Source organism: Symphalangus syndactylus, chromosome 18 (genome assembly GCF_028878055.3).
Source record: "Symphalangus syndactylus isolate Jambi chromosome 18, NHGRI_mSymSyn1-v2.1_pri, whole genome shotgun sequence".
In the NCBI taxonomy this organism is placed as follows: domain Eukaryota; kingdom Metazoa; phylum Chordata; class Mammalia; order Primates; family Hylobatidae; genus Symphalangus; species Symphalangus syndactylus.
In genome coordinates, this window is record NC_072440.2 from 105,564,019 (window position 1) to 105,636,107 (window position 72,089).

Sequence of the window (72,089 nt, forward strand, 5' to 3'; positions counted from 1 at the left end):
TAAAGCACAGAGGTTTGTATTTTTAGTGATGAGCAAAAATTAAAAATTGATTTAAAACCTTATCCTTATTCATTTTCCCTTAACTTATCCTTTAAGGCATTTTTTTCTTTTTGTGTTTTTTTTGTTGTTGTTGTTGTTCGTTTGTTTTTCCCTTTTGTTTTGTAAAGCAGTAATCCTTTTTGGCACCAGGGACTGGTTTTGTGGAAGACAGTTTTTCCAAGGACAGGGTTGGGGTGGTAGTGGTTTTGGGATGAAACTGTTCCTCCTCAGATCATCAGGCATTAGATTCTCATAAGGAGTGCGCAACCTAGATCCCTTGCATATGCAGTTCACAATAGGGTTTGTGCTACTGTGAGGATCCAATGGTGCCGCTGATCTGACAGGAGGCGGAGTTCAGGTGGCAATGCTCGCCTGCCGCTCACCTGCTGCCATGTGGCCTGGTTTCTAACAGGTCAGAGTTTAGGAACCCGTGTTGTAATGTATTCATCTTTTTCAGTAGTACGTGTATATAATCACATAATTATTAATACATAATTAATACATAATAGGAGTAGACTCTTTATGTTCTCAGATTATCCTACTAAATAAATAATCAGAAAACAAGGGAAACCACTGTTTTAGACAATAAATGAGACCTACTGCAACACAACCGAATCATATCAGAGAGCCATTGTGAGGACGAAAAGCAAGTGAAAACGGAAAAACCCCTAGGGACATCAGATGTTCTCATCACCATGAACTTGTTTTAACAAATATATAAACACTTGTAAAATGATCGGGGCGTGTTGGAAGTCTGCCAGATAGGAGTTCAAGAAATCATTTCTTGGTGTATTTGGAGGAGAAAATAATATTGATGCCACCGCAAATTCTGAACCCCAGCATCTGTAAAGACTTTCCTAACATTTTTTGCCTTCTTATTCTCCACACATTTTAAAATTGAAATGATTTCATTGCATTTAAAGATGAACCATTCATTCGCAGAGACATTTTTTTAAAACCACTAATAATCCTCTCACCTTTACCCCTTTAAGATGCCTCCCTTCTGAGGTCATCAAATGGAAGTTCGCCGGGAGCTCACCGCTGCTGTGTTGGTCACTGTTTGTTCGTCTCCTGTGAAGAAGTGTGTCCTGTCAGAGTGTGGGGGGCATTCTGCATTGGCACTGATTGAGCCTGCACTCATCCTGCAGGGCGGTGATCATTGTTCACATTTTACAGGTGGTCAGGTTGAGGCTTGGAGAAGCTGAGTTACCAAGTTACCAACCTTGTTCTGCCCCATAGGGGAGTGGTGCCAGCCAAGCTTAATCCAGGAGGGAGGGTAGGCACTCTTTTTTTTTTTTTTTTTTGAGACGGAGTCTCATTCTCTCACCAGGTTGGAGTGCAGTGGCATGATCTCGGCTCACTGCAACCTCCGCCTCCTGGGTTCAAGCAAGTCTCCTGCCTCAGCCTCCCGAGCAGCTGGGATTACAGGCATGCACCGCCACACCCAGCTAACTTTTGTATTTTTAGTAGAGATGGGTTTTCACCGTGTTGGCCAGGATGGTCTTGATCTCCTGACCTCGTGATCCACCTGCCTCAGCCTCCCAAAGTGCTGGGATTGCAGGCGTGAGCCACCGTGACCAGTCGGCACTCATCTCATTTTATCTTATCTGTGCTCTGTCTTAATGATCTCTCCTAATCATGGTGTAATTCTCTGACTCTGAGTTCATGTGTATTGGACTGTCCTGGTGTTTCCAGTACACTCATGTGCAATTGCACACTGTCTTCCTGGTGACATTAGTGTATGTATGCATATGTTTGAGTGAATGGCTGGAGCTGCACACGGGCCATGATGTAGGTGGTGATGTGTGTGTATGAAAGATGACAGCAGAATGAATCGGCTAAAGCCATGTGCTAGAACTCTGAAGAACGGGTTCAAATCCCAGGTCTGCCACTTAACAGCTAGATGGCCTTTGGAAAATTTCTGAAATCTCTTTAAGTTTCATTGTTTTTCATCCTTAAATGGGGAAGAAAGTTCCAAAGATACCACCTCACAAGATAATATGGGGATCTAGTGAGATAACGTGTATGCATGCTTAGCATGTACCTGGCAACAGGTAAGGACGCAATAAGAGGCAGCCTACTGGATAATTGATTCATAGCCAATCATTGACTCACAACTCTTCCCATGCATGGTTTCCTTCAGGCTCCAGCAAGTTTTTTACAGCAAGGTGGTACAATGATAAAAACACCACTCTGCTGTTAGACCATGGATTTCAATCCTTTGTACATCCTAAGAGTTCTGATAGTCCAGGAGGCTGGGGGCCATGTTTTTCACTCAAATTGCCCTGGTACTGAAATCTGAAATGCATCACTTATAGTGGACACTCAGTTAGTGTTTGTGGACACCACTGAGTGACTATAACTGGGTGATTTAATTCTCTGGAAGAGCTATTTTAGGTTATATCTTATGACATTTTTTCATAGTTGTTAATTTTTGGCCAATAAAAACAGCAATTTTACACGATTTAACCCAGTAATTTACAGGACTCACTAAATAACTTTCCGAAATAACACACTATGTGAGATTTTTAAAAGGCGTCAGTAAGTAATTAGTTGAAAACCTGCAGGAACAACAACAAAAATACTGCAAACTTTTCCCCAGCCCAGACTTTTATTTCATGGATGAAAACAAAATAACAGCCCTCTACCTAAATCAAGGGATTGGTCCTGTTGATTCGGAGAGGTAAGGCCAGATACGGAGGGATGAAGTCAGATCCTGGATCCAAGTATTTTGCCTTAAGAGTCAGGGCCTTTCTGCCTTAACATTCAGGTTTTTCTAATTTGAAAACAAGCCAATTCACTAATAAGGGTTTTTAAAGCATCCATAATGTGAGGAAAGAGCTATGGGGAGAAGAATACAGGAACATGCAGAGATCCAACTTGACAACGTGATCAACCAGAAAACCCAGAAGTAAGAATCACCAGCATTCACGGAGCGTTTGGAGAAGAGGCTTGTTGGCGCACGAGGGCGGGGTCTGCATTGCGCTTGCAGGTCTATAAAGAGAGAAAGGAGACATTTAGGGTGAAAGGTACCGTGGAAATGGCATTAGGAATAGAGGCAGGGGTTCAAAAGGAAGCTGGGTGGTTACAATACTCCCATTTCTTTCGAGTTCATCAGTTAGAATCACTTTCTCTGCAAATTTGACTTCACAGGTGATCCGCTTCACAGATGAGAAGGCAGGAAAGCCCACAGGGGACGCACCCATCTTCATCAGCCACACGCGGTAGACGCAGGGCCAGATTTCTCCCTCCACCTGTGTGATCCCCAATCCTGTGACATTCCTGCTTCCTTTTCCCGTCTTCAGGTGGAATTTCAGTTGCTTAGATCTTTGAATTGGATGGTACTACCTATGCTCACATTAATTAAACAATTAAGTAGATGCATTTAATTTTACTTTCCCCTGGAAGATGCAATCACCAGTATCGTTATTGAGGAGGGAGGAGGGGAGAACAAAACCCCAAACAGCAGAAAACACTTCTGAGTTCTGTGCGCACTGCCTTTGATGGGTGTGCTCAGATTTTTTCCATCAAGGTGGTTTTGAATCAGTTGCAGGCCTTCTTTCATGTGGGTAACTATTTAAAGATGTGATATTCGGGGCAAGCGTTTCTACCAGCTCATTTTCTCTCAGTCTTCTCCCAGGCGGCTGAGGACCGCACAGGGGAGCGGGCGGCGGCATTGCGAGGGGTGACCACTGGGTGGCACTGTTGCTCCATGGAGAGCTGCCAAAGGCGTCCTCGGGGACCCGGCCAAAAAGGTGGGATTTCTAAGGTGTGCACGGTGACGAGTTTGTTAATGAATTTACCTCTTCTATGGAATCTCCCTCTGCAGCGTCTCCCGCCGCCCGGGGCCGGTTTCTGAGTGTGGACTCTGGGTTGAGCGCATGGGGTCAGTGCGCATGGAGCTTGCACTGCCCAGACCCTCAGCCCCAGGAGCAGCCACCTACCGTGTCACCCGGGCGGCGTCCTGACGACATCACTTAGAAGATTAAAAATAAATTGAAGCACATGTCACCTTAAAGGGGGCACAAAAAGGACATCTGCATGATTTGATGCATCCATGAGAAAGGGCTGCTGGCTTTTGATTTAAACTGTTTGGAAAGAGGATTTTAAATCTTGTAAGCTGCTAGTATTTCCAAAGGAATGACTATTTTTTATTTTTTATTATTTAAATTAAAAAAGCACTTCCCTGCTCCCCTGTCCCTACACTTTAATTCTTTGATTTGGGCGATATTGTAGTTCAGGCAGCTTTCTGCTCCACGGTGAAGGCCTGCCCCATGAAGGACGGGGAGAATCTTGGGGAAGATGGGGGAGGCGGGGACCGATTTTCCAGCCCAGAACTGGGGGTCCGCAGAACCAGGAGCCTGGGCCAGGCTGGCCTATCAGCCATGACCATCTGTGCACCGTGGCCACCTATGCACAGCACAGCCTCAATCTGCAGATCCACCTAGGACTCATCCATTCCAGACTGGTCTTTTGTTTCAAAACCCAGCAGCCCGGGCCCCTCCCAAGCCTGAAGTCACACACACTCCCATCCTCCCATCAGTCACTTCCTGGCTAATGGGGACTGAGGCCCAATCATTCTCGTTTTTCATGCCTTGTCAGAGGCCTGAACACAGAGACAGAGGAAGGGAGAGAGAGAGGGCAGCCCTGGAGGAGGCGCAGAGCATGGGCAGATGTCCTCATGAAAAATTTACAAGGAATAATCAGAGGCCCCTTCTCTCCCCTCCGGCCAAAGTCCCCTAGGCTTGTTCCCCGGGCCGCTGTGAGAATATTGGAAAAGGCCTCCTCGTTTTGAAGGCAAACTGGTTCTGGGGGGTTAATGCCCAGCGTTGATGCACTTGGCTGTCCTCTTGAGACCGGGTTGCAAATGCAGTTCAGGCAAAATTGATGAAGTATCAGTTAATCTGAGGCTGACAGTTTAGAGAGGTCACAGCTGCGAGGGGCTGCCAGGGTCTCCCAGAGACAGGAGAAAGAAGAGTTAAAGCCAGGGAGGGCCCGGTGAAAGGAAGCATTCATCTTCTTCGCCTGGGCATTTCTCAAACATTGCTGCCTGCCGGGATCCCTGAGTCTCTCTCCAGGTGAGCCGTGTGAGTCGGGGGGCTTTCACTCTGGTGCGCACAGTCATGCCTCCTTCCAGACAAATCCAAACCCACATGCCTGGTGTTCCTGGCTCCTTGGGAAGGAAGGAGGAGGGAGTTGCTGCTCCTAATTGAAACAGGCAGTTAGGTCTCCTATGCAAATCCGCTTGCTGTAATTGGCACTGGGAGCGCCGCCTGCTCATTCCTCCGTTTCCCGCTAGGGGAAGGTCATCTAGGTAAGAGATGTGTCCACACAGGGTGGGCTCCGAGCTGCTCAGAAGGAACTCTGCAGAAGTGGCGAACCATTGACTCACACCCTTCCCATACACAGTTTCCTTCAGGCTAGAGCAATTTTTTACAAGGTGGTTCAATGAGGAAAATACCGCTCTGCTGTTAGACCACAGATTTCAATGCTTGTACTTCCTAAGAGTTCTGATACTCCAAAGGCTGGGGGCTATGGCCATGTTTCTCGATCGAATTGCCCCGGTACTGAAATGCATCACGTGTAGGGGAGACTCAGTGTTTGTGGGCACACACGGAGTGACTACAACTGAGTGATTTCAGAGAGAGAAGAAGGGGTGCAAAGGCACTTGTCTGGAATTGTTTTCTAGGGGACGTGCTCAGGGCTCTGGGACCCACCTAGTCGTCTCACTGCCTGGAGAGGCGGCTGCTTGGCCAAGTTATCTCCATGCCTTCTAAATCAGGATGCGGCTTTAGGTTTAGATTCATAAATAATTGGGTTTTATGGGATAGGAAGCAGCAAGGGCTTTGCGTTGATCAGCCCTGGGTTGGGTCCTGGCCTCCCTAAGCTTTGAGAATGATTTTATCATCACCATTGCCTGCTTATGGGAAAATAGGGCGGGAGTTAGTCATGGAGTCCCTGTGACAAAGTGGCAGGTGGATGGCTGCGCCGCGGGTCTAACCTGCCCTGTCACACTCCGTTCCCTCTTCCTTTCAGTGACAAGAATGCAAGTAATAGTGGTGAGAATCGTGTGCTCAGCTGTGCTGGGCTGAGCATTTTATGTGCATGAACTCATCTCTCCCTGTGAACTTGTGAGAAAGGTATTATTATTATCAGTATTATTATTACCATATTATCTCTGCTTACAGAGAGACGGAGGCGTGGCAAGTAGGTAGTAAAATCCACCTTCTGCTTCTGTGAGGTTTCTCCTGTTCCCAGGGGTGTGGGGACTGTGAGTGGTGGATGGGTGGGGTCTTACAATGCAAAACTGCTGATTTCTATATCCGAAAAAAAATCATAAATATGAAGGATTTTAGCCAGATTGAAACTATCATTATTTTCAGTAAGAAAAAGTGCATCTATTAACAGAAAGTCAGGTACTTTTCCCCAAAATCACATGGGAAAAGTGTGCAAATACAGAACAGCCCTTCTAGGAAGGAACTATTTTCTCCGAAACAGGAAATTGTTGTACATTCAGACACACCATAAATACTCGTCTAGTTTGTACATGGCAATTCCAGGGTCTGAGGCTCTTCCTTCCTGGCCCTAGAATGGCGTCTCCTGCGCTGTGGGCTTCCTGTTGAGGCAGGCACTGAGGAGGTGGGAAGCAGAGGCCACGATTTTGCTTTACCACGATCACAGAAGATGCGCTGTTCCAGGGGCCTGGATGGGAGCACCCCAGGAGCCTGCGTCTCCCCTCCTCGGTCCTGGGAGGCGGCTGGACTGTGCCGCACGGGACGGGTGCTGAGGGACCGCTGGGTGCCCACCTCCCTGCACCTCTCCTGCGGGGGTCCCTGCCAAGCAGCCTGGGCACTGCCGTCTGGAAGATGCGCTGTGCCGGTTCTACCCGGTGTTCCCTTGCTCCAGGCAGAAAGGTCAGCCCAGGCTTCTCAACTCCATCGTGGCCGGAAGCCAAGCCTCATGGCCTGAGATTCAACCAAAGAGAATCTCCTGGAGCTTCTTTTCCTCATCAGACTTACATCCCACAACACACACACACGCATCCATAAATGTGTGTATGTATATGCCACACACGCAAACACACATATGCCACACACATGCACGCCACACACAGAATGAATACACATACACCACACACATAAACACACATGTGTATGTATATATCACACACGTAAATGCACACATGCCACACACGTGCACACCACACACAAAATGAATACACATACGCCACACACACAGATATCACACACATACACACACCATGCAACACACAAACATGCATACACATATTCCACACACAGAAACACACAGACACCACACATATACACACAGACATGCATATACACACCACACATATAAACACACAAATACCACACACCAACACATGCCACACACAAATATGCATACACACACACCACACACATAAACACACAATACCACACACATACAGACACTAACACACACACTACACAAACATGCACACACATACACTACACACAAAAATACACAGATACCACACACATACACAGACACTAACACATACTACACAAACGTGCATACACACACACCACAGATGTAAACACACAGATACACACATACATACACACACACCAACACTCACACTACACACATAAACACATGCATCATATGCAACACACATTACACAGACTTATATCCCACACAACACACTCCCACATTCAACACACACACTTGCTCACACCCCTTCCCACACAACCCAACACCCACATACACACACACGCCTCCACATACATCTTTTTATGGTAGTTATTTTTTGTAAGTAAAATACTTGTATAATATCAGCTTATTGTTTGCCATAGCATAACTTAAACTTGTCCAACCTGCAGCCCACGTGGCCTAGGGTGGCTTTGAATGCAGCCCAACCCAAATTTGTAAACCTTTTAAAAACATTATGAGATTTCTTAGCTATTATTTTCTTCAGCTCATCAGCTATTGCTAGTGTGGTGTATTTTATGTGTGGCCCAAGACAATAATTCTTCTTTCAATGTGGCCCAGGGAAGCCAAAAGGCTGGACAGCCTTGACTTATGTGGTTCTCATCCTAGGTGATTTTGCCCCTCGAGGTAGCTGGAAAGTCTGGGACATTTTTGGCAATCACAGCTGGAGGCGGCTCCTGGCATCTAAGGGTGGAGCCAGGGTTTAGGGTGTTTGCAGCACCCTAAAGGCTCGATGCCTCCCCACACCAAAGAACCCTCTGAGCCCATAGTGTGGAGACCCAGAAACCCAAACGCAATTTCCTAGTAAAAGAAAAAGGAAATGAGGCCGGGCGCGGTGGCTCACGCTTGTAATCCCAGCACTTTGGGAGGCCGAGGCGGGCGGATCATGAGGTCAGGAGATCGAGACCATGGTGAAACCCTGTCTCTACTAAAAATACAAAAAATTAGCCGGGCGTGGTGCCGGGCGCCTGTAGTCCCAGCTACTCGGAGAGGCTGAGGCAGGAGAATGGCGTGAACCTGGGAGGCGGAGCTTGCAGTGAGCCGAGATGGCGCCACTGCACTCCAGCCTGGGTGACAGAGCGAGACTCCGTCTCAAAAAAAAAAAAAAAAAAAAAAAAAAAGGAAATGAAAATGACAAAACAGTCCCGTGTCTTCTTCTCGGTGCAGCTGTTTGGATGGGGCAGCTCGGAATTGCGAGTCTAGGCCTTGCACTGATATTCCCCCCTGACATCTGGGAAGCCATTTCACTGTTTAAAAGCAGAGATGCTAAGTGGCAGCTGCCACCAATTGGAAGGGGACAGGAGAAAGGGATTTTTGTGAAGAGCCTGTGTGCCGTGGATGCTGCAGGTGGAGACCTCTGTAGTTTGTCCATCAACTGTCTGCCAGAGATGGGCCAGAGAAGGGCCAAGCAGCTCCCTCCTATCTGAGGGCCTGTCAGGTCCACGGACAGACCCCCACCCTAGTCTCCATCCCCAGTCTGCACCCCAGTCCCTGCTGGTGGGGAAGCTGGGGAGCAGGCTATGCCTGTAATTCCAGGAGCTACTGCATGGCGAAGCCTACGTGCCCTCAAAGCCCGGGCACCTCCCTGGCCCCACAACTGCTTCACACAATCTTTGTGTTTCTGTATGTTCTATGTGAAGTTTCAGGAAAGAATCTGTAAGTGATGTCTAAAGCAAGTTTCTGAAGGTTTATGCTGTAATACACGGCCATGAGCATGCTGGCTACTCATTTCTGATCCTATGACAAACGCACAAGGGCAGGTACTGGGAGAGTGAACCGTTCCCCTGGGCGGGGACCCAGCACCACTTGGGGCATCAGAAGGAAGCCCTCTGGTCTTGGCCAAGGAGAAGCTTGCACTGTTTTACTAGGAACGTCCTATGTGAATCCATCCTCTGTGATTCCACGACTTTGTATGACTTGCATGGTGCTTCCAAGGACGTTGGGGCTGAAGGGTGGGGCATGTTCTGTGCACTTTTGTCATGGGAAAGCTTGCTTTTGGGAACCCCCCTGGCCCCACAGTTGCTCCCAGAAGCCATACTGGGGGAAGGGCCTGGGGAATGTTCCCAGAGGGTCATGTTGCCTTGATTCATCCTGATGGGGATTTGGGGAAGGGCGAGTGACACCATCATGACTGGGTGCGCCCAGACTGCCTGTCTGCCGTGCTATTTAGGAGCAATATTAGCTAGGGCTATAGTTTTTTTTTGTTTTGTTTTGTTTTGTTTTTTAATCAGTAAAAATGAGTTCCTAACTTTAGTTCAGAGCCTTAGTGAGGTTTCAGTTTCAGAGAACTCTTTCAAAAAAGGCAATATGTTAGAAGGCCCACAGTGGCCCTTAATAATTTTGAATTAGTGTTAGAATGAGACACCTGATGCCAGTGATTCTGAGCGGAGACCCTGGGCCAGCGTCCCCAGCACCGCCTGGGAACCTGTGAGAAGCACAACTTCTGGGCCACACCCTAGAGCTGCCTTTACATTTTATAACTCTTCAAACACCACATATTCTCACTCATAAGTGGGAGTTGAACAATGAGAACACATGGACACAGGGAGGGAACATCACACACTGGGGCCTGTAGGGGGTGGGGGGCTAGGGGAGGAATAGCATTACGAGAAATAACTAATGTAGATGAGGGGTTGATGGGTGCAGCAAACCACCATGGCACGTGTATACCTATGTAACAAACCTGCATGTTCTGCACACGTATCCCACAACTTAAAGTATAATAAAAAAAGAAAAAAAATTTATAACTCTTCTAGCAGTTTCTATTCATAGCACATAGAGCTTGTGTTTTGGTTTGGTTTTGCTTAATTTTCACAAGCCTACAGTTGAAAGTGAAATGAGATGAGGTTAGCGAAAAGAGGCGGGAACTCTGGAACCTTAAGGTCCTACAACTTCGAATGTGTCACTGGCAATAACCTGGCTGCCATTTTGGTTTTGTCTAAATGAAAGCAATGATCAGTTAGCGTTGTATAAGATATAAACTTTTAAAATGTTCAAAATTCCCTAATCTTTCAGAAATGTAAATTGAGACAAAGAAAGGTCAGAGGTTCTCCTGGGACCACCCATTGTCCCCAGATCAGACAAAAATCGTCTTCTGAATTCCCGTTGCAAAGTTGTGTTTGCATCACTGCCTCTTGATCCTCTTCCTACTGCAATATTTTAACTATCTAAAGAATAAGGGCATTAGACATGAGGGATAACATCATGAAGGATTTCCAAACAATTCGGTAGCCAGCGAAGATCACTGTTTGCTTAATTTCAATTGAGAGAGACAGGTCCGTCTTCTACAATGAATGCATTTTACACATTTTAAAATATTTCCCTCATTTATGACATGTTTACCTTAAAAAAAAATTAAAAAATGATTTCAGGCCAGGCACGGTAGTTCACGCCTGTAATCCCAGCACTTTGGGAGGCCGAGGTGGGTGAATTACGAGGTCAGCAGATAGAGACCATCCTGGCTAACATGGTGAAACCCCATCTCTACTAAACATACAAAAAATTAGCCAGGCATGGTGGCACATGCCTGTAATCCCAGCTTCTCAGGAGGCTGAGGCAGGAGAATTGCTAAAACCTGGGAGGTGGAGGTTGCAGTGAGCCGAGATCGCGCCATTGCACTCCAGCCTGGGCGACAGAGAGAGACTCCAACTCAAAAAAAAAAAAAAAAATGATTTCATAAAGATGGGTTTTCTCTTATCCTGCCCAATCTTAACAGATGTTTGAACCGACTCCTATAAAAGGTAGGCTTTGTAATCGAGTCCCAGAAAGTCTGAGGCTGCCTAGGTCTGCCAGATGCTCCCATTCAGTGACCTTGATACTAAACAGGAAAGGAAGGGGCAAGTCCATTTGCCTGAAGGCTTCTAACGGAGCTGGTGGGGGCTGCTCCACTGCCCCAGACCCTGGAAAAGAGTTGGGGTCCAAGCCTGAGCGGAGCCTTTCTGAAGTGAGAGGCTTTGTGGTAGGCACAGCCAGACACCATTGGCGGAACTGAATTTCTCATTTTACCTGGTCTAGAAATGAACCCTAAACAAAAATCTTCAAGTAGCAGTAACCTGAGGAGGAAGCCACTGGGGCCGTTGAAGTGCTTGGTGTTGAGATGTCTACATTGGAGGGTGACGCCGCCAGGTGTGCCTGTTGGCTTGGTTGATTCTTCTCGCCGATATGCAGCCTGGACTTTACAGTGCTGAAAGCAGAGGCCCCTGACTCCAGAGATATCTTTCAGGCAGTGATTTCCTTTAAAAGAAAATAAATAGTTTCAAAATATAGTGAATAAACTTGCATGTGAATAAACTTGGAAAGCACATTAGCCTATATTACCAAGTTGTATTTGAGCACACTCATTTCAGGGAGTAAATTTTTAACATGTGTTCAAGGGTGATAAGAATTGTGCCTATTATCTGACTCCTCTATGTACATAAATTACAGGATAGTCAGGTATTGACATGGAGATCAGGGACAGAGCAAACTCAGTTTCATCATGGGCTCATTTACATGTCAATGCCAGACCAGGGCCCTTTGATTACTTTGCTCTTGTCTGAGATCCCAGGGCAAATAAGAACAAACAGACGTATTTGTGGATCTAGAATTTCTTTCTCTTACTCGTATGTATATGCGTATGTGTACGTGTGTATAATTTAACAGATGATATATCAGAATATGAGCATTCTAGAACTCTTATAGTGCATTTTGTGCAGTAGTGACTGTAGCGATGGTTTAACATTTGGATAGCAATGTGAAATAATGAACAAAATGGTTTATGAGGCCTCGGGTGGAATGTCTCCAATTGTATTTATCAGTTTCAAAGGAAAATATCTAAACCATTTCAACTGTGTTGATCCTTTTTAGGCCAAATCTTCTTCTGTCCCTATTGGTTCTACCAAACCAGATCAACTCAAGGTGCAGCCTCAGATGGACGCTGTCTCCTTGTGGCCATGATCCTGGGGAAAGCCATCTTCTTCAGCTGGGACAGTTGTCACTATTCACATTTGGTAGCAAGTGAGAAAACGGATTTGTCCTTTAATTGGACAAGCACTGGTGACACGGTGATAGATTTGCTGGCTGTCTAAAGTGCACATCTGGTATTTTACACTGCCTGGCATCCCTTCCCATCCTCTTCTGGATGCCGCACTTTTTTCCTAAGAAGCGATGCCTCTTCCACTGCATAGTGTGGTCCAAGATTGGCCGTTCCTTGTTTTCCGTCTTCCTGGCTGGAGTGGTTAACACAGGGGCAAGCATAGGCCCCAGGGGGACTATGCTCTGGGAGGACTGTGGACTCTGGGAGGAAGACCATCTCTTTTTCTAGATTCACCAGGCCGAGATGATGAAAACTGGATCTTTTTGTGGTCATGTGTCACCACCCTTCCTTGCTGCACGAAAGAAGACTGTCCATATTATCAGAAAATAGTATCAGCCCATTGAAAGAACGGATGCTAAGAGATACAGAGAAAATTTTGACTGGGTCATTTGAGTCCCTCGACTCTAGAAGTCAGCACCAACTTTAAACTTCCCACTTGGTGTGAGTGAATAAATTCTCTTTTTGGCTTAAGCTAGTTTGGGTTGTGCTGGGCACTTGCCACTGAAATAATTCAGGATAATACACCATGTTACAGTATCACTAATAGTTGTGCATATCATGTTTATGACACTATTTAAAATCATCAACTCTAAGTACCTTGTGGACATTTCTAGAAACCTCTAGAAGAAATCAATAGCAAATTTTCCCATACTCTTCCTTCCCTTCTCTTCCTTTTTTCTCATGGTGGATATCAGAATATTGTCTGCAAATATTACCAGCACTCGCCACCCAATTCAGATCCATCTACTTAGAAATATATGTTCTTTTTTAATGTAGGATTTTATTCTATTCTATTCTATTCTATTCTATTCTATTCTATTCTATTCTATATTTTAGAGTCTTGCTCTGTCGCCCAAGCTGGAGTGCAGTGGCACGAGCTCAGCTCACTGCAAGCTCTGCCTCCCGGGTTCACGCCATTCTCCTGCCTCAGCCTCCGGAGTAGCTGGGACTACAGGCGCCCGCCACCACACCCGGCTGATTTTTTGTATTTTTTAGTAGAGACGGGGTTTCACCATGTTAGCCAGGATGGTCTCAATCTCCTGACCTCATGATCCACCCGCCTCGGCCACCTAGAGTGCTGGGATTACAGGCGTGAGCCACTACACCCGGCCTAATGTAGGATTTTTAAAGACAGCAAAGAGAGTGTATTACCAAAAAAAACACAATATGTTAAGTCATTCCCTTAACAATTTTATAAATGCACACAGTAAAAAGCTGTTGTAAGATCCGAGCTTTTTCAATTGGTAGTATGTCAGGGTGCCCCTAGAATACTAGGTCCTGCCGTGGCTCAGCTACTGCCCCACCTGTAAGTGAACTGTAAACTGGAGGAGGGTGAGAGGTGCACCTCACCACTCCATTATTATAGCCGCCACCACAGTGGAGTCAAACCTCAGTGCAGGAGCAGAGTAAACGGAAGAATTTACTTCCCTTTTGTTAGTTTCGTTTTTTTTTGTTTTTTTGCTTTTTCCAAAAGCACTGAGTGCCTGCTGCTGAATGTTGCCACGCCAAATTTAAAATTGAGCATTTTCACCTTGGATGATGTAAATTATATGCTTTTGAAAAGTGCCAGCTGAATTGCATTTCTGTTTAAATCTATTTTTTCCCTCATATTTGTTACACTTACCATCATTCATGAAAGTGTTCAGGGTTCTTGCAAGGTTGTGTGTTTGTGAAAATGGTGAAACTCTGCCTAGTATCTGTCCGTGTGTTGTATACAAGTTCTACCTCAATTAGAAACAACGCAACAAGAGCAACTACAAATGCACACTTAGGGGCAGTGTGTCCTCTCACCCAAGAGCATCTATAAGAGAATTTGCAGCTGGCTTCTTTAATGACGTCACCCACAGCTTTTGGGTCTGGGAATCGAGGGAGGCATGTCATCGGGCCCTTCGCAGGTCTCCTCTGACTTCGGTTTGTGGAGTCTCCCTCTTCTCTCGTGAATACACTGTAACTTAAACCATTGCTTCTCAAGAGCCTTGCAGTCAATGACACACCTATCTGGACCTCAGCAAGATTCCAAATTAGTCCATCGCATATACTAGGAAGCTATAAAAGGGAAAATATTTAGTGAGCGTTGGAGAATTAAAAATCTTTTTTCTTTGTCCTCTGTATTAGTCAGGGTTCTCTAGGGGACAGAGCTAGTGGGATACATGTGTATATAAAGGGGAGTTTATTAAGGACTGTTGACTCACATGATCCCAAAGTGAAGTCCCGCAATAGGACATCTGCAACTTGAGGAGCCAGGAAGCCAGTCCAAGTCCCAAAATCTCAAAAGTAAGGAGACTGGCAGTGCGGCCTTGGACACTGTCTCTTTGTGGCCATGCTCCTGGAGAAAGGCACCTTCTTCAGCTGGGACAGTTGTCACTTCAGCTGGGACAGTCTGTTGCCGACAGCCCAAGAGCCCCTGGCAAACCACTGGTGGAAGTCCAAGAGTCCAAAAACTGAAGAACTTGGAGTTGGATGTTTGAGGGCAGGAAGCATCCAGCACGGGAGAAAGATCAGGCCAGAAAACTTAGCTAGTCTAGTCCTTCCACGTTCCTCTGCCTGCTTTTATCTTAGTTGTGCTGGCCGCTAATTAGAGTGTGCCCACCCGGACTGAAGGTGGGTCTGCCTCTTCCAGTCCATGGACTCAAATGTTAATCTCCTTTGGCAGCACCCTCACGGACACACCCAGGAACAATACTTTGCATCCTTCAGTCCAATTAAGTTGATACTCAGTATTAACCATCACAGTCTTGTCTTCCTTCTTCTTGTTGCTTAAGCATTGTTCATGAGACTTTAAAGTCCTCTGTCTTTCGATATCTATGAGGTTAGGCAACCTGGTGATTATGTGCAACCATTGTAGTCTTGAGACATGTTTTTCCTTCCTTCACTTGTTTATGTAGGTGCTGTACCTGCGATGCTACTGAGAGCCAAACAAGGGATTTTTGCCACACCTGCTATGTGTGGCACAGTAGACTCTTAGCTTTACTAGACATCTAAGTGTAGGTGCTAGATATCTAAGTGTCTAGCACCTACATTTAGATATCTAGACAAGCTAAGAGCCTACCGTGCTTATGGATGGATGCTAAGCTCCAAGAACTCAAATGCTGACAAACAGAATATAGAGAGGACTTCAGGTAACTAATCTTTCTACATGGGGAACAAGTTGCTGAGTCTCTTCTGTTGCAGTCATGATTGCGGTAAGGAGGGTCCTGAAACTGGGGGAATATTAGGAAGTATTGTGCAAGGGAAGGAGATGATTGGAAACTATTGATGTGGTGGACAAATATGTCCACCTTTAAGAAAAGTGTGAAGCTTCACGTTACCTGTCCCTCAAACAGCTCTTGGGTATCACTAGGATAAGAATATCTTGCAAATCTACAACCAGATTGGCCGTAGCCTTTATGGGTTGCCCCACAGTTTAGATACAGTGCCCCAGCAGGGGTCCAGGGTGAGTCAACCATGAACATTATGTCTGTGAACACCTAGCTTCTACTATAAGAGCAAGATTAGAATAATTAGATTTTTTTAATAGATAAGCAAGACCACTTCACAGACATTGAAACAGTCTAACAGGGCTATTCAGTCTGCAGAATTAAATCCTTTTAAAATGAGATCCTGAAAGGAGCTTCAGGTAAGAAAGACCCCAAATCTTTAATATCGTCAATGGTATAGTGAACAAACCTCTAAGTCTGAATGCAAGGGCCCTGGATCTTTCAAAATCTAGCTACGTAACTTTGATTATGTTTTTGCTCCCCAGGACCTACTGTCTTATAATGTCCGGGCTTTCCCTTTTGTCCTTTTCTTTCTTTCTCTGGCAGCTTCTCTCCCCTCACCAGCTTACTCTTCTCTCCTCCATTGCCCCATTGCTGAAGGATGGGGTTACTCAGCCTAGTCTTGGACCCTGCTCTCTATCTGTCCTTTTTGTGCACTGTCTTGTTCACTCTTGTGTCTGGGAAGCATGCCTGGCACAAGCTGGCTTTCAAATACCTGGGGGAATGAATGAGTGAGTAAATAAAGGCAAGAGAGTTCCAGAGCTGGGTGATCATTAGGAGACAACGCAGCCATAGAGTATGTACATGCACATGCACACACACCATGCGTGCACACACACGTACGTGCACACCACACAGATGTGCATACACATCACACATGCATGCGTACCACCTCCTCACATATCACACACCACACACATGTCACATCCACACACACCCATACATGTACACTCACACTATACACCTCCTCACACTTCACACACCACACACATGCAAACCACACACATGCACATACTCATCACACATGTGTGCATACCACACAATCACACACAAGCACACACATGCATACATAAGCACACTCACACTACACACACCATGCACCTCCTCACATATCACACACCACACACATCACACACGTGCACTCACACTATACACCACCACACACTGCACACACCACACATACATACACACATACAACATACACCTCCACACTTCATAAACATGTGCACACACACCATGCAACTCCACACACACCACACACAACACACACACATGCACACCTACACTATGTACCTCCACACACACATAACACACACATATACACACATACACACCATGCACCTCCACGCATATCACATACCACACACAGAGCACACGCCCACATGCACACACACACCACACACACCCACAAACACACATGCACCACACCTCCATATATACCATATACACCACACACATGCACACAAACATACCCCTTCACAACCCACATACACACATCCCACACACCCACACCCACACATACCATAAACACACACCACAAACACACCACACACACAAATCCCTCCCCCCATTCTCACCTCACACACACAGAGCTGTCACTTCATCACTAAGAAGAGAAGTTGTGTTTTCTGTACAGCCTTTCCTTTGCACTGTGTGAGTGCCACATCTAGAACTTTCAGACGGGACCCTCAATACCACATAAATCTGTTGACAGATCAGCGGAGCTTACAAAAGAAATCATGATGAAGGGACCAAAGAGATGGATGTATCAGCCAAATTAAACATGCTCGGTGCATCCAGCTTTCCCAGAACGCTGTGCAGTGTGAGCGGGAGAGGCTGTACAGAACCTGGAACGTAGAGTTGGGACAGAGGTGAGTTCCTGAATGGTGTGCATGGATTAGTGAGTAGAGAGCAGAGCCTGAATGGAAGCTTGAGGACCATTAGCCTGAGGAACTGCCCTCTCGGGGCTCTCATGGTGGTGCTTTTCTTGTTGGATGGGAAAATCTACCAAAGGCAGATATGAGAATTAGAGTTTGCTGCTTCCAGCATTTCTTAATTTTCAAGTGAGGTCCATATTCTGAAAGTCTTTGAAAGAGGGGAGGAACTTGCTGGAAAAGTATTATTATTTTTTAATGTTTATTCTAATTTCTTACTAATCATGTGGCTCAAATTCAAGTTTATATGAGCCTCAAATTCAGCATAGATGGTCAGAGGTTCAGATGAAATAAAGTTTTTCAGAGAATGAAGTGTGAATGGGTAGTTTCCTCCATATCTGTACTGTATTAGTTTACTATTGCTGCTGTAATGAATTACTAGAAGCCTAGCAGTTTAAGCAACACAAATGCATTATCTTAGTAGTTCTATAGCATAGAAATAGGGCACTGGTCACACCGGGCTAAAATCAAAGGGTTGCTACAGCTGTGTCCCATTCTGGAGGCTCTGGGGAGAAATCCACTTTCCCACCTTTTCTAGCTGCTAGAAGCCGCCCATATTCCTGGGCTCCTTTGTTTGTCTCCAAAGCCATCAAGCTGCAGCTCTCTGTGCCTTTCTTGGGTAGTCACATTTCCCTCTGCTCTCACCCTCTGTCTCCCTCTTCCACATTTAAGGGCCCTTGGGATTGCAATGGCCTCAACTGGATAGTCCAGAACGACCTCCCTTTTCTAACGTCAGCTGATCTGCATCCTTGATTCCATCTGCAACCGGGATTCTGCTTTGCCGTGTACCAACCTCTTCACAATTTCTGGGGATTAGGACGTGGGCACCTGTGGGAGAGGCATGACTCTATTGACCACATCCATTCTGGAAGTCTACGGGGAGGTGAGCAGATCGAGGCAGAACAGGGCTTTTCAGCAGCTTCCCAGGTCTGGACTGGAGGGCCAGGCTCTCCAGTGACCTGTGCCATTTTGAAACCCATATTGAGTTCATGTTAGTCTTGAATGCTGAGACTTGGCATACATTATCTTGGTTTATTTCACTCACACACTCACATCCACACAAAACAAAAGCGAACAAACCATAAAAGCAGTGTGGGGTGGTTCTTCACAGTCAGAGTCCCAATAGGAAAGGAAGGCCGGTTCCAATCAGGAGTAGTCTTTACCAACGGGCTAAGCTCTGATCTGCTCAGGGGGTGAAGGTTCCAGGTTCTAGAAGCAGCTGGGCTGCCACCACCCAGAAAGGCTGAGGTGAGGACAGATTGTCTCCGTTGTTCAGGAGAGAATGTCCTTTGATGCAGGGTGCCTTGAGAGAACAGTTTCTTTGAAGGAACACATTGAGCCCAAGAACCTTCACAGGGAGGAAGCCAGAAAGCCGAATCCTCAGATGCCACTCTCCTGTTACTCTCATCCATTTAATCCAGCTGGAAGCCAGGGCATGGCTTGGCCTGGAAGCAGAGTGGCCGCGGGCAGGGACCTGGGGGCACACGAGAGGCCTCGGGTACATCTCAGAGATGAGGAAACCCAGGGACAGAGAAGTGAGGTCCATCGCTAAGGTTCAATAGTCAGGGTGTCTGGAGGCTGGGCTTAGGGGCCCAGTGGTTTAATTCCAGAGCGTTGGTCTCTCTGGGATATCACATCAGCCATAGGAGGAGTCCTTTTTTGTGCATCTGTTATAACAATGGGATGGTGACAGAGTGCGGCAGGAAGCAGTCTTCCCCTGGGCAACTGAGAAGGTGCCCAGTGAAAGCCAGAAGCAGAGCGAGAGCTACGGAGCCACGAATGCGGGGAAAGGGCACTTTGGGGAGAATCCCTGCATGGGAAATGCATGTGGCAATCAGCAGAGGCAAAGGAGCCTGTGGGACTCACACTCCCCTGCAGTGATCGGAGCACATTGCAAACAAGGTGACGAAGGACGCCAGTTCTTCGGTTCTGCCTGGCAGCTGCAAGGGCAGGGATCGATGAATGCCCTCAGTTGCTCTGAGCCACAGCGTTCAGGGTGGGGTTGCCTGGGTGGCCAGGCTGAGTGGGCCCAGAAGGGATTTCCTTTCTAGCAATGGCCCTGACTTAAATCTCGGGTGAGCAACTCTAGGAAGGTACCGAATCCACATGACTTTAATTGGCAGCAACCTAGGAAGTGCTTATGATGACTTGGGGCCCTCATATATTTACGATTCTTTAAACAGATTTGAAGCTCCCCAGCAAAACTTCTGCAACTGTACACAGTGTTAATAAAATTGTATTCCGATCACAAATTAAACATGGGTTTGGATGGAAGAGCTCTAAATAATTCTCCATAATGACCTGATTAATTACGAAATGACCTGTTGTGATGTATCTGGATAAATAGCACCTCCAGCTCCTGGAAACTTAACTTTCATCTTGATAAAATTAAAACAATTTAAAAAACTCCTGTACTTCTATGATCATGGATGTCAAATAAAAAATTTCAACATTTCGAATCTGAAAGGCAACATTTAAAATTTTGTGGAAGGACCTTCCTCTTCCAGCTCATTTTATGAGTACATATTCCATAATGAAAAGAAAATGTCATGCTCCCATAACAACAATAATCTTTCTGCATATTTTCTTTTTTCTTGAGCCTGTTTGTTTAGATTGAAGGTGTTTCAAATAAGCTATGTTTGATATGAATATCTGGAAAGATCAATGCAGCTTATCTCCTTGCATTAAAATTCTATATATGTGTTCCCCCTTCTACTGAATAAAGCGATTTAGGCTTTTTCCTAGTGTAATCAATAAAATGAAATCTAAAAAAGAGGAAAAAATTACTAAGATGTCCTTGTTTAGCTGCTGAATGCAGACGACTTTTCTTAAAGCAAGAGAACATTCTTAAAAAGGGATTTCATTGATTTCTAAAAGCAAATGTATGTATTTTTTAAGATGGAAAAAAAATATCATTACCCAGCCAAGCCAATGACACTATAGTGCTATATTATTTATAAGATCATGTATCCATTTATTCTCATGAACAAGGCAAAATATAATCTAAGGTGCTACTGCTCCTTAAGTTAAAAAGGGTGTATACACCAGCATGCATGGGGATTGTCTGAGACTATACAATGCCTGACATCTGTTCTTTCTTAAAAAATAAATTCAATATATTTTAAGATTTCAGCAGCATCAAATGCAAGAATGGCTCATATTTCAAGGTGAAAGCCCTCTGTTGACTAAAGATGCTTCCATTTTTATTGCAATTGTGGTTCTTGCCTTTTTTTTGGTAAACTTTTTCCATCAGAAGCTGGTGCATGGAAGTATTTATAGTTCAGTTTCATTTAACTATGTTCGTTTGTACTGATCTGAGACAGATTTATATGATCATAGATTTCTGGTGTCACTGTTGTATTATTTATATTTCTATAAATTAAGGCCATTATTATCTAAGATGGTCCCTGACAATAGGAGGTGGCCGTCTTAGTCCTGATGAATTCTCTGTGGATTGTACCCTGATGCAGACTAAGAAATCGTTGTCTTTGCTGGAAAAAAGGAGGTCTTGAGTAATAATAATAAGTCACTAATGAAAGACAAAAATTTCAGGGCTATTTGTAGACACTGGTTTTTAATCTTCCTAATGATAGCCCCTGACGATAAATAGATGAGCGGGATAATGTATGACTGAGAATGCCGAGCTTCTCTCCCTCCCCCTGCCTGAGATTAGCCTCTAGGACACATTCACATCATGCATTTTCCATCTTCCTTTTATCTTTGTATTGGAGTGCGACGTCTCCACCAAGCAGTTTTAAGCAAGGGCTTTATGACAGATGGGGTACAGGAAAGGCTTCAGCTCTCTGGCACTAGTAAAACAATCAAACTTAATTGGTGACTTCAGTATAAAACAGTTTATTTGTGACTTAAGGATACTGCAAATTAATAATTAGGTTTAGAGGATGTGTACAGAAGACACTAAGGAAAAATGGTTCTCTCAGACTGCTTTTAAACATCTCTTGATAGAACCAGTCTGGCTGGAAAAGCTTGAATCTTGGTGCTCTCATGCCCTAGTTGTGTGATATTGGTAAGTTGCATAAACTCAGTGAGCCTCAGCTTTTCTATCTGTGAAGTCGGCATGTTGATGTCACAGGGTGAAGAGCTTAGATTCGAAAATAAATTAATATGATTAAATTAAGATTGCTAAAATACATTCATTTACCAGTTGTCTATCTAGCACATAGTAACACAATTAGCTTTTATGAAAACATGAGAATATTTGTCAGTGAAACAATTAGACTTGCCAGCGTAAAAATTGTACTATGTGTTTGTTAACTGTCACTAACAGTTATATCCTGAAAAAAAAATTTCTATATTATCCAAATTGGCTTTCTTTCCTATTTAGGTTAAGCTATGTGAGTGATCATTCATAAACATGCAGCAACACTCTCTGGTATAAATCTTGAAAACATCTCAACCCCGTAAATAAGAAAACCTAATATATTTAGTGTTTATGATTTAGTGTTCTTTAAAGCACACTTACCATTACATGAATTGCAAGCAGAATAGGAGGTGTGTACCCAGTGGGTCAAACGGCTCTGGGTTGAGAAAGCAAAGACTAATGACGGTACAGGTGCTGTTGCCCAGGGAGACACAGAGGCTAAGGGAAAGGTCTGGGCTTTGGTGTGAGGTGTGACTGCATCGTAATCCCAGCTCTGCCTCTAGCAGCCTTGTGCCCCTGGAGCACATGCCAGGCCTGTGATGGATGCCTGCTCTCCCCGGCCTCTCCTCCCCCCCTCCCCACCATCACAGCGCAGCGCCAGAAGGCTCTTGCAGTCCTGTTAGACCCAGAGGAAATTTGAATGTCCTGCAAAGGACGTGCCCAAGAAGCAAGAGGTGAGGGAGATCCCAGGGCCGCCAGAGTGCTGCCTTGTGGACACACCCTCTCCCAGTCCCAGATGTGGCCCCAGACTTTGTCATCTCAGGTGTACCCTAAGCTCAGAGTAAAAAAAATGATAGAAAGGAAAGGGGACCCTGAGTGACAGTCTGTCTCAAAAGAGACAGGTTTAGATTTTTTTGTGGGAATTTGAGAGAAACTAAAATTCGTGTTGAAACATTCTTATTATGGAAAGCTGGACCCCTGCTTGATGCTGGAAACTCATGGTTTTGAGACAGTAGCAGAAGAGACCCCCAGGTGGCCCTGGACTCCTCCTGTCCTTCACAGCTGTGCCCCAGAGCGGCCAAAGAGATGGCCATCTCTCTCATTCAGTCACACCTATGTGTGAAGCATACGAGTGCCTTGGGAAATATGCTGTATGATGATATCTTTTTAAGTATAATTTATTTTCATCTTAACATTCTTCACAGTCTAAGACTTTCCTTCCCTATTAGGTTGTGGGTCAAGATCTGCTAGAATTAACACTCTGGAGGATAAGTTAATATTTAGTCAGAAAAAAATTAGTAGAAAAATGGGTAAAGATATTGTAGGGCTTGCATTTAAGGGTAAGTTTTAGGAGGGTAGATCTATCAGAAGCTAAAAGATAAATCAGGTAAATATTAGTTTCGTAGTCTTATCCTGCTGTATGTGCCTAATCACTGTATAATTTTTTTGTATAAGAATTCATCTGTAGTAGCAGATGTGGAATTTGCCTTGTAAGAACACTCAGGGCCTCATGGATCTTTGTGGGTTAAGGGGAAATGCAGGGATGTCTAGTTAGTAGGGGCTTGGAGGCAAACCATCTGGTTTTCACCTATCTTGTTCAAAAACATAATCTCGCAAAAAATCTGCAAGATATTCCATATCAGGTTGCTGAGAAAGATGCCCTGAGATCCAGCACATGATGCTAGGATAATCTTACAAAGCAATCTGATCATGACACCCCCACCTCACATTGTATACCTCTAGGGCTCAATATTTTTGAGAGAGCCCACTCTTGGTCTCACAAGGCACCCCACTCTCTCCAGAACAGGCTTCAGGTCTCCTCCTGGGGCCATCTGCAGAGAGCACAGTGGGCCTCCTGTTCTTGTCTCTGCCTTGCTATGCCTCCTGCGTCATCCCTGTCTGATCCAGGACTCTGATCTCTGTAGCTCCTGCCCTTGGACTGGCCCTTGGATCTGTCTCTGTCAGCATTTGACCTTTCCAGTGTTTGAAGCTCCACTTGAGTGCCTTAATCCATTTATGGTGCTATAACAAAATATCTGAGACTGGATAATTTATAGGGAATGGAAACTTACTTTCACACAGCCCTGGAAGCTGGGAAGTCCAAGATCATGGTGCTGGATGGTTTGTTTGTCAGGTGAGAGCCCAGTCTCTCTGTTTCCAAGATGGTGCCTTGAATGCTGTGTCTTCACGTGGTGGAAGGCAGAGGGCCAAAGAGGGCTGAATGCTATGTAAAGCCTCTGTTATTAATATAAAGGCCCTCATCCCATTGACAAGAGAGGAGCCCTCGTGACCTAATCATCTCCTAAAGGCCCCACCTCTTAATACTAGTGCATTGGGGTTTAAGTTTCAATAGGAACTTTGGAGGGGACACAAGCATTCCAACCATAGCGTTGGTCAACTAGGCTCTGGCTTGGTTTTATTCCTGAATTTATTAACATCTCATGTTCCTAACCCCTGACATAAACCTCCCCCTGCTCCCAAGGAGAGGAACATTAACTGGGAAGTGTATGGAACAGCTGAAGTAGAAATGAATTCTCCTTTCTAAGTCCTCCTTTCATGAAGATGGTTGTCATTGCTGTTCATGTTGCCTTCGGAGAATAAGGTCCACCGCTGAGATCACGCAAGCTTTCCAGCTACGCTCACGTTGAAGGTTTTCTTTTCTGGTCTGGGGTCCATTTTCATCAAGGAAACTATTTAGGAAGATTGAAAGGAAAATAAAGCCATCTTCAATTTCTCATCTGTGTTTTCTGATTTTATGAATTCTTTCACAGCGTCTTATTCTACTATTTTCTATGATTAGGTTGGAAATTACAGATTGAGAAAAAACCCTGAAGAATTGTGTGACTTTTGTTCAATTATGCATATAGTAATATCAATTGTACAGGCTTTTTTGTTGTTGTTGTTGACAGTAACTTGTTCTGTAGCCAAGGCTGGAGTACAGTGGCACTATCATGGCTCACTGTAGCCTTGAACTCCTGGGCTCAAGTGATCATCCTGCCTAACCCTCCTGAGTAGCTGGGACTACAAGTGCCCACCACCATGCCCAGCTAATTACTTTTCTCTTTCTCTCTCTCTCTTTTTTTTTGGCAGAGACAGGGTTTCACTATGTTGCTCAGGCTGATCTCAAACTCCTGGCCTTCAGCTATTCTTGCGCCTCAGCCTCCCAAAGTGCTGGCATTACAGGAGCAAACCATCATGTTCAGCCCAATGATACATTTTTGTACGTGTTTTAAGTGCATTATTTTTGCATTTTTTATTTTTATTTAATAGTCTGTTTTCCTCAGGGTAAAATGTCAAATGAAATATAATAAGAGCTTTCTCTTTAGGAGAAATATTCTGCACAGGATCCTGAGATGTGAAGTATGAGAACAGCCTTCGACTTAGTCAAGGGGGCCTCTGGTGGGTAGCACCATACAGAGCTCATGGTGAGCACTGAAAAAGCAGTGAATGCCTGAAAACCATACAGAATGTTTTGTGAATGAGCTTCCTTCACCCAGGGGCATATTTCATGGCTTTCATTGGAATTTCAGAGCAATCTGAGACACTCAAAGTTTAAAAACTACTAATCAAATACTTTGTATTTGCAGATGAGGGCTCCAGACTCACAAAAGGTTGAGTGGTGAGTTAATGTCACGGTGGACGTGGGATTCCATATTGTCACTGGACTTGTCAACATGCCGTAGACCTAAAGACGTACCTCTACCAGCAAACGTAGAGGCATTGGGAGTTAGAACAATCTGTGCTATGTCTCCCCATTTTAGCTGGAAAGCGTTGAGCAAGTTCACCTAAAAGCCTTAGTTTTCTTGTTCTGTAAGTGAATATAATAATGATCGCACTCACATCCAAGAGTTGCTGTGACAATCAAAAAATACATGGTGTGTGAAAACAGACATAAGCTTCCAAGTCTCGAGTAAAGATTTCGAATCATTTTGGTAGTTTTCAGACCCATTGAAATATGAGAAAACTGAGGCTCCAAAGGATATGTAACCAAGCCCGTGCATCTTCCAACCCTGAGCCACAATCCTTTGCAGCCAGCGCTAAGCTGTCGCTGTTTATTTAATTCACTTCTATTTCCCCAGGAACTGGTATTGCTCACTTCATTAAAGAGAGCGGAGAAAGGATTCTGGCACACACACACACTTTAACATGTGTTTTTTGTCCTTATCTTATTGACTCAACCTGCAGATATCCCTGCCAGAAATGTCCAATTGTACCTTTGTCTAAAGAAGATTTTATATTGATCTTCATCTAATTAGCTAGTTTGAACTATGGTTTGTGTCATGATTCCTGTCTTGATCTAATTAGCTACTGCAGTTGAAGCAGCATGGATCTGAAATCATAATTGCTGGTGTGCAGAAGGCTTTCTTGTGCAGGTCTATGTGCTACATGGAGGCATTTCTAAGCATTGCAAACCATCAACAGCTTACACTGTGCCTGCTAAATTGGCTCCAAATTCTAGAAATGCCTTTGAATTTGACACCAGAAATAGCCTGGCATTCAAACCTTGGTGCAGTCACATCTAGCTGTGTGACCTTAGGCGACGGCCTTAATCTCTCTAAACCTCATTTTCCTTATCTGCAGAATAGGCAACACTCTGAGGATGAAAGGATGAGATAGCTGTCTGGGGAGCTACATACAGACACAGCACTAGCTTGGTACCCGGGCACATGCGAGGTCAAACCTTCTGTTTTCCTTCCCTTCGTGTGCATTCGAAGGGAACACACACGGCAATTTTGGCTGAGAAAACAGATTTCCTCTTCTCTGTGGCATTTCCCACTAAGACACAGATGTTCTCTTCTCTACTTCCCATTCTGACTTTTTTCCCTCCCTCTCTCCCTTCCTTCCTCCTTGCTTTCCTCCCTCCTTTCCTTCCCTCCCTCCCTTCCTTCTTCCGTTTTCTTATTTCCTTCCTTTGGTTTTGAATTTCATGTGGAATTCCTTGATGTGTATTCACCAAACCTGATCAAGGAAAGCCAGACAGGGGATGGCATGTGGTCCCACTTTGGAGGAGGGTAGAAGTGAGTTATGTCCAAGGCTTAAGAAGAATGAAAGCAAAACCAGAGAACTATTAAAGCCTGCAATTTGAAGAAATGGTAGAAAACCTAAGGCCAAATAGGAGTGTGCCTGTGAACCTCAGTGTGTGCGGTAAGAATGAGCAGGACTCCAGGGGCTGAGGAGGGACAGATGGAGGATGGCTGGGTCTCCCCAGCTCCTTCCTCAAGGCCGTAATTCTCCCCGTGGGGAATTTTAGTGACTTGTAACTTTCTTGGTTGGACAATAATTCCCATGAGTTATTCTGTAGTGTGACCACTTAGCCTGAATTCATTTTCTTTTTTCCTATGCTACTGTTCTGGGGGCCCTGGAGCCTTATAATTCATTAATGGTTAGTGCTGCCTTTGAAATTCAGATTAGCTTTCCTGCAGGTTTACGCTTTAGAGTCTAGAAAGCTTTCTCTTTCTCTTTCTTTTCTTCTTCTTTTTTTTTTTTTTTTTTTTTTTTTTGCCTATACTGCTTTATCATCAGGTCTTGAAGATAGCAGGTTGGCATTTATTGTCTAGCTTTTAAGATGAGTTTTGAACCGTGGTTTACTTTTCCATGGGAGCCTGCAGGCTTTGCATATGTGTGAAGCAATCCCATGTGGTTGTGGAAGCACAGTTTCGAAGCCTGCCGAGCTCTATTCCCGGAGCTCATAGCTATGAATTTGTCAGGAAAGCGCTTATAGTGAGGAAGCTGTCCCATCTCCTTCTGTGGATGTAGGATGAAATTAACTAATTCTGAAGGAATATGAATGTCACAGCTTACCATTATAATCAGGACAAACATTAATATCAGCTTCCTTAATCACCCCAACCTAACTCTAAAGAAAATCTTTGCAGAGTTGAATTTGTGGGATATGACAAATTTGTAAGAACACAAAAACACATAAGTTGACATTTAAAAATTTTTTTAACCATTTTGATACAACTTCATCTGACTTCCAAAATCTTCAGAACTAGGAATGTCGTGGAACCAAATTAAAAGCACAGATATTGCAGCTTGCAGATAAGTCTTCTTTTCAGTAATGTGCTATTTTTGTCTCCTTAAAAAATCACACAGTCTATAAATTTAGAGAGTAGAGTTTATTTCTTGTAAAGGGTTATAGCCTGCAAGGTTGCATCCCGCACGCTGGGAAGTGTAGCTTCTAGGAAAGACCAGAGACAGGCACTTCGGAGGAGAAGAGGTTGGGACAGGAGCTTTAAGCCAAACTGGTTGGCTAACATACATATTCAACAGGTTAAAGGAAGGGCCATGAGTATTCATGAAGGTAGTCCTAATGCATTCACACCAAATAAACATGCATGTTACATACAAGCCACGTTTACCTTGGGGTGTAGACTTAATATTTAAATGTATTTTAATTAGACCTCATATGTTGAAAGGTCATTTCAGGACACAAAGGCATTTAAGTGGGCAGCCTCTGTAAACCAGCCAGAACTAGCCCATAGTCGGTGGTCTTCTTATCAGAAGAAAGTGATTTAAATCAGTCTCCGGTCCAACAAAAGCCGGAGTTACAGCAGGTGGAACAGGGGTCTCAGTGTCTTATGGCTGGGGAGCTGCAGCTGCTTCAACATGGCTTATCTCGAGTCCAGTGATTGTTTAGCTGTTGGAGAAAAAGAAAAAAAAACCTGTGGCAGTTGGAACAGACTTTATGCTTTACGTCTGTGTGCCTGACTTAACCCTTGCCTGGCATGGCTTGTTTATATTGATATCTTATAGTCTCAAAGAGTTTGTTCTTTCAGTCTTTTGGTCTCTATTTTGAAATTAACACTGATCGGTTTGGGGTTCAAACTGCAAAATGGAGGGGGTATAATGAGGTGTGTCCAGCTTCCTGTCTAGTCATGGATGTGAATTCACCTTCAAGGTTTCTCTGGGGTCCCATTGGCAAATAGGGGATCTGTTCAGTCAGTTGTGGGGGGTTAGGATTATATTTTTATATATACTTTATATATAATATAATACATATTTTATATTAGATTTCTATTATCTCTACAAGCTGCCATATGGCTCAATGGCATCTTCTGAAAAGCCTTCTTATTGCAAAGTTAGTAAGGAGTGGAATTTGGGGAGTGAGGCACAGCTCACTTGCCTCAAATACCTTTACACACTGGAAATCACCACCATGAATTTCCTTCATTTTGCTGATTTTGTGTCTCCAGGAGGAACAGGCATGTCAGCACATTAGAACCCATGGGCCATCAAATTCATAAGGATGAGGGCTCAAGATGGCAGAAAGAGTTTAATGGCCAAACTGTCTCCCACCCCGAACTTTGTGAAATGACAAAAGTGTGGTATTTAAAAAGAACATATTAACTCCGGGAAATAAGAAAAAAATGGTCTTTAGTTGTAGATTGTCTGAAAGTTTGAAAAACTCTAGAAACTAGAGAAAAGAAGGGACTGTATAAATAAGAGGCAGAAAACCACAGTCAAAAACACACAGCCCCTGGCTCCTGGTATGCCTTTGATTGCAAACATTCCTGCACTTCACTGCAGGCTCTTGGGGTGGGGTGTGTACTCTCCTCACGCTTGTGTCTTCATTTCTTAGCCCTTCACCTCCACAGCCCTCCACAGTGCTTGGAAGTTAAAGTGAATAAACACTTTCTCAAAATTTGTCCAAAGCTCTCCTGAATATTTACCTTAATCCTTTCTCCCTGGAAACTGTGTAGTGGGTTTTGCCCTAAATTTAGCTTAGGTTTAAAAAAGTCTAGTCATGCATCTGTACTTTCTTAAGAATTTTCTTTTCTCTTTTCTTTCTTTCTTTTTTATTTTTTGAGACAGGGTCTCCCTCTGTAGCCCAGGCTGGAATGCAGTGGCGTGATCTTGGGTCACTGCAACCTCCCCCTTCCAGGTTCAAGCGATTCTCCTGCTTCAGCCTCCTGAGTAGCTGGGATTATAGGCACGCACTATCACAGCCTGGCTAATTTTTGTATTTTTAGTAGAGATGGGGTTTCACCATATTGGTCAGGCTGGTCTCAAACTCCTAACCTCAGGTGATCCATCCACGTTGGCCTCCCAAAGTTTTGGGATTAAAGGTGTGAGCCACCATGCCAGCCTACTTTCCTAAGAATTTCCTAAAATTCTTTTTTCTTGTACTGGCTGTTGGAACTTTGGGTGTGATAAGTTATTTAGAACCTGAAAGCTAATACAGATATGCAATACAGAGGGCTAGTTATAATGGATGTGAAGCTCTCTTTGAAACAGATATCAATAATTTCTATTTTGCAAAATAATCTGACATGTTTCCTTGATTCCAGGATCTATGTAAGTTTTGCAAAATGCATCCCTGGTGTTCAAAAGGCAACCAAATTACCTGCACTAGTTGCATACTTACTGCATGATTGATAAAGTGCTAGTTGGGCAAACAAAACTTAACTACTGGTAAATGAAGATGAGTCTGCTCATCTGCTCTAACTGCAGACTAGAAGTTCCACAGCACATTTCAATATCAAAGTATCTTCAAATCGTCTTGGCCATCTCCCAAGTTCAAGCGCTGCCCTGGACCACAGGGTGCACCTGCGCTGCCACCCGCCTATTCCTTCTCTCTGGTTCCATGGCATAGCTCAGTATTCAGGGTGGCATCACCCAGCTGAGCATCTGTGAATTCTCCTAGATGATGTCCTCTGCCCATTCTTCTCTCCCAGCCATCACCGGCTAATGCTCCTTCCTTTAAAAAACCTTCTCATTTTCCTGTCTACCACTGTTGTACATCAGACCACATCACTTGCTCAGACCATTTTGAGAACCAGTTAACCTGTTTCCCTATCTTTCTTCTGGCCCCTTAAATTAATCCCCTAAACTGTATCCTGTATAATCCTTCTAAAATGCAAATGTGATTTAAAATTATGCAGTGGCCGGTCATTGCTGTGAGGGTTAAGTCTCTGACTTGGTCCCATCTCCTGCTGTAAACCATCTTGATTTTCCCACTTCAGTTAACACTAAATTGTATTCCCCCTCCCCTACCACACACACACACATACACACACACAATTTAATGCCCCTGTGCCTAGCTCTTGTTCCCTTTATTTAGAATTCATAGCCTTCCCCTTTGTTTTGTTTTGTTTTTGAGTAGAGGTTTCGTTCTGTCTTCCAAGCTGGAGTGCAGTGACACAATCATGGCTCACTCCAGCCTTAAACTCTTGGCCTCAAGCGATCCTCCCACTTCAGCCTCCTGAGTTCCTGGGACCACAGATGTAAGCCACTGCACCCGGCCCCTTTTGTTAATATTTACAAATTCTATTTCCTCCTTAGAGACTCAGATTTCTGGTTCTCTCTTCCAGGAAGCCTTCCCTGAACCAAGATAGGACAACAGCCCCTTCTCTGAGTTTTCATAGTGCCTGGGTTACCTGGTAACTTAACATTTGTCATTGTATGATTGAATTATTTCTTCTTCTTTTGTGTCCTGCAGTTCACTGTGAACTCCTCATGGAGCCTGGCTGATTTTTGCTTATTTGGGAATTTCCAGAACCTATCATACTGCTTGGATGAAAGATACTCTGAATATTTTGCTGAACTAAAGTAAATAGATTTTTTTGAACAAGTGTCATACCTGGATGCACCTTGTTTTATAACGATGGAAGTAAACTCGAATGCAGGCATCATTTCACTTGCTCTTCACACAGTGCTGTGAAATGGAAAGATGGTTTCTTGGTTTGGGGGAAGAGGGCTCTGAGAATTCAGAAGCAAATGTAGGATTTTAGCATCAACCTGTCAGACTATAGGCCAGGCTCTTATCTCACACCAGAAAGAATGGCTCTTATTAAAAAGTAAACAAAAAACCAAAAAACCAGCAGATGCTGACAAGGTTGCAGAGAAAAGAGAATGATTATACACTGCTGATGGGAGTATAAATTAGTTCAACCACTGTAAAATGTAGGGTGGCAGTTCCTCAAAGAAATAAAAACAGAAGTGCCATTCAACTCAGCAATCCCATTACTGGGTATATACCCAAAGGAATATAAATCATTCTACCATAAAGACACATGCACATGGATGTTCATTGCAGCACTATTCACAATAGCAAAGATATAGAATCAACCCAGGTGCTCATCAATGGTAGCTTGATAACAAAAATGTGATACATACATATACCATGAAATACTACACAGCCATAAAAAAGAATAAGGTCAAGTCCTTTGCAGGAACGTGGATGGAGCTGGAGACCATTATCCTTAGCATACTAATGCAGGAACAGAAAACCAAATACCACATATTCTCATTTCTAAGTGGGAACTAAATGATGAGAACCAGTGAACACAAAGAGAAGAACAACAGACACTGGGGCCTACTCGAGGGAGGAGGATGAGAGGAGGGAGAGGATCAGAAAAAATAACTATCAGCTACTATACTTAGTACCTGGGTGATCAGATAATCTTTACACCAAACCCCCACGACATGAGTTTACCTATATAACAAACCTACATGTGTAACCCTGAACCTAAAATAAAAGTTAAAAAATATAAAAATAAAAAATTTCAAAACATAAATAATTTACATTAAAAATAATAACCCCATGAGGTCATTTCCCATTACACAGGTGAGGAAACTGAGGTGCAATCTTGCCCAAGGCCACTAAACGCTTGTATGCCAAAGCTGGACAGAAACCACAGCTCCCTGATACCGGGCCCTATGCATTTCATTTTACCAACACACATCTTTCATACACTTCTCTCCCACAGCGTGTATTGCACATTTAGGGAATAAGTTTAACAACTTCATCCACACTATCAAAGCCAAGAAGTTTGACTGGCTTGTGTTCCTTTGTGATAAATTTAATAAATTATATATATGTATACAAATAGAAAGCTGACTAGCAAGAGAAAAAACTGCAACTTTCAAATCATTCCACACGGGGCTATTTCCCAGCAAATGTGGAAGCCATCCCTCCAACATGCCCTTCCTACTGACGATTTCCTCCCACAGGCAATAAGTCATCATTCCAGGACATCCTGATGGTATCTGAAGCATGTGACATGTCATTATGCATATCGCCGTTAGCCTCCAAATGCTGGGATAGAAAGTGATGTGTAATTTCATTAATCAGGGTTTTGCTGTTATCTGTGGTTTGGTGCCATTTATTATTTGGATACAGTTAGAATTGAAAAAAATAAATCTTTCTCATAATCAAAAAACATGAATTGAGGGCCAAGCTGTGCCTAGAACTGTAACAGGAGCGGAGTAGACCAGTCAAATGAGTGTCTAGGATCTTTAGTTTAGTAATTGGTCAGAGTGGAAACTACTAATCTGGGTGACTATATAGAGACTTTAACAATAACAAAACACATTTCCCAAGTTATCAGTGCATTACATAGTAATCACAGGTTCATTCCAGTATGGAGTCTGCCCTCTGTATCCATGGGTTTCACATTCATAGATTCAACCAACTGTGGATTGAAAATATTAGGGGAAAATTACATTTGTAATGGAAAGTGTATATTCTTTTCCTTGTCATTATTCCCTAAACACAGCAGTTTAGCAACTGTTTACATAGCATTTACATTATATTAGGTATTATAACTAATCTAGAGATGACTAAAGGATATGAGAAGATGTGCAAATGCTATACCACTTTATAGCAGGGTCTTGAACATCTGTGATTGTTGATGTGGGGGTTTGTCCTGGAAGCAATCCCCCACTAATACCAAGGGTTGACTCTATTTACAAGTGGTCTGTATTTGGGAGACTGAAGAAAATTGCTTGAATTTTTAGGGGGCTGAGCGGGGTTGTATACATCATAGTTCCCTCTGCTCCCATCCGTGCATCTTAGTCATGCAAGTGCATCTGTATTTATTCGCTCACTGGGCCCTCAGAACAGTCTTAAGATAGAGACAAAGCATAGATTACTATTCCCTCTGTTCAGATGAGGAAAAGAAAGACCTAGCAGAGGTTAAGCTATTTGCCCAAACCATGGAAAAGTGCGTGCAGGAGCCACATTGAGAAACCGTGGCTTGTGACTTCTCTGAGTACATTTTCTGCATCCACATGCTGGCTTCAGCTCACAATGAAATGCTCATGGGTGACAAGTCACAAGGAAGTTTCTAAATTACAGAGGAAATGCAGGGCACATCTCTGAAAAATCAGAGAGGACCTTCATCCGGCTCCATAGGGAGCCAACCATTCCATCACATGGCCAGGGATGACTGTGCTGGAAGCTGGAGAGATGCCTCCTTTCTCATGAAAGACCAGTGAAGAGCATCGCTAATGTCCACTGTTGAGAGGGTGCGCCTCCTTCAAGGAGCCCTGGGAGCCCCAGACAACAATTTAAGATCATTAGGGTAGAAAGAAATAACATGTAGACACCTGTGGGGTACCACTGTGAAGAAAAGGCTGCAGCCTCTAAATGTTAGATTATGATTACTGCGGTTTTCTCTAAAGTTTAATTCAGGAAAAAGATGTGGACCGTGCCACTGGCCAGAGCGGGGTGACCTCTGTGTTTGACTCCTAAACCTGTCAGTCCCGTCTCTGTTACAGATGAGAACAGCACAAACACTCCCTACTCACCCTTTCCAGTGCTTGCTCTGTGGTCCGGAGGGAAGGAACCCAACAAGCTTAGAAAAAGCAACTTGAAGGGAAAATGGATGGTATGAATAGGAAAATCGATGAAATATGCATTTGAAAACAAGGAAACTTATGATATCCGTTGAGAAGAACTGAGGAAAATATAAACATCGAAGATCTTATTTGTTCAAGGAGTAAACTATGAATTTTTTTGCTAAGTTTTGTTTTTACTTTTTAAAGTATGTCATACAAAAATCTATTCATTTTGAAATTTTGATTTTTGCATTGGTAGTTACTGACAACAGACTAGGATTTTTGTTTGTTTTGTTTTATACACCTTTATAAGACTCCATTAAGTTGAAAGTCCTTACAGAAAACTTTGTAGGAGACAGATATCCTATGAGCGCCTAACAGGCAACAACATCAACTTCGCCTAATCGTTGTTAATGAGATTTCATTTATACCAATATGATAACAAGGTTTTAAATAAGCATGTGTTTGCATATATACATACAGATTATATGTAGTATCTTATAGATAGATGATATACGTAGGCACACACACATATATCTACACACACCTATATTTGCATATCTATGTGTGTCTGTGTTTATATATCTTTGTATCCAGTTTTATTTTAGAAATATTGATATTATGCTTATTACATTTAGTATTTCCAATAAATATTTTCCAAATATCATTAAAATTTGCCAAAACATTTTAAAAACTTCATAATATTACATAACAGAATTATTTGTTGTTTTTCATGTCATCTTATTTCATGCTGATATTTATGCCTTGTTTTTTTTTTTTTTTTTTTTTTGAGACGGAGTCTCGCTCTTTCACCCAGGCTGGAGTGCAGTGGCGCGATCTCGGCTCACTGCAAGCTCCGCCTCCCGGGTTCACGCCATTCTCCTGCCTCAGCCTCTCCGAGTAGCTGAGACTACAGGCGCCCACCACCACGCCCGGCTAATTTTTTGTATTTTTAGTAGAGACGGGGTTTCACCGTGGTCTCGATCTCCTGACCTCGTGATCCGCCCGCCTCGGCCTCCCAAAGTGCTGGGATTACAAGCGTGAGCCACTGCGCCCGGCCTATGCCTTGTTATTTTTTTCTATTTTGTCTTTTGCTTTATGGGTTATGTTTTGATTCCTGTTTCTTATTCTGTGATTGAGAAGATTTAAATACTACCTGAAATGCTACTAGTAGTTATATTTAAGTATCTCAAACAAATTTTAAAACTATATTCCTGTTGTTAGTATTTCACAATTATATTTTATCTTGAGTTTCCTAACAATAAGGCAGGAGTTGGGTGCCTTAGTTCATTCAGGTATCACCACAAAATATCATGGCCTGGGTGGCTTTTAAATAGCAGGAATTAATTTCTCATAGTTCTGGAAGCTAGAAGTGTCCAATCAAGGTACCAGCAGATGTGGTGTCTGGTGAGGAGCCATTGACTGGGTCATAGATGGCTCCTTCTTGCTATGTGCTCACAGGGTGGAAGAGATGAGCTAGCTTTCTGGGGCCTCTATAATAAGGGTGATAACTGCATTCATGAGGATTCCACCCTCATGACCTCATCACCTCCCAAAGCCCCCACCTCCTAATACCATTACCTTGAGGGGTAGGGTTTCAACACAGAAATTTTAGGGGACACATTCAGAACATAGCACTCCCCTTTTACTTCCTCTTACAAGTTCTACTAATACAGTCTGGTGTTTTGAACTCAGGTTAATACTATTAATTATTATTTCTATATATTTTTATCAAGAATAAGTTTGGGACAATTGTAGTTGCTTTTGTAACCAGATGCATGAACTCTAAGATTTATGTTGAACTATTTTAAATGCTCAGGGGAATTCTTACCATTTTACTTTTCCATTCTTGAGTCTTTAATTTGCGTATTTATCTTGCAATTGAAGCATAGCTTCAAATACTTTTAAAGAATGATTTATTGTTGTTATTTGCTTGAGCTCTTGAGTCGTACAGCATGGTTTCCTATTGTCTGTGTACGTGATTTTCATTTTTCATAATTAGCCTGGATTTTAAATGGTGGGAGGTTTCTTAGGTGAAAAGGGTAGGTAGACCATCTAGGCAGAGGGACAAAATCTATAAAGGTTAAGAGGTAGAAAAGAAGCTTGGTATTGTGGAAAACGGCAAGCAGCTGGGGTGAGTTGCCCTGGGGGCACTCAGAAAGGCATGGTGTCAAATGAAAATGGAAAGTTGATTGTGGTGGTCTTTTGCTCATGGTTACAGGATTTTAATTTCAGCCTTTTAATTTCTTTTCCCTTTAATTTCTGAGGGTTTTTTTTTCTGGTTGTGCTTTAATAAAAATATACGTATACAGTAGCAGTAAATGTCTAATTGATACAAAGATATGCATGCATGTATGGAGTATGTACATTCAAAATATTTTTAACAATAATATTAAATTTTAAAAACAATAGTGATACCAAATTTTAAAAACTATAGTTGTATTAGTTCATTTTCACACTGTTATAAAGAACTACCCGAGACTGGGTAATTTGTAAAGAAAAGGGGTTTAAGTGACTCTCAGTTCAGCATGGGTGGGGAGGCCTTAGGAAATGTACAATCATTGCAGAAGGCAAAGGAGAAGCAAACACCTTCTTCACAAGGCGTCAGGGGAGAGAGAGAGACAGAGAGAGCACAGGGGAAACTGCCACTTTTAAATTATGAGATCTCATGAGAACTCCCTCAGTATCAGGAGAACAGCATGGGGGAAACTGCCCCCATGATCCAATCACCTCCCACCAGATCCCTCCCTTGACACATGGGTATTACAATTCAAGATGAGATTTGGAAGGGAACACAGAGCCAAACCATATCAATAGCGAAGGCAAATTTTTCAAAGTTGTTAGTGATGGAATTCAGGAACAGGAGTACCAGGGGAAAGCCTGTGTGTAGAAAGCACAGCTTTTTGATAATATACCATAGCATCTTTATTTCTCCCAGCTATGCTGTTTCTTGATGTACATCCTAAATTACTAGGCAGAAGAAACAACTGACCTATCTCTATGGAGGAGGAAGTCTTTGGGAAGAAGACCAGAGGCAGGGAGACACCGGGAAACCTTTAGAGGGGGAAGGTTACGGACTCGTGCCATTTCATTAGCAAGAGCTCACTTACAGCTGGGTCAGCCCCGTGGCAGCATTTCAAGGAGAGTTAAGTATGTAACCATTAAAAATAACACAAAAGGTGGCCTTGAGGGCCCACATGGTACCTCCAGAAGCTTGTTCCTCCCAGCAGCTGTCACCCCAACTAAAGTGCATTTTCCTCTCCTCTTTGCAGGGTGACCTTGTGGAGGTCACCCCCAGAGGCGTTTCCGGAAGCCCAGTGGAAAACATTGTAAGGGAAATGAGCAGCAGTGATGAATTATATAAACAGTTTGAGGGAAGACAGGTAAAGTCTACATCAGGCACAAATCAGCTTGGACTGACAATGGCGATTTGCTGGGCGCTAGCACTTGCTGCAGCCTTTAAGGTGAGGCCAACAGTGGAGTGTGGCTTCAGTCTTTCTTTCAGTGGCCTCTGCAGCTGTATTTAGTTACCCGCAGTGCCTTCTGCCTGGTGCCTGCAGGAATCTCACTGCAAGAAACTTATCCTGCCCCTCTGAGCTCCCATGTGGCTGTGCTGTGCCTTGTCCTGCTGCTCTGGTGACAGTGACTGCACCTCTGGTCACCTGCTTTAAGATGAGGATAGTACAGGTTTTTTCCATTAGAACCAAGCTGAGCACGATTCTCCTACTCTGCTGGTGGAGGCATAAATTGGTCTAAAGCTTTTGAAAACATAGAAGAGACTGTGTTATTTGGCTTGGGTTACCCTAACAAAATACCATGGACTAGGTGGCTTAAACAAAATAAGTTTATTTTATGTTTTAGTTCTGGAGGTTAAAAGTAAAAGATCAAGGTGTTAACAGCATTCGTTTCTTCTGAGGCCTCTCTCCTTGGCTGGTAGGTGTCTATGTTCCCTCCGTGCCCTCCTGTGATCTTCTGTGTGTGTGCGTCCTAACTTTCTCTTCTTACAAGGACACCAGCCATATTGGATTGGAGTCCCACTCTCATGACCTCGTTTTACTTTAATTGCATTTTTAAAGTCCCTATCATCAAATACAGTCACATTTTGAGGTGCTAGGAGTTAGGGCTTTAGCATATGAACTTTGGAGAGGACACAATCTGGCCCTTCACAGTAGCTATTTAAGGCTCTGAAGATATTCATTCCTTTTGTCCAAGAAGGCTTACTTCTGAGAATTCATTGTATTGAAAAAATCTAAAATCTAGAAGAACTTTAGGCCCAAAGATATTACTGAAAGCGTTATTTATGTACTATAATGGAGGGTTCACCAGCATTTTGGTTGGCTGCCCCTCTCAAGAAAATAGTCAGTGTCAAGAGTTCCCTTCCTTGGAAGAGGAAGATAAGGAGACAAGATGGATTAAGTAAAGGACAGAACAATGCAAGCTGGAGATCAGCACTGGAAAAACAAAATGGAGTTTTAGTAGCTCTGTGAGTATAAATTTTGAGTGAACAGAGAACATTCTAGAGAAGTTATTTTCTTGAAGTCATACTGTGCAGTGTCCTCTATATACCTGTTGCTATACTCCTAAAGGAAAACTTCAGTAAAGATCCATGTTTTCGTTGGGACTTGGTCAGTGGACTGAATCCTTGGTGTATGACCATGTCTAAAAAATCATAAAGTGATTCAGCCTCTAAAGCTTTTACTTGCAGTTTAGAAAGATGAAACCCAACATAAGTGCCCAATTTATAATGCCATTAGGAAAAATGGCTCATTATAGTACGTGTGTTTCAAACACTGACTTAAAAAGCATTAAAAATTTAGTTATTTCAAGAGGTTGACAAATAAGGAAAGAAATTAGGTTTGTAGAAATTGCCACTTTTGTAGCTTAATGTCTCACATGCTTTCAGGATGAGGTGAGATGCCATAAAAATAATAAAAATATTAATGTTTAAAAAGAATTTAACATGACCAGAATGATTTCATTAAACTAATATGTATAATAGGAGAAAAATACTTGAGAAATTATTACTATAATGAAAAATAATATGCACGAAACTTAGAAGAAAATAAATTCAACCACCACCAGCTATTTCCTTTCGATAATGAGATGCTCATCATTTCCTTTACGCTCGTTGTTTTACTCATGTGTTGGCTTTTTAAATACTTTATTTTGTTCTTCTAAAACAAAAATTCTATTAAGTGCCAACTATAGACAGTTCTGAATCTGAGTTCAAACAATACAACATGACACATCTAATTTAATTCAATTAACTTTCATTACTGCTAAGCACTGTTTGAGCTAGAGCTCAGAGATAAGACGTGCCCTGATGCTGTAGGGAAAATCAGGCATGAAAACATTTAAGTAAAGTGCGAGGCTGCTTGGAAAAAACAAGTTAAATAGTGAGAAGAACACTGTGCTGCAGACGTGTTGAGCTAGTAATTCAGACAAAGAGAAAGTCATGGACAGGGTAAGAGGGTGGCATGTTACTGGGCATTAAAATATAAGAGGTATTAGGTGCAAGAAAATTTATGAGAGGACATTCTAAGCAAAAACATCCTGCATAGGCAAAGGTCTGAAATAATGTGTTATGCTTACTAAAGGGTGGTAGGTTTTTGTTTAAAATGGGTGGCAGGCTGGCCAGTGTGGGGCTTGACGGTGAGGACCCAGTGGCCACATTGAGAACTTCGTACTTTCTTGGGAGGCAGATGAGACAACTGTAGAGCTTTGAAGATGTCAGTGCCTCCCTGTATTTTAGGAAGACTACTCTAACTTGAGTGTAGGGAGAGAGAAAAATAAATAGACACACACAAAAAGGGTTAGATTTCTTCTTCCTACATTCAACAACAGCAAAGATATACATACCCTACTGAAATGTTTCCAGGTAGGAAATCCGAATATTTGGAGTAGTTCTCTCTGTCTCTGTATCTGTCTCTGTCTCTCTTTGTCCTCTCTTCTCTCTCTGGGAGTATGTTGCTGATACTTTTGGTAAATTAATTTATAAAATGTTGGTTTTTAGTGGGGAAGTCACATTGCTGATATCAAGTGTGCAGGCCAAGTGAAGAGGTGGTGGCATTTTCTTAACCTCTAGAAATTAATTAGTCTTCAAAGAGGTGAGGTTCTCATTTCAGCAATCTGCCTAACACCATTGGTGTCTATCTTGCAGGATTCCAAAAGATGTATTTTCCAAAAACCTAGGAGTACACTGAGCTCACTACTGTGGAGGGCCACCTCATTTTAGGCCACACATGGCAGTTTTGCACTCAGTCACTTCCTTCATTCATCTTTCTTTGCCCCAACAGACTTTGTCCATCTCCAGAAATAAAGTTCACTCTGAAAGGACTGATGTTTCTCCACAGGCAGAGGAGCCTGGCAACTATGTCCCAAGTTGGAAGGAAGCTCTGAGAGCCCTGCTCCTCAGAAATCCTGAGCAAAGGCTGGCTGGCCTACAGGGAGGGGGCACTGGGAAGGACCTGCATCCCTTTGAACAAATCGGGTTTTATATATTTGTTGAAAAATAAGAGACATTTAATTTATAGAGAGTAGATGGGTAAAGTCTGTTGGGTTCCAGAAGAGTTGATGGGTTTAAGAAAAAACAAAACCATCCTATATTTACTATGTGTGAAGAGAAATTTAAAAAGTCTTCTGAAGGAAGAAACCCCAGGTAAACATAATACAGAGACACCGAAAGACCAAACACCCCCCCACCCCAGATGAGATAATAAGCTCTCCTGGAAGCTTTCTCTAGCCTCATCCAGAATATGAATTGTGTTCTTTTGTGGCATTTATTGCATAGTATGACAACTTACTGGGTAACACATTTGTCTGGCTAAGAAATTATGAACTTAAAGAGGGGGACAATGAATCTTGTCTCTTTGCAAAGAGGCTGAACTATCTGGCATGTATTAGTTTCATTTAATAAATAAATGAACACAACCAAAGAATGTTTAATTATGGCTTGTGATATATTGCCTTTGTGAATTTGGAAACCCTCAGAACACTCCTGAATTCCACTCTTCTCATCTGTACAACAGAGAGAATAGAAGTACCTTCAGATATTGTTATTTTGAATATTGTTCATTGTTCTTTTCAAGAACACTTTCTAAATGATGTTTGTCATCATGCAAACACATTTTTAATGTTTCTCTTTCTCAGCTTGGTCTTTATAAAAATGATCCCAGAGCCTAATGATTTTTGTTTTAAGTGCAGACAATATATACGAGAACATGTCAATAGGACTGAAGGTCATTTTATACCCTTGGAAATATTAATAATATATTCCTTATGAAGAAGCATTTTCTTAGATAAAGTGGCAAGTGGTGTTTGAAAACAGAAAGATCAAGAAAATGTCAGGACCAACCAGCAATTATGGTGCTTCTGCCCCCAAGTCAGTAGACAAACCCTGAGGTCTGCCAATCTAAAAGCCGAGAGCTCTGTCGCTGCATTTAAAGACCTTTGCTCTTTGAAAACAATAAATGCATGAAAAAAGCAAAAGTGTCAAAAAAGGATACTGGAAATCGCTAGAATGGCATGTAAAAGCATATAATTCTTGTGCTCTCACATTCTTGGCCAACAGGGTAAACAATTTAGAACCTCTAACCTTTCTGAAAGGTCTCATGATAAAGCGGTCTTCTTATTTGTACAGAAGTCACAATTCAGATAGTTTAGGACATATGTGTACCTTTCAATAGTAAAGTAATCATGTCAGAAAGAGGAATCTGAACAATGTGTCTGAGTTAAATTTGGTGACAGAGTTCTCAAATGTGAGAGGTATGTTTTATTTGCTGAATGTTGCAAATATAGCCTTGAACTAGATAATGAAAGGGTTTTATTTAGAACAGCTCAGAGTTTGGTATCACACATTTGTCCAGGAAAATGTGCTTGAAAATTATCCCGATATTTACCTCAAACTATATATTAGATTAAAAGACAGTCATTACTAAAAGGTTTTAGATACATAGAATTTTCCAATATGAATTTCTCAATATAAAAAGTTTTATATTGTATTTCTGATTACCACCCGAGAGCACTATTTGGCCAATCTGAAAAGACAATCTCTGCCTCACAGACACTACATCAGTAGGGTTTTGGATGCTGGAAGAAGAGAATTCCAGTATTAGAAATAAAGCACAGAAAACATACTGTCTCCTGAGCCCCAGATCTAGTGTCTAGGATTGGGTGTGAATCTCGGATCTAAATTGCCATGACAACCTCGTTTCTTATGCATTATCTTGAAGTAACTGGGATTCAAACTTAGTGGGATTTATAGGTTGAAACTATCACTTTATATTAACCCAGAAATAAATTGCTAGGTACTGTGGAAAGAGCTTTGCTATTTAATATTGAATGCTTATGGAGTCCAAGGCTCTCAACTCAATGTGGGTGTGGCACCCACTGTCCTGAAGAAGGCTGTGTTTCAAACAGGGTATCTGAAAGTAAACTCTCCATTTTGCCTCGTTGAGTTGCCATTAGCTGCAGTTGGTATGGGGCATGAATTTCTGCAGACACCTGGCAATGGCACTGTTTCCTAAATATGTCCAACCACCTTACAAATATCATCTCTGTCTCTCACAGCAACTTCACAAGTGCTTATAATTGAAGAAATTGAGTCCTTAATTTAATCTACTTACTCAGTACACACAGGCTAAAGCCAACTTTTGTTCTTCACTACATCCTGCATCGTATTACCTTGTCTATGCAACAGGACTTCCACCTGTGAGGATTTGAAAAGTGCCTCTGGGTTTGCTGGACATCAGCGTCTCGTGATAGACTCACGTTCAGTAGAACATCTGAGCTGTGTATGCAGCTGCAGAAATTCTCTGCTTTTATTGGGCTCTCTTCCCTTGATTTGCTGAGAATACTGAGGTTTTGAGAACCCGCAGTTTTCGCCTTCCACAGATACATTTTGTTGGGTTTCCCTCTGGACATAAGCTCCAGGCTTCACTCATTCCTCACTCTTGCTTGTCTCTAATTGCTGTGGTCTTTTCCAGGGTCCTCAAGTGTGTCTGGCATGAAGGAAAGATGTGTTTTCCCACTACCCCATCTCTAGCATGGATACAAGACACCCCCTCATTCTGCATGACAAAACTGAGAAACTATAATAGTTAACAAAGCTCTTTAGTAAAAGAATTAAAAACACAATCCCCCGAACTTAATATCTGTTGACCATTAAAAAAAAAATCCAAAAAACCTTGTTAACTGTTGACCATGCCTTTTCTCTGGGAGTTCCCCAATGGCTACGTCTGCTTTGACCCTATACCCCATTGCTTGGATTTCTTTCTCCTTGGAACAGAGCACTCTTCTCCTGGTTTTACTCATTCCCTAGTCCCAGGTTCCTCATATCCCATTTTTGCATCTACCAGGGGAAAAGAGAAAAAAAAAATATTTAAGACCAAAATAAAATCTCTACAGTGATGTGTCCTCCCCACCCCAGGGAAAACTTGTTCTGTAAAGTAATTCCTCAGTGTCGTCTCTCTCTCCCTCTTTCTCTCTCTCTCTCATTTCCTTTAAGTTCCTTGTACACTTGGTTTGGGTTTGGTTACTTAAGATCTTTACATAACCTAAAGGCCGTGAAAGTATTTTCATAAATGAGACATACTCCCACTAATATAAATTATGTTGTCACCTTCAAAAGCAGACAGTGAAGTTTAAAAAAATAGTTATAATATAATGTTCCCACAGTTCTGTAACATATATATCTACCTATGAAACTTGTATTCAAGTATAACAGTATGTGCTTAAGGTAACCACCATCAGCTTTAGGGAAGGTTCTGGAGATGGTGTGTGAAAGCCTGCCTTGTGTAACAGATGACATGTAGCGCTAGTTTTACTAGTCCCTCTACCCCATAAGTAGTCTGTGGAAGCAAGGGTCAAACTCCCAGTTTACACACTGGGAATCTGAAGTTCAACAATGTTAAATACTATTTCCAATAATGTGGTGAATGTAAGCTCTGGACCCAAGTTCCCCTGACTCTGATTATATTGTTCTTTCCACTGCACAAAGTTCTTAACTCAGAATAACCAGTTGCCAAAAAAATTCTAAACATTAAAGAAGAAGATGGATGTAAATTATAATTTTGGGGATCTCTTGCTTCTCCAAATTTTAGTAGGTAGATGGCTTCCTATTAAACCAACAGAGTGACCCTGGGTGTTACAGATGTTTGGAGGTAAAATAATTGGTGTCTTAGAGATCTGTAAATCTTATTTGAACACTATTTTTTTTGATGCAGGAGCAGCCTAGAGTAAGAGCTATTTCCTGGCAGAGGATCAAGTATCCAGGTCACATTGAAGAGACATGTGAGGACTCCAAAGGAGAACAATTTGAGAGTGAGAAACCAGGTGAGGTGTTTCTCACTCTAGGAAAGTTAGTGAATCTATCATAGCTGGGAGACAATGGGAATTATAATTAAGAAAGCCAATATCATGACTGGAATGTTGCAAGACATAGGAAAACTCAGAATATTTTAGGTAATGGAGTTTGTTGGAATATTTTTGGTAATGAGGTTTGTTGAAATGTTTTTGGTAATGGGGTTTGTTGGAATGTTTAGGTAATAGGGTTTGTTTCCCTATTTATATGGGAAAATGGATAAGAGAAAATTGGCTACATATCTGGGACACAAACTTGAGGATGATTCAGGATGTACTCTCTTGTTGTCCACTGTCAAGGAGGTGACTAAGCTTTCTTAGGGCCCTTATTATTTTTGTAATGTTTATTCTCTTAGTCCATTTGTGCTGTTATTAAAAATGAGTAATTTATAACAAACATAAATTTATTTTCTTCCAGTTCTGGAGGCCAGGAAGTTCAAGATCAAGGTGTTGGCAAGTTCAGTGTCTGCTGAGGACCTTATCTCTCTTCTTTCAAGATGGCATCTTGTTGCTCTTCTCTCCAGAGAGTAGAAATGCTGGATCCTCACATGGAGGAAAGAATGGAAAGGACCAATGCTAGCTCCCTTCAGCTTTTTTATGAACTCACTAATTCCCACTGAGGGCTCCACCTACATGACTTAATCACCTCCTAAATGCCTGACTTCCTAATACTCTCATTTTGAGGATTAAGTTTCAACATATGAATTTAGGGGTCATATTCAGAACATAGCACTTATGATACTATCTGAAATCATAGACTGCTTTCTCAGTGTGCATCTATCTCAGTTTCTTTTCTGTTGTTATTACAGAGTACCTGAGCCTGAGTAATTTATAAAGAAAATACATTTATTTTGGCTCATGGCTCTACAGGCTGGGAAGTCCAAGATTGGGCAGTTACATCTGGTTGGCTCCTGGTGTGGGCCTCCTGCCCCATCGTAACAAGGTAGAGAAGTGAAAGGGAAGGTGGGCTTGTAGGAAGGGGGCAAAGCATGAAGGGCAGGCTTGCTTTATAGAAACTGGGACACAGCACCCCACAGGATGAGTGTATAAAGGCTAGACAGACAAGGGAATTGTTGTGTTTAACCTGAAAAGTCCCCTCACCTGGCAATGCTCTCTGTTCCCTGTGAGAAGATGGGGTTTCTTTTCTTCTGGGATGATTCATCCCTTCACCCATGGCCTTCCCTAGAGCCCATCCTTGTGCCGTTCTGCTCTCCAGGCATACCTCTTTCAGATGAATTCCCTCTTCCCTCTTCCTCTGGCCCCTCCTGTCTATTTATCTGTTTCCTCACCACTGTGTAATCAGATAGGCCCCACTGCTGTGACCTCTGGAATAATGATTGAATCTGCCCTATCTTCTCCACAGTGATGGCTGGGACCCAACTGAGATCTCCATCATCTCTCAAAACAAGTGTGCACTGACCTCCTGACCTGACCTCAGCCTCTGCCCACTCAGACTGACCTTCACACAGCTGCACAACGCTGCATTTGGAAGCCGGACCTGACCACATTCGTTTCCCTCTGTTGGTCTGATTTCCTAAAAAATGAAGCTCTGGGATAGGTTGCTTGTCTGACACTGTGTTCCTCTCCTGCTCCTCTTGCCACCTCCCTGGGACTCTGCCCTACAAGAGCATGCTGCAGCTCTCTGCACATGCCATCAGTCCTGTGCCTTCTCATTTCCGTTCACACTGCCACCTCCTTCCAGAATGCTTTTCTGCTCACATTAACCTGTCTGACTCCCACTTAGACTTTGCTCACAGGGCATCAATTCCAAAATAAATCCTATGCCCTGCCTACCTCTTTCACCTTTCCTGACAAACTAGCTCTAGCTGCTGACTGTAGGAAGCCTGAAAATCAATAACTAGCTGTCTCAGCTGCAAGAAGGGGGATAAAGGTTGGGCCAGGGTATGAGTTATATCAATGGCTTTTTTCTTTCAGAGATTCATGTTCTGGAGAAATGAAAATGCTGTCTCAGTGGAATGTTGATTAGCTGGAGTGGAGACCCAAGATCTCTGTCCAGGCAGGGCCATCAAGAGAGTTTGGGATGAATTTCTTTAATTGCTTCTCTAAGATTGATGCTTGGTGATGTGACATTAAAATTTTGACCAAGTGAAGCTTCTCAATTTGTGTACCTAATTCAAGCATGTACAACAAGAAGTCATGATAGGAAAGTGCCCTTGATTCATTTTACAAATAAAAATTCCAAGGGCTGTGATGAGAGTCATTATATGTGCAGAGACTTATAAAAAGATATTAAGAACGTCTCACTTTTCAGTTTATTAAAAATGGAATTGAAATGCTTCTTGGTGAGACATTGGAATCTGAAACCTCAAAATGACCTGAAGAATGCCAAGTACGTAATTCTAGTTTTCAATTCCTCAGGCAGGTGAGTCAGAAAGTCAAAAAATAAACCCATGTTCCCAGAAGTCCAAGGCAGTTCTTTTTTCTGTACTATGTTACCTTTGAGGGTGGTACCGCTGGCTTATGCACTGATGAATTAGCCCATTAAAAACTGAGTCATACAGCATAAAATACGGCACAAGGTGAGAGTTATATCATGTTTAGCTTGTCATATACTGACATGCCACTTAATTCCCTGTTTTATAATAAAGATGGAGGGGAACTAACATTTTTTGATTAACTGATGTCCTTCTGTGAACCAGGACTTCTACATAAATCTTCTCTTTTAATCCTGATTTACTTATGGCCCATTTTACAGATAAGAAAACTGAGGGTTCCCTAATATTTAATGAATAGTGGAACAAAGCCAGATTCATTTTACTCTACAGCCTACACTTATCCTACTGGAAAGCAACACTTCCTTTTAAAGAGGGTAAAGCAGTACTGAAGCAGCTATTTTAAAGGCAATGCTAGCATATTGGTTTTTATTTGACTAAAAAAAAAGCAGCTTTATTTGACACATTCTCTAAGATATTCCTTAGTAAATAAAATATCTGCTGAGGGAACAATCACTGCTTATCTATTTCATCTTTTTTTTTTTATCTTTCTTTCTCTGGCAATAGAACATAGAAGTGCTCTTGACTTTCCAAAATCTGCACATCTCCAACTTTTCTTTTAGCTAGAGGCGGCCCTGTGATTGATGAGTGACCAGCCATGTGTGGAGAAAAGCAATGTGAACAACTTCTGACTTCGCTCTTAAAGAAAATTGGTCTGTCCCCCATTTCTTTGCATTCCCATTCTTACTGGCTGAAATTCAAAGCTCATAAATGGAGCTAGAGCAGATATCTGGGAAAATGAGTTGAGGGTCTTACATTAAGACTTGCCAGCAAGAAGAAGAATTTTTCCAGGGTTCCTGACACCACCAAATTGTTTGATCAGCTCTGAACTCTCTACTGAGATTCTTTAAGTATGAGAGACATGAACTTTGACTGGCTTCAGGTGAGCTTAAGGTGAGGTCTCTTTGCTGTTGTGACCTAACACTGTGTGCACAAAATCTGACCTATGATCTGTTTTTGTAACTAAATAAAATTTCACTGAAACACACCCATACTCATTTGTTTAGGTATGGCTGCTTTCATGATACCATGGCACATTTGACTACCTATAGACAGTGATATGATTTGGATCTGTGTCCCCACCCAAATCTCATGTTGAAATGTAATCCCCTGTGCTGGAGGTGGGATCTGGTGGGAGGTGAAACGGCGGCGGTTTCTCAAGAATGGTTTAGCTCCATTTCTTTGCTGCTGTATTCATGATAGTAAGTGAGTGAGTTGTCACAAGATCTGATTGTTTAAAAGCGTGTGGCACCTCCCCCTTCTCTCTTGCTCCTGCTCGGCCATGTAAGACCTGCCTGCTTCCCCTTCACCTTCCACCATGATTGTAAGTTTCATGAGGCTTCTCCAGAAGCAAATGCTGACATGATTCCTGTACATTCCTGGAGAATTGTGAGCCAATTAACTTCTTTTTTTAAAAATAAATTATCCAGTCTCAGGTATTTCTTTATAGCAGCGCAAAAATGGACTAATGCAGACAGTATGGCTGCAAAGCTTAAAGTATATTCTATTGGTTCCTTTGCTGAAAAAAATTGCTGTTTCTTGTTCTAATTAATACAAAAAAACCCCCTAAATTTAATGTGAGGGATGAACTATAAGTGAGTAGAAGGTGTCCTTATTTTGAATGTCACAGATCTCAATTCTAGGCCTAGCCCTGTTTCCAACTAGGTGTGTAACATTGGGAAAATTAGTTCATCTCTTTGAATTGGTTCATAAGCATGATAAGAGGACAGATAGATTGCCCTTTGACATGTATGCAATAATCGGGCTGTAGCCTGACTTACTCAGCTAGTGATGGTGATGCAAGTCATGTGATTCCCTTTAGCCGTCTTTGTGCACCAATACAGCCAAACCTGAGTGATTTCCATCTCCTTCCCTCTCTTCCACTTACTCTTCTTTAATAACACTTAGGATGGTGCCTTTAGAGATTCTGATGAAGCGACTCAAATGCTGAATGATATGGAGAAGGACCAAAGGTAATTTTCTTTTTTTAAGCTAACAACCCGTTGGGGGATTCTGCTGGCATTTAAACAGTAGTTTTTTCTGGCTTGCCATTTGTCAGCTGGTTCCAAACACAGTAAAAACTACTGATTAACTGAAACAAAGCAGATACTCATTAAACACTGCGAGGATGAGCTCTGATGTTGTGGACCAGGGAGGTTTCTGTCTTTTAGAGGGAGATATTGAAGATCATAGAAAATAATTATATTTAAGAAAACCAATAATAAAATCTATGCTTACACAGTCTCTCTAGAGTAGGAGTGCTTGACTCAGAAATAATTTTAAGCCACCATTTCTATTAGATCACTTAGGAGGGAGTTGAATAGCTAATGCATAAAATAATCTACCATGCACTTTGGGAGGCCAAGGCAAGAGGATCACTCGAGCCCAGGAGTTTAAGACCAGCCTGTGCAACATGACAAAACCTTGTCTCTGCAAAAAATGTAAAAAATTAGCTGAACACGGTGGCATGACTATAGTCCCAGCTACTGGGGAGGCTGAGGTGGGAGATTGGCTTGCAGTGAGCTGAGATCAGCCACTGCGCTTCAGCCTGGGTGACAGAGCAAGATCCTATCTAAAAAAAAAAAATATATATACTATGGAAGAAGAAGGGCAAGTTAACAAATTCAGTTGTTCTTTTATTCTTGTCTGATGTTCAGCACACTAGGTCAGTTAAATTCCCCAGGAGTGTGTAGCCACAGAGGCAGCCCTTTCTGACCGCAGTGGCGGTGCCTTCCTTTCTTTATAGTTGCAGCCTTGTTGATGCTCGGGCTCACACAGGCCTCCTGAGGCTCACCTTACCAAGTGCAAGGGCAGCTACTGCATCAGGTCAGAGAGTTGCCTCCTGATGATGAGAATTTTCTGCTAGAGGCCTGCAAAGTTTCCATCAGCCGTAAGGGGAGAAGTATACCTTCTGGTCTCTTTCAGTCATGGTATTCTCAGGAAAACGGGAATGATGCCAGCTATTTTAACAGAGAGAATTGCAATAGAAGGAAGTGGCTGAACAGGTATTGAAGGACAACAAAGGCAGAAGGGGATACTGAGTCAGCACAGAGCATATTAACCACTGCAGGGAGCAGCTGGCACCTTTAGGGCTGCAGAGGTTGAAGGAAGCCTGGGCTAGATGTCACATGCAGCTGGGCCCCCAACTGCTGGGAGGGAGCACTGATCGACCGACCCGGTAGGTGGTGCATTGAGGCTGATTTTCGGGGTGTTGGAAAAGCAAAAATTGAAATGAGCCCTCGTGCTGCCTGGGGAAGAAGGCTTCCTGGGGTGATGCGGAGAAAGGCATGAAGCAGAAAGAAAGGAGCAGGTCCCTGCTTCTCCCCAACCCTTCCTCTTAGCCCCACATTGACAGAGGCTCACAGAGAAGAGTTGCCAATGGCAGTGGGATCTCCTAGGTCCAGACCCAGCATCTGGGTTTTAGGGCTGGGGTTGTGTCTGAGAGACAGAGGCATAAGAACCCACATGTGCTCCTTTCAGCCCCTGGGCATGTTTGTGGCATATTCAAGCTCCCCAGTAACTACTGTCATTGTTTGCATAATGCTTTGCTCTAGGACAGAACAATCAGGAATGAATAAAAAACTCAAGGGAAAGATATCAACACATAATGACATGACATTCTATAGCACTGGTGTCACCAGCTTTATGCCCAAAGTTTATTATATCCCAAATCACAAACTTTCATTTCATACCTACTATGTACAAGGCACTTAATGGATAACAGAGGACTTTTGAAATAGATAGGATCCAGATCTTTTCCTTTAAAACTCTGGATTCTATTGAGGAGAATGGAACTGAATTCCACTGAGGAGAGGCAGAAGAAAGGAAGGATCAATCCAGAATGCCCAGCCTTTACGACTTCGTAGAACCACAGCTCTGAGTGAGGCAGGGATTTATTTATTGCTCTTTCTGTCATATAATAATTATATGATTTGGGAGAATTGCTTAACTTTTCTAAGCCTTAATTTTCTTCTCTTAAAATGCAAACCTTAATAGTGCCCTCTTCCTTAGGGTTATTGCACAGATAAAATAATTCATGCAAAGGGGTTAGCATGAAGTCTGACACCAGTGAGCACTGGATACTGTAAGTTGTTTCAGTCGCATTTATTCCCCCATTCTTGTATCAATTAATATTTTTTTTACACTCAGATTTACACCTAGATCTCCTAGGTGTCCCTCCTTCCATTTCCCCCATGTCTCGTTAGTTGTTAAGTATGTCACTTTTCATTTAGAAATCCCTGGTCCCTTCTTCACTCCATTGGCCAGAGTCTCAATCATATCTTCCTTCTCCATCCTGATGGAGGACTGCTAGCCCCACGCCCACTCCCTACCCTTCCTCAATCCATGCTTTCCTCTGCCATCACACTGACCTTTACAATTGAAACCTGAACCTTTCCTTCCTGTGCTTTGAAACATTCTGCAGTCCTCCACCACAATACATCAAGTTGTGCCCTTTAAAATCTGGTAAACTTGAGAGCAATCCTGTCAGTACCTACTTTTCCAGCAGACATCCTGCAACTTTTGTCCACACATCTGATAAATACGCAGAATCCTTGCAGGTTGATGAACACTTGGTCTTGCCTGACAGCTGAGCACGCAGAGCTTTCTATGGGTCTTCACCCATCAGAACTGGTGGCTTCCTCTTTGGTGATGTTGTAACTCTGGAACATTTTTCTGCCCAACCACTATGTGGAAAAAATACCCTCTGCACCTCACCATTTTGATTCTAAGCTCCTTGAGGGTGGAGAAGAGGCTTACTTGTTGGTGATTCTTCAGTATCTAATACATTCTTGGGACCCATTAGATGCTCAGTGAGTGTTGAATAAATGGAAAAAGGAACAAATGAATTATGTATCAAATGATATCATTCAAATTTTCAGATCATCATCACACCAACACACTTAGCCAAATAATCTAATTTCACAACAAGAAATACATGGCCACTCTCCCTGATTCACTTTTTTTTGGTTATAGAAACATCTTTATAGTTGCCTGCTTTTTCATAAAGTTTTTGAAATATATGAGCTCTTCAACCTGATACCAAATTTGTTTTTTTCTGAAATCTTGACCCATAAGCAATATATTACACGTGTCCATGACAACCCACCTAGTAGGATTTCCAGGCCTCCGTTGTAGGCATTATATTATGAAGAGGTATATATGCTATTTGACTCACCCTTTTCAAGGACTTCCCTCTACTGGAAACAATATCACTAATTCAGAATCTGTTCTAACTTTGACCTCTTTTAAGATTCTTGTCATACCTCTTTAAGGAGCTGAAAAGAAAAATGGGCAGAGTGAAGGACGAAATTCTAGGAGATGACAAATAGCCTGAACATTAAAACGTCATTGCCAGGAAAAATGTCCCAGCTCTGCTGGCCACCCTCCTCCTTGGAGGACAGAGAAGGTAACCAGGCAACAGGATGGAGTTTTAAGAGCAATCAAGAAAAAATAAATCAGATTTCCTAACAATAGTTTCATAAAGCAAATTCTTACCCATTATCTAAAAATGTTAAGAAGGGGAATGTTCTTTGCTTAAGCATCGTCTAAGGGCAATTTTTGATGACTTGGCAGTAAAATCACGGCCTAATTTTTAAAATATCCCAGGGATTCAGTGCCTAAAGAGCCACAGTGGCCATGTTCCAAGAGTGTCTTCATGCAGGGACCAGGTCTCAGTCATTCCTGTGATTAATGTCCTTAGCAGGCTTTCGGGAACACACCGGATCTTCTGTAATCCTTTTAATTCGATAAGATATTTTTAATTGAATCCATTCCTAACATGACAACAAGCTCCTCAGTTCGGTGTTTGTCATCTTGTCATCTCAGTTATGTCAACAGACACTCAGGCGCTCACGGCTTTTCATTATAACTCACTGAAACTACCTGTTAAGGCCCAGCCATTTTTAGCTTGTCTCTGATACTGAGCCAGCTCTCTTTCCAAGCAAAGAGCTTGCTGAAACTAAGAGCTTTCAGTCAAAGGATCAGGACCACTGAAAGCTCAGGAGTCCTTTTGGAGTCCGCGGTTCATGTCTTCCATCATTTTCAGAAAGATGATTGTGACTGGCAGAATAACACCCATCAATGTCACTTGTCTAGACCAGTCATCAGATGTAGGCACATGTTTTGAAGGATAATTGCAGTAGAGCATTTAGCCTGTATAACAAGTAAATGGAGCTGCTGCAAAATGATTATTCCTTTTTGAGCACACTGATAGTCAAGACAATACAGTAAATCTTCTTTTATCTAGCAGTCACTCACCTGGCAGTCTTACCTGTCTTATAACACTAGGAAGAAACTTAAAGCAAGCCAAATAACCTTATGAAAATATGAGCTATCTGAATCTGTGCATGAAAGCGTGTGCAACTCATGAGGATGTGAACTACTTGAATATGAGAATATGAGCTATCTGAATTTATGCACAAAAGTGTATGCAACTCACCTATAAAAGAACCTCTTAAGCCCTACTCTATACTTATTTACTGTTACATTCAACACCAAATTGTGAACTGCTCATTAGATTTCTCAGTATAGCTGTCATAAGAAGGCCTGGATGGGCATGCATGTCTGAGAGAAGCAAGCGCATTAACAAAGCAAGAGTCGATAGCTTATGACATAATTTTAAGAGAAAACCAAAGAGCACGTGAAAGAGGATCAATGACTATTTCCCCAAATATTTTTTACAAACCCCCCAAAGCAAATGACAAAAGACTGAAAAGCTGCATGTCTATTTAAGATAAGAATGGTTGTGCACTTCTTGGCAGGCTTGGCACAATTCTGTGTTGTTGCATAGCTTAGCATACATGACTAGCTTCATCTCTCAAGAATGGGTTAAACAATTAGCAATAATGTCCCAATCTGTGAAAAGATCATTTATAATACAGACCACTAAATTTTCTGCAGAAAAAGTTTTAATTTTAAAAATAAAGACTGGGCATGGTAGCTCACACCTGCAATTCCAGCACTTTGGGAGGCCAAGGTGAGAGGATCGCTTGAGGCCAGAAGTTTGAGAGCAGCCTGGCCAACATAGCAAGACCTCATCTCTACAACAACAACAACAAAAATAGTGACGCATGGAGCAAGTGTAGTCCCAACTACTCAGCAGGCTGAGGTAGGAAGACCACTTGTGTCAGGAGTTCAAGGCTGAAGTCAGCTCTGATTGTACTACTGCACTCCAGCATGGGCAATGGAGCAGTATCTTGTCTCTAAAAAATATAAAAATAATAAATCTAAAAATAAGTTTGGGCATGTAAAACAAAATTTTCTGTTATTTGCAGTTACATCATCAGAGTATTTCAGGATTCAAAAATATGAAATAAATGAGGCAGTCTACTAAGAAGTAAATGAATTTCCTCGACCTCTGTGGCTAAAACACCAGTTTTGCTGCATTGATGATATTGATGAATGAAATTCTGATCTTGGATAAAAGGGTACAGAAATAATTGTAGCTGGGCCCAACATTTGAAATAAAATTTAAAAATGATTCTGTAATATTTTTGGATATCTTGCCTTTGTGGAACATCACATATGATATTTTTACATTGTTTTAGAAATGTAGAATCTTCCATCCAATTTCTAATGAACTATCAGATGACAATATCAGGGAGAAGTTGGAGAGAAGGAAGCACCAATCACTGGTGAATGCTTCATAGGTACAAGGCACGTTTCCTTGTGGAGAGAGAACAGAGAGGCTGAGAGTGTGGGGTTTGGACTCTCACTGCCTCAATTTGATCCTCGAGTCAATCACTCAGTAGGCATCAACTGGGCACTTTTCCCAAGTTCCCTGCACCTGAGTTTCTGCATCTATAAAATGGAGTGATAATGATACCTAATCCCTAGAGTTATTGGAAACTTAAATGAGCTAATGCATTTATAACACTTACACAAGGGCTTGAAACATAGCAAACACTCTAAGAGTTAGTCCTCTAATTCTCAAGGTAACTGGAGAAGGCATCTTGACATTACATCTACTTGACAAATGCAGAAACCAAGGCTCAATAGAGGTTCAAAAACTTTGCACAGGTCACAATATAAGTGGTTAATTTTCAAAGAAAGAATCTGAATGGAGTGTCTATATTGTGTTTATGTGGAGAAGATGTATTCCCATCTTTGCCAATGCTTATTTTAAAAATTCATTTTAATCCAAGAGAAAATAAGGTGTGAAAATCAAGGAACATGTAAAAGAGGACCAATGACTGTTTCCCCAATTATTTTTTAGAAGTCTCAGAATCATGGAGACTCAAAACCACTTCTTACAATCTGATAACCAAATTTCATATCTTGGCGGTTGGATGTGGTAAGAGCCACAGAGAAACCACCTGATTTTTGTTTCAGAACCATGTTGTATTTGCTTAAATGTGTTTTAAAAGCCTCCAAATAAATACATTGTCAGTCCAAACCATTAGCGGACAGATGTTTAATCTATTTTTTTTCCTTGGTTCTGATATCTTTCTAGATCTAGGGTTACAAACTCAAATGGTTTCAGAGGCAGGACTGGTAAACTACCATCAGTATGGTGGCAAGTCAGCACAATAGGGCTGGGTGGAGCTTGTGGTTACCTGCGCAATGCTGCTGGAGTGTGGCCAAACCCAAAACTGCTCTGGGCTGGACTTGTCTTTCAGGCTGTCATTTTGCAGCCACTGGTCTAAATGAACAACACACAACCCTCCCTGTGTATCTATTCCTTGGACTCCTCCTCCACTACTCATTCCCCTGAGGTTGGGGAAAAAAAAGTGAGAGAGAGAGACAGCCCAGTTGGCAGGGGTCTTATGAGAGTTCCTGGATGAGCATTGCTCTGTGCCTTGCTTCTCCCTGATTCTATTTAGCAATGGGTCAGACTCTGCAATCATTTATTTAGCGTCTATGAGACATGAGGCCCTGGACTAAATTCAGAGGGAATTGCGAAGACTAATTAGACATCAACAACAAAAATAGGAAAATAAAAATAGCCCCTACACTTGTAGTTTAGTTCTGCATTCAGACGTGCTCACAGATAATTGGAACGCCATGTGATAAGTACTGTGATACCAGTAAATGGTGGTGAGGGAATTTATGCAGCACACAAGTGCACTTTGAAACAAGAGCACTCAAAATTAGGATCTGCAGTTAATCGACTTCAAGCTACGTTAACTGAAGAGGACTATTATGACTCAGAGAAGTGTTGGAGTGGGGATGTCACCACTGAAATTTCTGTTGCATTGCGAATAACCAAATGCTTCTCAAGCCTCTTCTTCTGGGTTATTTTAGCATCCAAATCCTTTTCATCTACAGTAAGCAGCCCAGGCCCCACATAGAACATGAAGTCTGCTCACCCCAAATGGTTGATTTTAGCCCTGGAGGGGTCTTTGGAGATGTTAAGCAAGTCCCTTCTGTCCCATTTGAGTGCAGCAAGACCCAGGGTTCACCATCGGGTAAAGCAAAGAAGTAAAGATTTGGACCCCATCTCCCACTGAAGGGTTCCCTTTCCTTTTCTCCATCATTTCATGTCCAAAACTTTCATTATTTGAATTATTATCTGTGCTACTATACACGTCATTCCATTTTGCTGTTTCACAGTTAATTTTTTTTTTTTTTCCTCAGCAAGTGAACTCTCCGCTTATTGAGTAATGAGGCTGTGTTACGTTTTAGTTGTTCTATGCCTGACCATTCTGCATGACCATCTGCTTAGCAGGCGCTCCCAAGTCACTTTTAGAACTTGAGGATCACTTTGAATCTTCAATAATTTGAGACCAGTGATTCAAGGGTAAGTAATCTCCAAATCAATGTGTGTATGTGAAATATTAAAATGATTTTAGTTTCCCTATGTATACATTTTAAAAAAATGATGCAGAAGCTATTGTAATATGGTGATGTATGTAAATATATTCTGGACATTGTAGCTCATTGGATGAGTATAAGTAGATATGATGAGGTTATGCTATTTTAAAATGAGATGACAATTTTTTGTTTATCTTTTGGTTTCCTTATAATCTCAAGTGGAAAGGGGGAGTGCTAGGGTCATTCAGTAGATAATACTACGAGAAATCTTCCAAAACAAAAGTAAATCCTCTTCTCTGAATTAGCCGTCTTTGAATGGGAGTTTAGAAGGAGAAAAGTATAGAGATTAATATCTCACACTGATTCAGTGATGTCCGTGTTTGGTGCCACTGAAACTGCCCTCTTACCACCCCATCTGCACCTGGAAAATTTGAATTGCTACATTGAACATTTTCTTCTATGGGTCTGAACACATTAACTGAACTTGACTTTTATAAGGCTCTGGAACTCATAAAATCCTATTTATGGCAAATTTTTATTTTTAAAGCTGTGCTCATTTATGATATTAGGAAAAATTTAGGTGTAAATGAAATATTTACTTGGTTCTTTTCTGTCTCTCTAAATTAAACAAAAAATCACTAATGGTCTACGATTAGAGACAGAATTATATGTAAGTATTAGCTTAATTACGCCACATGTAAAAAAAATGAAATAATTTCTTATCCCTGGGTGAAATTGAAGAGACAGACTCCAACTGAATTACCTTCCACAGTGAGAGGTACAGGCCATAGCTGCTTGCAGGCATATAGGAGGCAATTTGTCTTACTTTCATTATGGGCAAAGCCACAGTCTGTCCTTATACACAAGAAGAAATGAAGGAGCTGGCCCAAGTATACACAAGGTGTCAGAGCCAGAAGTCCATCCTCCACCAGTGCACATGGGGCTTGTTCCCACACACAGGTACTAAAGAGGCACAATGAACTCCATTTTCAAATTTGTGGAAGAATGTCTTTGCTGGCTTGCCTACATAATGTAGGGAAAAGCCTTCTCCTCTGTAACATAAACATAAATTACAGGACAAAAATAGCTATTTGTTTAAAAATACCAGTGGGATGGAGCTCCACCTGTAAAGTCTGATAGGATTGCTCTGGGTGGGAAACTGGAATTGGCACTTTGAGGAATGCCTCAGGTGACGTTAATATGTAGCCAAGGTGAAGAATTGCTGTCATCAGACTTCTTAAAATTATCTACCCACGCGGATGGCCTGGGGAGTTTGTTATCATGCCGATTCTGATTCAATAGGTCTGAGTGGGCCTACATTTCTAATAAGCTCCCAGTTGATGCCGGGGCTGCTGGTTTGCAGTCGACACTTGGAGCAGCAAGGGTCTAAACTTAGCTCTTTGGATTTAGACTTCCATTGCATACATTTAACTCGAGAGGTTGATGGCTTTGACATCCCATTCTTCCCTGGAACATATACACTTTTGAATAACACGTATCCAATCTCATCCTTTAATGATTATGAAAGCATTAATTATCCTTTAAGTAATTATTTCTGATGCATGTAAATAGGTCTGCTTCTATGGTTAGGGTGTTCTAATTTGGTATTTCTCATGCTTTGCTGATCATGAGAACCACCTGGGGAACTTTACATCTGGGCGTGGGGATGCTCCTCTATAGATGTGCAAGAAAGAAGGAAAGTTAAGCCTGCTGGTGATTCCGATGTCCAGAGTGGTTTAGAAGCTGCTGCTCTGAATAAGAATTGAGATGTAGTATTTCAATCTGGAAGTTTATAAGCATTTTCAAATGATAATGGAAGAAATAAGATTATTTCACTTTCAGCATATATTAAAATGTAGCAACCTGAAAGGTGCTAAAACCTGTGGGTATACTATTTTGTCATAAATTATAAAGAAATTCAATTAAAACAGCAACTATGAACACATCTGTGGCACTGCCAAAATTCCATTGTTGAAAAATGTCTCCAGTTTTTGATATACTGCCTGAAAAGTAAAAATGAGAATTGGAATAGCAGGAAAAGTCAGCCCACTAATCTTCCTCTATGCAAGTGTCCACATATCTCTGCCTTGTTAAAGAGGATATTCCGGCCATAAGACATCACATCAACTGGCCACCATCTTGCCTAGGGAGGAATTGAATCTCTTCAGCTAATTAATCAGCGAATCCACAACCATAACTTCATGCAATTCTAAGTTTTGAAGAAATTCATAAAAATAAACAACATGTCATATTTATTTCTTATTTGGAAGGCCAAATATCATCTTGTTCCTACTTTAATATTCTTAATAAATCTTCACAATTCCTTAGTTCTCCCTCCCAACTTCCCGTTTTGCAGCACCTGGGTGTAAGTTCAGTCCTATCACTTATTCAATGTGGGAACTAGTTTGGCAATACATTAATTCTTTTAAACTCTCAGAGTCTCCATTATTGGTTCTATTGTGAGGATTCAGTGGGCTGATGGATTTGGAACTTCAAAAGTGAAGGATTGCTACTATTTTCTCCTTCTGTCGGGCTCCTTGTACCCTGTGCTCTCTCCTTGGTGTTTGCATGTGCACACACATGTCCACTGTCTTCCCCCTTTGTAAATCATTCACCACTTTCTGTCTGCATAGACAGTAGAACTGGAACTAGCTTAGAGGATAATTTTATTAAGGCCTGACTCTTGCTTTTCTTAATTATTCCTAGATCATATTCTCCCACTCCCACCCAAAGGAATTTCTCTCTGCTATATTTCCAATAAGCATTACCTACATCTCAGATATTTCATTAGAGCCTATTTTTATGTACTTTGTGTTTACCCACAAGTTTATGAGCATGTTGATATCAGGAATGAAGTCTTAGTCAGTTTTCTGCCCCCAAAGTCCCTGGTACATAGTAATCACTCTATGTAGGCACATTATTTTGAATTAATCTTCAAACTATGTCAAGAGAGCCTGTTAATTTAGAATTTGGAGTAAGCAGGAAGAGGGTTCATTGAATACTCTTCTTGATATAGATATGATATGAGTTTTTCAGTTCAATGTGGCAAATCATTTTAAAGTCATTTGTGGAAAGATGTATAAAATTTAACATAACAAAAAATAAAGAGTAAAAAATTACAGTGCCACTTTTGAAACCTCAGGCTTTTCACATTTAGAATGTATCACATCCTATTCTAAACTGATCTCAAAAATGAATATAAACTCTAAAAAACTAAACTAATAATTGAATTCAACAATGCTCTTTGGGGGCTTAATACAAGCTTACCTTTATTATCCATTATCTTAGCCCCTTAAGAACAAAATCTCATGCCCATGCAGAAAGGATTTTAAAGTATTCTTTTGAGGTTCAATGTGCTATTCTTTGGACTAATTTTTTGAAGAATTAACTTAAATCTTCAAGAGAATGTGTTAGCATGCTGAAAGAATCTCAGAGAGGAATTTGGAGGATCTATTTATGTTTAAAATGCAAACTTCAGAAAAACACTTTTGTTTAGTCCTCTACTTAATAATCAGAATTTTTATAATTTTATTCTTCCTTTTTTTGTGTTGTTAACATTGCATTTCAGGGTTAGCATTGTTTAGGTGGAGTGATTCTAATGTGAGTATAGCATGAGGTATCTTAGGGATGAAATAAGTCTGTGAATTCACATCCTATAAGAGAAGCAGCTTAGATGGTTTTGGCCGAGGCTCAGAATCTGAATTAAAATAATAATGCAGGATTACACAGTTCAAATCTCTGTCTCTAATTGTAGGAATAGTGGACTCCTTAAATCTGAAATTTAGAAATGTAAGATTAGATATGAATGGCTGACCTTACTTTACAGAATTACAAGGTTCATGTAGCTGTCATATACTCCAATTTATTGGTTTAGGATACAGAATGGGTTAATTTTTCTCTTAGCCTCCAGGATACATGACTTATTTTGTAATCTGCAAATGGAGAGCCTTGCTTTTCTACTTTTCCCTGGGTTTTCTCCTTCCTGTGTAAAGACAAGTTCTAATTCAATCTTGAAGTTCAGGCCTGGATATTAGCACCTCCAAAGGAAAAGAAAAACCAAAACAATAGGGGACACTGAGCTCTGAACTCCTGCTCAGGGATGGTGTATTAGTTCGTTCTCACACTCCTATGAAGAGCTGCCTGAGACTGGGTAATTTAGAAACAAAAGAGCTTTAATTGACTCACAGTTCCACAGAGCTGGGGAGGCCTCAGAAAACTTACAATCATGCTGGAAGGGGAAGCAAACATGTCCTTCTTCACATGGCGGCAGGAGGAGAAGACTGAGAGCCGAATGAAGGGGGAAGCCCCTTACAGAACCATCAGCTCTCATGAGAACTTACTCAACCTAATGAGAATACCATGAGGAAAACTGCCCCTATGATTAAATTACCTCCCACTAGGTCCCTCCCACCATACGTGGGGATTATGGGAACTACAATTCAAGATGAGATTTGGGTGGGGACACAGCCAAACCGTATTAGATGGTCTCCATCTTGTTGCTGCCAAACTCAGTCAAGCTGAATGCTTGGGCAGTCCTTGCCGGAAGGAAGACAGAAGCTATGGGAGACACCACCTTGACCCCAGGTGGGCAGGGAGCCTGAAGATTCCTGTCTATGGCAGGATGGGCCATGGAGTCCCATGCTCATTGATTTAGTGGTATTTTCTTGGGATGGAGAAAGCTCCTCCTACCCGAGTTGGTCTGACTCCCATTGGGCAGCTCTTTGAGTCTACCCTCAGACATCCACCCTCCCTCAAGCCACGTCCCCACGTGGGGACCACTGGGTAGTGGAATACCAATAAGGGGCAGATATGGGCTCTGCGATTGGCCATATGCTATGTCCAGAACCAGCTGTCACCAACCCTCAGCGGTCACCCTAGGGTGCCAGTGGAGGCTGCCTTCTTTAGGGTAAATTTGCCTCTGGTGTCCTTTGTTGACTACTGAATTTCTTTGAAGCCACTTCAGTCCATCAGAAATATTGTAATAATTCCCAACTTTAGAGAAAAGGGTTAGGATCTCAAGCCCCTTCCTTTCAGAGTTCTCTGCACCCTTCGCAATTTTTAAATATTATCCCCAGGAACTTGCTGACATTTTATAAAGAGAGGCTAATGGTAGAGATGTGGAACTATTGTGCCTTCCCATAGAGTCAGAATCCCAGAATTTGGTGAGGAGGAGGAAAATCGATGTGTTTGCCTTCAAAGAAGGCAAACAATAATGGTTGTTACCACTCCAGAAAAGTTCTGCTTCATGAAGGATATTTTTTGTTCCTGCTGCTATAAATGGAAAATAAAAGTTGGAAGTGACTAACTGGAAGTTTATTAAACCTCAAAATAAAAAAAAATAATAAACAAACCCCCCTCAGGTTTGGCCTAACCAGGTACCTATTGTTAAAATAATTAAGTACAAATAAGTTTCAGCCTCAAATTTATATACAATAATCTGTAAATTTTATATGCTGAAAATTTCTTACAAAATGCCAGCCTCTGCTTATTTATTACCCTATGATAAGGTTCTTTATCTGCTATCACAACTCAACCACCACTGTGTGTACTTCAAAAAATACTCTTTCTTCTTCATTTGTGAATTGGTTGGGGTCCCTTCTTGCCTAGACAAAGGGTTAAATTTCATATCTTAAGTCCAGATTTGAAAAGTTACTGATTGTGAAATTAACTCAAAACTAGATTTCTAGGTTGGAAAGAAACATTGTTCTTTCTATGTAATGCTGCTAAATGTTCTCCCTGAATATGCAATTTATGGCATTTCTTTTTAAACACTTTGTGCCCAGTAATCTGAGCAATGTAAGGATCAAATATCTTGTTATGCTAAATTGAAATTGAAGCCATCTCTAAATGTAAATGCATAGCGACCTTTAGCAGAAAACTGTAAAAAAGCAGAAAACGATAAGAAATACCATGACTTTAAATGAACTCTCCCTTTCTGTCTCTTTCTCTGTGTGTGTGTGTGTGTGTGTGTGAGAGAGAGAGAGAGAGAGAGAAATTAAAAGTAGTTGTGAGAAAGTGACCTCATTATACCAAAATCTTTGGACAACATCGCTCAAGTTTTTTTTCAGCATGATGATTCTGCAAAATGAAAATCCTCAAATTTTCATTTTGTTTTGGTTTCTTAATGGTTTTTTTTTGTTTGTTTCTTTTAATTGACCATAAGAATCTTTCCTCTGCTAATCATTAGTTTTTATTTTTCTTGCCTAAATTTAAGCCTTTATTGCCTCCAGTTTCCTGTGGGTATAAATGGATGTGACATTAACCTCCTGAGTGCCCAAGTGGATGAAGAACATCTTTGGGTGAGCAGAAAGAGAGAGCTACTGATAGGCAGACACAAGGGCTGCTTTTCTCCACTTCAGATCATGCTCCCTTCGCCCTCCCCCTATTTCTGATACCTGGACTGAAAGAACAATGGCTAAAAGAGGAATTTTCCCTAAAACAACTGGTCAACCAGACAAATTACCCATGACACAGAAGCAAAAAAGATCTGCATTAGAGCTCTGAGTTCTGAGTTCCAACATGTTCTGGCACTAATTAGTGAATTGCATTTTGCAGAAGGTGTCCTTTGACTTCTTCAGACATTGATTTTACATGAGGCAGGAAGATTCTTTTCAGTTATAAAATCCTGCACAACTATCTATTTGCTCATAGCTGAGAAAGTCTTTCTTTATATAATACAGATTGAGAAAGTCATATTCAGTCAAATCTCCACTATCATCAAATAATTTTGCTTGAATAAATAACCTCCCTGGCCAAAGTGAGCATTGTTTCCCAAGAAAACAATGCTTGTAAACTTGATAGGCATTCACCCTGACTTTGCTAAATATGGAAAAGACTCTTCCCAGCAGAATAACTCCCAGACAAGAGGGATGCTGGACAAGCTAAGCCCCAGCTGGGAAAGCACCTTCCAAGGCCTTTTCCTGGAGTCGCTGCTGCCCTGGGCCATCTGCTCAGGAAGGAGCTGAAAGTAGCTCACTGTGGTCATCAATGTGAACAGAATGGACCAGGGTACCAGGGGGTGGTGGTCTTTACTCATGGAGGACTGTGCTTACTGTTGGACCAAGGAGATGCTCTCTCTTGATAGGTCAGAATATGAGACAGAGTTAGGAATTTGGTAGCAGGAATAAGGGGGAAATGCACAGAGAACAACTAAATCATTTTAATAATGCAGCACCCCAAGGCTCTGCAAAGTTTCGGTGAGATAACAGAGTCCTGATACTGCCTTCGTTCCCAAGCAGTCTTTCCAGTAACCATGAGCCTGGCCCCTACTCTTGTAAATTGCTGCCATCCATTCCATTCTTCCTTATTTTCATCCTCATCACTATCAATCAAAAGAGTAGTGCAAAGGACAGTGGCTGTTTAGGTCTAGTGCACATCTATTTTTCCTGTATGGTCTCCATTTATCCTATTTCCAGTGACAACATTATGAATTTTCTCTGGGGAACGACTCTCAGTCTTCATGTATTTTGGAATTGTCTCATGGAGAGCAAAGGACCAAGGCCAATCATCACATCTTATTCCTGTGTCCACCGAAAATGTTTCAGAGGCAGGGATGCAGTTTAGTTCAGTCCAATGGCACTTATGCTCAGCGCCTTTATTTGAACCTGTGTGTGTGTGTGTGTCTAGGGGTAAGGGAATGTACATCTAGAATTGTTATTAACCATCTTGTCATCAAATGGACTTTGAGAAAAAATACAATGAGAGAATAGAAACTCAGCTATGCGACTATCTTTATCCTGAGTCAAGCCACTTCCACGGCCAGCAAAACCAGTACTATCCCTGAACTTTTTGGTCACATTATGAAATCATGCTATAGCAAGTATGGCAGACTGCTGTAAGGTTATGAAAAGCCCCTGCCTCCTCTTTGTGGTGTAAAGGCCAGGCTACTTTGGCAGCTTCTTTTGTAGTTAGGTGTGACCACAGGAATGCGTGGAAGACATGTGTTCCTCCATTCTTGTTCATAAAACCTTCTTGTGACCCTCCTCTCTCTTTTTCTTTGTCTGTCACCAGAAGACTCTGAAGCCTCTCAGAATGGTGGTTTTGGAAAATGGAAGGTACCTGGATCTATGAATGACTGTGTCAAATGTGACCTGCTTGCCAATCCACACCGGGCTTAGTATGAGTAAGAAAGAAATGTTTGTTGTGTTGAGCAACTGAAAATGTAGGGTTGGTTTATTATAGCATCCACTTAATAGAGTCAGTTCTTCTTTTTCTTTCTGTCCTTCTCAACCCAAATGTAATGAACTGATCATTTTGTATCTTTCCCTTCATTCTTATGTTGCAGCCCCAAAGAGCAAACGAGCATTAATTCCATGCCCCCTCCACTGCAGTGTGTGAAGTTTGCATGTAAACTTTAATGTGATCTGTATACCATAAAGAACAGTTAAAATGAACAATGGTGAAATATTACTTTCTGGCTTCAAAGAAAGCATTTCACATGCTAACATTATTTATTTAATTCATTTGTATTATGAAGTTTCCAAAGTTAGCCCTGGCTTTCCTCTATGTACTTTGGAACCACTACTCTTTTTTGTTTTTAATATGAATTAACAAATAAAGAAACAAAAAAAACAAGGCAAGTGTTGTTTCCCAAGAAATCAGATTTATTATATACTGCATTACTTTCTTACCTTTTTTATTTGATTTCATTTTCATAATAACAGCTCTATGATGTAGAAGCAGAGTATTATCCTCATTTTGCAAATCTGTAAATTAAGCTCTAAGGACAAGAAATTTATTCATGGTTACCTAGAATGCACAGTCATCTTTAAATTCTATGGTTTTTCATTTTTTTCACTTATTTCTTAATGTTTTTAAATGATATGACAATGATAGCTCTTACATTTCTGTGAATGAGATGTGGGAGAGTTGTTTGAGAGGCCAACATTAATGAATACAAAGTGAAGGCTCGAGATAAGTGTATAAAGAACCTGACATTTCATTGCAGGCATTTCATTCAGCATTTCAAAAATTACTGTATATTAAACCCTGGAGGAGCCTCTTTGGTGAAAAAGCCAGTAGTCAATTCTTCTCACTGGAACTTGAAACTTTTTTTCCACAGATCATACTAGAATTGCAAAGGCTCAGAAATACCCCCATACATATTTAAAATATTTTTATTAAAACATTCCCACAGTCATTCCTGCTGTAAGAATATATTGTATACTTAGACCAAAACATTTTTTCCACACTACCCACCCAATGGTATTTCTGGATTTACGGTAGTATACTATTTAAATTTACCATCTGTTTTTAAGTATTAGTTTATTCACACATGAGTTTTTAGATACATTTTTTTACTATGGCATATATACAGCAAGTGTTTGCTTTACCCAATTTACTTGCCTTATCCAGCCTCATGTCTTCCTGAAAGCTCTTTCATGATTATATGGAAATTATGATTAATATTGTTAAAATGCATACTAATTTTCAGTTATGTTTTCTTTTTCCTGTGTGTTATCACCAAATGTAATTTACTAATAATTTATTTTATAATTTTTAAAGTACAAGGGGAATTGAGAAAATTTTTAGTACTTGCTAGATAACATTATTTTCAACTTCTATGCTTGTCTTCGTCTGTTTAGTGTGGCTATCAAGGAATACCTGAGGCAGTGTCATTTATAAAGAAAAGAGGTTTATTTGGCTCACAGCTCTGCAGACTGGAAGATTGAGCATCTGGTAAAAGCCTCAGGCTGCTTCCACTCACAGATCAAGGTGAAGGGAGAGCCAGTGTGTGCAGAGACCACATGGTGAGAGGGGGAGCAAGAGAGATGGGGGAGTCGCAGGCTCCATTTAACAACCAACTCTTGTAAGAACTAATAGTGAGATCCCACTCCCACCCAAGAGGAAACATTAATCTATTCATGAAGGGTTCACTCCCATGACCCAATCACCTCCCACTAGGCCCCACCTTCCCAAACCGCTACACTGGGAATGAAATTTCCACAGGAGTTTTACAGGGAACAAATATTCTAACTATAAAAGTATTCCATCCAGAATGGTACTGGACACAAGCCACTTCTCAATGCACACCTGCCAAATGGCTATTCCTCTCTATGCTTTAAGAGATCAACAGGTCCATTATATTTTTGAAGAAGTAGAAAATCTCCAGAGAGTCAACCACCTTTTGGCCACACAGTAAGCTCTTGGCAAAATGCCAGTTTAACTTGCTAATTTGTAGGTTGACAGTAAAATCTGAAATTCTATCAATGTTTTACAACGTTTTAATTTATATAAAATTCATATACTATACAATTAACTCATTTAAAGTACAAAATCTCATGGTTTGTAGTATATTCACAGATATATGAAAACATCGATTGCAGCACTATTTACAATAGTAAATATTTGGAACTGACCCTAATACCCATCAATGACAGACTGGATAAAGGAAATGTGGCACATATACACCATGGAATACTATGCAGCCATAAAAAAGAATGAGTTTATATCCTTTGCAAGGACATGGATGAAACTGGAACCCATCATTTTCAGCAAACTAACACAGGAACAGAAAACCAAACACTGCATGTTCTTACTCATAAGTGGGAGTTGAACAATGAAAACACATGGACACAGGGAGGGGAACACCACACACTGGAGCCTGTTGTGGGGTGGGGGGCAAGGGGTGGTAGAGCATTAGGACAAATACCTAATGCATGCAGGGCTTAAAACCTAGATGATGGGCTGATAGGTGCAGCAAACCACCATGGCACATGTATACCTATGTAACAAACTTGCACATTCTGCACATGTATCCTAGAACTTACAGTTTAAAAAAAGGATATTTTCATCCCCTCAGAAACCCTGTACACTTTAGCTATAACCCACTGATGCTTTTACCCCATCACCCCTTGTGTTAAGCAACCATTAATCTACTTTCAGTATCTATAGATTTGCATATTCTGGACATTTCATATAAATATCAGAAAATATGTGATCTTTTTTGACTGACTTATTTCACTTAGCATAATGTTTTGAAGGTTCATTAATATTGAAGCATCTATCAGTACTTCATTCTTTTAAGGGCAAAGTAATAACCCTTCACAAGGATATACCCCATTTTGTTTATCCATTTGTCAGTCAGAAGACATGTAGGTTGCTTCTACATTTTGGCTGTTATAAATACTTGTTTACAAGTTATTGCGTGGACATATGTTTTAATTTCTCTTTAGTATGTAGCTAGGAATAAAGTTTCCATGTGTTATGGTAAATCTATACATGACTGTTGGAGGAAGGAACTGCTAGACTATTTTACTACTTTCCAAAGTGACTGCATTTCCTACCAGCAGTATATGAGGATTGTGATCTCGCTATAACCTCATTATCGCATGTTATAATCTGATTTTTAGATTCCAGCTCTTCTAGTGAGCATACAATTACCTTTCATTGTAGACTTGATTTGTATTTCCCTGATGGCTAATGATGTTGGGCATATTTTCATGTGCTTATTGGCCATTTGTATAACTTAACGTGGGGAAACATCTATTGAGATCATTTGTCTACTTTTAAATTGGGTTGTTTTGTTATTTCTGAGTGTTAAGTTTTTGTATATTCTATATACGAGATATTCCCTTATTACATATGTAATTTGCAAGTATTTTTTCTTATTCTGTTGATTGTCTTTTCACTTTTTTGATGTGTCCTTCGAAGCACAAATTTTGATAAAGTTCAAGTTATTATTGTTTTAATTGCCCATGCTTTTGGTGTCCTATCTAAAAATATATTGTCAAATCCAAGGTCATGAGGCTTTCTCTCATGTTTTCTTCTAAGACTTTTATAATTTTAGCTCTTTCATTTATGTATTGATGCATATTGAGTTAACTTTTTTATATGATGTAATGTAAGTGTCCAACTTCATTCTTGTGTTTCTTACTATCCAGTTGTCCCAGCACATTTGTTAAAGATACTATTCTTTTTCTATTGAATGGTACTGACACCCTTGTCAAAAAGTCAGTTAACCACAGATGTGTGAGTTCATTTTTTGGACTCTCAAATCTATTCTATTGCTATATACATCTGTTTTTATGTCAGTACCACACTGTGTTGATTACTGTTGCCTTGTAGTAAGTTTAGAAATGAGAAAGTGTGAGTCCTACCTGCTCTTTTTCAAGATTGTGTGTGTGAGAGTGCATGTGTGTGTGTGTGTGTGTGTGTGAGAGAGAGAGAGAGACAAAGAGAGAGAGAGAGAGACTATTTTGGCTCTCTTGCAATTCTATCTGAATTTAGTATCCTCTTGTAAATTTCTACAGATAAGTCATCTGGAAATCTGACGGGGAATGTGTTAAACCTATAGATCAATTTGGGCAGTACTGCCATCCTGACAATGTTAGGTCTTCCAGCCCATTAATATGAGCTATTTTCATTTATTTAGATTTCTACTTTTTAAATCTGTGTTTTAGAGTTTTAAGTTTTCCACTGACTGTTAATTTATTCCTGAGTATTTTATTCTTTTTGATTCTATTGTAAATTGAATTGCTTTCTTAATTTCATTTTTTGAATTTTCCTTACAAGTGGATAGAAATATAGCTTGTTTTATATATTGATAATGTGTCCTGCAACCTTGCTGTACTTGTTTAGTAGTTCTAATATTTTTTTACACAGTCATGTCATCTGTGAATAAAGGCAGTGGCACTTCTTTTTTTCCAATATTTATTTATTTGATTTATTTTATTTCTTTTATTTGTCTAATTACCCTGGCCAAAAAATTAAGTAAAACAATGTTGAATAGAAGTGCCATGAGTATAATTGCCTTATTTCTGCTCTCAGGGAAAAAGGATCAGCTTTCCAGCAATAAGTATAATGTTGGTTCTGGAGTTTACAGAGGTGTTTTATCTTATTGAGAAAGATTTCTTCTAGGCCTAGTTTGTGTAATTTATTTTATTAGGTTTTGTTGTGTTTTGTCATAAAAGGATATTAAATGTTAATTTTTTATGTTAATTAAATAATCATGTGGTTATTGTCTTTTATTGACATGTTATATTATATTAATTGATTTTGAGGTGTTAAAGCCATCTTGCTTCCCTTGGTCACGGTGTTTAGTTATTTTTACATGTTGTTGGATTTGGTTTGCTACTACTTTGTGGAGGATGTTTGCATTCATAAGATAGTAGTCTGTAGCTTTCTTACCTTGGGATATCTTTGTCTAGTTGGGAAATGTTGTCTTCTCTGTTTTTTAGTTGAGTTTGTGAAGAACTGGCACCAGTCTTTCTTTAAACGTTTCGTAGAGTGAAGTGCTGAAGCCATCTGGGCTTAGTTTCTTCTTCGTGTGTAGTTCTGAAATTACTACTTCATGTGTAGTTCTGAAATTACTAATTCAATCTGTTCACTTATGATAGGTCTATCCAGATGGTCTATTTTTTTTTTTTTGAGCCAGTTTTGGTAGTTTGTGTGTGTATGTGAATTTGTCCATTCGATCTAAATTATCTTATTTATTTGCATCCAAGTGCCCAATAGTATTTCTTATTTTTTTTTAATTTCTGTAATATTCCCTCTTTCACTTGTGGCTTTAGTAGTATTAGTCTTCTCTCTTTCTTTTTTGCTAAATATAGCTAAAAGTTTACCAATTTTGTTGATGTTTAAAAACCGTTTTGGTTTTATAGATTTGTTTAAATTTTTATTTTTAAACCATAATTTGACAATTTAGAATTGTATATATGGAGTACAAAGTGATGTTATGATTTATAAATACAATGTTGAATTAAATCAAGCTATTAAATATATCTATCACCTCAAGCACTTAGCATTTTTATGAGAACACTTGAAATTTACTCTCATAGCAATTTTGAAATGTGCAATATTCTATTTGCTATATTCACCTTGCTGTGCCATAGATTTCGAAAACAAATTCTTCTGTCTAATTGAGATTTTGTACTCATTGTCCATCATCTCCTCATTCCCACTACCCCTCTCGTCCATTGATTTTTCTATAATGTTTACATATTCTCTATTTCATTGTTTTCAACTTTAATCTTTATAATTTCCTTTCAACTGCATGCTGTGGTTGGTTTATTTTGCCTTCTTTTTCTGGTGTCTTAAAGTAGAAGGTTAGATTATTGATTTGAGATTTTTTTCTTTCTTATTATAAGCATTTGCAGATATAAGTTTCCTTCTAATCAATGCTTTAGTTGCATCTCAAAAGCTTTGATATATTGTGTCTTTATTTTAATTCACCTGAAAATATTTTCTAATTCCCTTCTTTGACACATCAGTTATTTAGAAGTTTTTTGTTTACTTATTCCATTGTGGTCGGAGTATAAACTCTGTATTATTGCTATCCTTTTTGTTTGTTGAAGTTTGTTTTATGGCTTAACATATGGTCTAAACTGGATAGTATCCATATGCATTTGACAACAATGTGTATTCTGCCGTTTTGGGAAGAGTATTTTATAGATGTCTGTTAGGTTGGATTGGTTTATAGTGTTGATAAAACTTTTTCTTTGCTCGTTGATCTTCTTCCTAGAAGACCTATCCATATTAGAAAGTGTGGTATTAAAATCTCTAACTATTATTGTTGAATTGTCTATTTATCCCTTCATTTCTATCAGTTTTTGCTTTATATATTTTGATGCAGTGATTTTAGGTGCATATATATTTATAATTTCTATATCTTCCCTATGTTTTGACCCTTTCATCATTATACAATGGTATATTATTTCTGGTAACATTTTTAAAAAATATGTTTATTTCTGGTAATATTTTAAAAAATACATTTCTGTCTGATATTAGTAGAGCTGCTGCAATCCTCTTGTGGTTGCTGTTTGCCTGACATGTATTTCTATACTTTTGCTTTTAATCTATCTGTATTTTTGAATCCGTACTGTATGTATTATATACTACATATATATATATATATATATATAGATCTTGTTTTATTTTTTAAAAGATATATCTTTTAAGTAAGGTGAGATTAGAAATGAGAGTAAGTAGGTATCTGTAGCTTTCATTACATAAACCTACTGATTTATAATTTTTGTTTATTCCTATAAATTACAGTTATCATCTTCAGTAACCCCTTAGCCC